Source organism: Pristis pectinata, chromosome 2, assembly GCF_009764475.1.
Source record: "Pristis pectinata isolate sPriPec2 chromosome 2, sPriPec2.1.pri, whole genome shotgun sequence".
Lineage (NCBI taxonomy): Eukaryota > Metazoa > Chordata > Chondrichthyes > Rhinopristiformes > Pristidae > Pristis > Pristis pectinata.
Window position 1 is genome coordinate 116,908,182 of NC_067406.1, and position 72,089 is coordinate 116,980,270.

The following is a 72,089-nucleotide window of genomic DNA, read 5'->3' on the forward strand; positions in this document are numbered from 1 at the left end:
GAAGGCCAACATTCCATATGCCTTCTTAACAACCCTATTGACCTGCGTGGCAACCTTGAGGGATCTATGGACGTGAACCCCAAGATTCCTCTCTTCCTTCACATAGTCCTGCCATTAACCTTGTATTATGCCTTTGAATTCGATCTCCCGAAGTGTATCACTTCACAATTATCCCGGTTGAACTCCGTCTGCCACTTCTCAGCCCAGCTCTGCATTCTATCAATATCCTGTTGTAATCTATAACAACCTTCTACACTATCCGCAACACCACCAACCTTTGTATCATCAGCAAACTTACTAACCCACCCTTCCACATCCTCATCCAAATCATTTATAAAAATCACAAAGAGCAGGGGTCGCAGAACAGATCCCTGCGGAACACCACTGGTCACCGACCTCCAGGCAGAATACACTCCATCTACCACCACCTTCTGTCTTCTATGGGCGAGCCAATTTTGAATCCACACAGCCAAGTTTCCCTGGTTCCCATGCCTCCTGACTTTCTGAATGAGACTTCCATGAGGAACCTTATCAAACACCTTACTAAAATCCATGTACACCACCTGGCTTTTGATCTAGTCAGGACCTGGCAATCTATGTGCATGTCCACTGTTCCTATTCATTGTGGTAGATTTTACAGTGAGTGGTGAAAAAATACAGACTTACCTAAAACAATCAGAGCAGGAACTTACATACTAAGGTTGTAGAATCCTTGGGAGTGACACCCTATACATTGCAGTGCATAAGGATGTAAAAACTTGTAGTGTCTGAAGCTAGTGTAGCCCACACAAATGGAGAAAAATACATGACAGCTGATAACAATATGCTCCTATACTTTGACTAAATTATCAAACACTGAATATCTCAGAATGTTTCACATACCTTCAAAAATGGTTGAAAGCTTTTAAAACTATTATAACCAATCAAAAGCTGTTTATTTTGAAAACAAATCTAGAATATAAAAATAGTTCAGATGCTTTAAAACACTCAAACACTTCAACACACATTAAAAAATATCCAGATTAATAAGTCCTTACTTGTTGGCCAATCTTTTCAGCCCGTCTCAATGGCGATGTATTTCATCTGCCTCCTCACAGTGACACGGGACTTTGGGCAAATTAATTTCCACGAGGAACGTAGACCACTGCCTCCCGCTGAATTGCTGACAACAACTTCAGGAATTCTGCACATACAGAATCTGTGAAGGTGCTACATGATTGAAGACAACAAATGCAGACATTATTATTGTGATTATCCAGCAAAATCCAGGTCATCATCTTGTATTTCCCAGTGAATTCCCTACCAGCCACTATGTGTTTTATTTCAGATTTTCAGCATTTGATTTTCTTTCATTTGATTCAAAGCATCAATACCATGCTATAATTGATTTCTTGTTAAAGAGAAATGAGGAAGAAAGTACATATTTTCTGTTAACCTGAGATCATTCGTGATTGGTACTGAGTGTGATAGTTCTTACAATTCTCCAGCCTCACATGAAATAGAACTAAAATACCTTTTTCCCTTATCTTGTTTTCTTTGAAATATACACCTGCTAAATGATAAATATTTATTACAACACATTCAGTTAGATGAGTTAGTGGTATCAGCTTGGTTAAGTGGTAGCACTTTCACCTGTGAGTCAGATGTTTGTGCCTACAAAACTCACTTCAGAATCTGATAATATAATCTGCTCAGGAGCATTGTATTATTAGTGATGCTGTATTTTGGATGAGATGTTAAAAGCCAAGCCCATTTGACTGTTTGGAGGATGTAAATGATTGTTTGCTCTAACTTGGTCCACATTATTAGTATCCTGTTAAAATTCCTCTCTTAAAAGGCACCATCAAAATAAATGAAGCATTATTTGTTTGATTTAATTTCCCTAGGATTCAGCTGCATATAACAAACATACAGTAATGACTAGACTTCAAAAATAAGAGAAGTTTAGATGGGCACTTGAATAGGCCATTCATGGAAGGATACTGACTTAATGCAGACAAATCGGATTAGTTCAAGTAGGAAAAAAGATCAGAATGGTCATGGTGGGCCAAAGGATCCATTTCTGTGATGTGTGACTTTATGACTCCATAAATCATAATTTGTCATCTCTTTAAGGATTGCCGGGGTAAACCACTGTGGTACCAGATCAACTGAGGGGTACATATGTATTTGACCTGAAACGTTTACTTTGTTTCTGTTTCCACAGATGTTCTTTAACCTGCTGAGTGTTTCCGTCATTTCTGCTTTTATATGTGCAGTATACAGTTTGGTAGCTAGACCATTTCTGAAGGCATTTAGGTGCTGGACAACACCAGCAGAGACTGGACCCCTCAACTTCAATGTTACTTTTTCCAGAAACAGTGTGGTACGAAAACATAAGAAATTGGTATTGGTATTGGTTTATTATTGTCACTTGTATCAAGGTACAGTGAAAAGCTTGTCTTACAAACCGATCGTACAGGTCAATTCATTACACAGTGCAGTTACATTGAGTTAGTACAGAGTGCATTGATGTAGTACAGGTAAAAACAATAACAGTACAGAGTAAAGTGTCCCAGCTACAGAGAAAGTGCAGTGCAATAAGGTGCAAGGTCACAACAAGGTAGATCATGAGGTCAGAGTCCACCTCATTGTATAAGGGAACTGTTCAATAGTCTTATCACAGTGCTGTCCTTAAGTCTGGTGGTACGTACCTTCAGGCTCCTGTATCTTCTACCCAATGGAAGAGGAGAAAAGAGAGAATGACCCGGGTGGGTGGGGTCTTTGATTATGCTGGCTGCTTCACCGAGACAGCGAGAGGTAAAGACAGAGTCCAAGGAGGGGAGGCTGGTGTCCGTAATGCACTGGGCTGTGTCCACAACTCTCTGCAGTTTCTTGCAGTCCTGGGCAGAGCAGTTGCCATACCAAGCCGTGATACATCCAGATTGGATGCTTTCTATGTCATTCCTGTATTGCATTTACACCACATCAAGTGATTTGAAAAGATACACCTTATGAAATCTTAGTGTAATTCACTTCAGTTTTACACCACATATATAGGATCAGTGTAAATTTTACTTTTCTTTCCATGATTAGTGGAACTGTGAATCTATAACCAAGGAGTAGTCTAACTCAAGAAAATTTAAAGGATACATGTATGAAGGTTCAGTGAAACTCACTTCAGTTTTTAGGTCCAAACCCTGAAATATCTGTTTTATTCTGCCAATTTTAGAATAACTCTGACACTTAACCATTTTGCAGGAATCAAAAAAGGATTTAAAAGGTAGTAATACATAACAAGGGGTACCTCCTAGTGATTGTTTCTATGAATCATGGATGTTAAGATAGCCTTATCCATAAAATACTTTTATATTCTTTTAAAGGTCTAGATAACATTAGTACCTTAAGGAAAAATTCTATTCATGAGCTATTTTTTCTATTGAACTGCCCACAGTTCCTATAAATATAAAATGCTGCTTAATAGGCTAACTTGTCCTATTACTTCCACCTTTGGGTCACATATGCAGTCTCAGCACACTGCTATTTCTAGCCACTTAACCTGTCAGCAATGAGCAAAGCCATTATTTTAAAAATAAACATTTGCAACACCTACAACTTAAAATACAGGTTATATGCAGATTGGCCAGACAAATGTGAGAGATGCAGTGATGAAAAATGTGAGAGAAACATGAAACGCTAACACCAAAATGGATTCCTGTAAAAATGGGAGAAAATAGGTGAACTATTCATATAGGTACCCAAGCCTATTTCCCAACAGGTGTGATTTGCCCTGGAAATGATCACCAACATGATCTACCCTTGACAACATTAATTTAACACACAATTTGCACATGGAATATGGGTGTTATTGAAACAATTTCTTGGTTGAGATTTTTTTCTTGTCTATGCAATAGATCATTGAGACATGTACTCATCAAACAAATGACGTTTGGAGTAGGATGTACCATGTTTTTAGAAGAAAAGTGGACAAATATTTGAAAGAGAGAAAAAAAACAGGTGCATAAAAGGGAGAGAAGCATACAGAATGTGACAAAATGGATAAACCTTTCAGAGAGCTGGGAAAACATTAGATGGACAGGAAAATGGATATAAACAAAGGCAGCAGAACCACTTCCATTTAATCAAAATGCTATACTAAGTTGACCCAACTCTAGTCAGTTACATTCAGGTCTAAGTGAGGCTGAGAGTCCAATCCCATCTGCAATGGGATGTGCTGTCGAATGATGTTCATTAATAACTTAATAACAGAGACCCCTAGTGTTTATTGTGTAACAGAGCAATTTGTGCATCTTTTTTCTTGTTTTTCTATGGTAAACCTGAATACACATCTTGAATAATCAATTACACTTACAAAGTGGGATTATGATGAAAAACTGAAAAGAAAATAAGCATTTTTAAGAAAACTAGAAACTTAATTTCCCACTACTAATTCAATGGGGGCAACCAAATGCACAAACCATAACTTGGAGACACAGAAGACTGCAGATACAAGAAATAGGAGCAAGAAACCATCTACTGGAGGAACTCAGTGGGTCAATATTGTCCTGTGTACAAAAATTACTGTTAATTTTATACACATCTATACTATTAGCACACTTATTAGATGTACAAGGTAACATCATTAAGTATAGACTTTGGCAGCAAGCTTTGGCTGTACATTTTGAAAAAATGTTCAGGACAAAGCATTTTTCTTTAAAATTCTATTTGTTGTCAGAGGAACTAATAGTGTTTGAAACATTCTTTCATCAATGATAATGCAGCTATTTTCTCATTCAAAATCAAAGAAATTAATCTTAGAAAGGTTTGGCTTACATTTGAGAAGGCAAAACCAGATGCACTGTGCTTTTAAATGAAAAGTAGAAATTATTTTCAGACAACTGAAAAAAGCCAGATAACAAAGAAAGCCGAAAATGAAAATCAAAAACAGCGCAGATGCTGGAAATCTGAAATAAAAACAGAAAATGCTGGAAACACTCAGCAAATCAAGCAGCATCTGCAGAAATAGAAGCAGTCAACGTTTCAGGTCTGCAACCCTTGGTCAGAACTGGGAAAGAAAGAGTTGAAAGTCAATTTACACAGAGTCATAGAATCATTTAGCATGGAAACAGACCATTTGTCCCAACTCATCCAGGCTACCAATGGTCACCATTAATCCCATCTCCCAGCACTCGGTCCATAGCCCTCTATGACCATGCGATTCAAGTGCTCCTCTAGACACTTCTTAAATGCTGTCGGCGACTCAGCTTCAGCCACTCTCCCAGGCAGTGCATTCTAGATACTTATCACTCTCTGGGTGAAGATGGACGCACTCATATCCCATCTAAGTCTCTTTCACCTTACCCTAAATCTATGTCTTATCTGTAGTGAGAGAGAAGATGTGGAGGGGTGTGTAAAACAAAGGGGATGAGTATGATATGATGAATTGAAATGGCTTAATGGAAGCAGTTACCAGCACATTAAACTTCTTAATAAGGTTGTGGGACCTGCCCAGCAGGCCAGATTTACATGAGAAGAATAAAAAAAAACCTAAGCCAACTTGATATAAAAAAAAGGAAGTGAAAAGTGCTGGGAAAAACTAAGCAGGTCAGTCAGCATCTGTGGAAAGAAAAGAAGTTAATGTTTCAGATGAGGGACCTTTCATCTGACCTGAGAATGAGAGAAACAAGTTAGTTTAGGTAGCAGTGAAGGTGGTGGAGGGGATGGGTGGAACAAAAGGGATATCTCTGATAGAGTGAAGTCATGTGGAAGGTGGGATCAGATTAAGCTACCATGGCTATATAATTTATTGCTAATGCACGGAGAGGAAAAGAGAAAATGATGGCAGGCAGAAATGGCTCTTACATAGGGAGAAAGAGCATGTTATCTAAAGTAGGAGAATCCAATATTGAGTCCAAAGCACTACTTTGAAGAGCTGGCGTCAATGTTTGTTAATGTCTGGACCATCCTGTTTCCTCATTGAAGGAATCAGTAGGTGGCTGGAATTGCAGAAGAAGAAGCAGAAGAACAAAAAAATATTTAAATATGGTTGCTTCTTTCAGTGGTCTGAAAATAAGTTTCAGAAACATTGTACAGTTTGTAACCAAACTAGTAAAACAAAACTGTCAAAGTCAGAAAAAAAATTTCTTCAACTCCGAATCTGAAGAAACAACAATCAGTAAATATAGCTGCTTGCATACTTAAATATTTAATCTTCTTGAGGTAGTTTGTTAGATTCCTTCCCCAACCAAAAAAAACAAAATTATGAGAAATGTCTCTAATAGGACATTGGTTCACAACTTACAAAAATAGATGCAACTACAAATCATTTGCTGTTCTACCAGTCTCAGATGAAATTAAAAGGCATTTTAATAATTCCTGCAAAAATGTTATCTGCAAACCTCTCAGCATGGGCAGCAGAGGACACAGAGGTATCTTACAATATAATAAAATCTAACAATATAATAACAGAATTAATTAAATAGTTATAAAGATGAACTCTTGATCTCTCAATCTACCTCATCATGGCCATTGCACTTTACTTGTCTACCTGTACTGTACTTTCTCTGTAATGCTATATTTGACATTCCATTTTTTTTCCTGATGTACTACCTTGATGTATTTCTGTTTGGATGGCATGCAAACAAAAGCTTTTCACTGTATCTCGGTACATATGACAACAATAAACCAATTACCATTCCTAGTTTATCCTATTAATATTGCTATCATTAGTTAGTCCCATGGAGTATCAAAATGCAATTTTAAAAACAAAAGTGATTGCATAGTTTATTTCAGAAATATTTTATTTCCTTGAGCCAATAATACATAAGCTTAAATTTTAAATTACTTTAATGAAAAAAGTATGCAACTCCTCCAAATGTTCATTAGTCCCACATTTTTTCCTATAAACCCAGTAAGGCTTGGAATTTGATTACTGCTGAATGCAAAGAAAGCACCCATAGAGATTTTGCAATCTTTGCTGTGTAGATTTCCTTTTTTCTAATGTCAGCAGTTTCAGGTGTCAAGTAAAAAGGGATTGCCAATGCCCAGCTTCTGTGAGGGCATCAGACTGGTTGAGCAGCCAATTAGGTTTAAGAATTATAAATTATTCTAATCACAATTTTAACTAATATTTCAAATATCCTTCCAAACATAAAATAAAAACTAGATCCATGTGATTAAGATGGAAACTGAACTATTATAATTAGTGTTTTATATATTTTTAAAGTCTATTATAATTTTAAATAAGGAATTGCAATCCAAATACCTAGTCTTTTAAAACCTAACAGTTTGTTAAACAGTAACAATTATGAAACACACCACTAAAAGCTCAGGGTACTTTACAGTAAGACTAGTTTGTAAATACCGAGGAGATTGGATTTGGGTTGGAAAATGTGCCCTTGAATCTTGATGTAAATTAACATGGTTGACAATTGACATGGTGCAGAATGCACACAATATTGTGCTTCCCTTTCATTACCAGGACCCAAGTGTCCAGCCAGCACACATTATTTATTGCTTGAATATATACCCACCAGATTCAATTTTGCAAGTAGGTGTCCTCAGTTGATGCTATAATGTGTTATTTGAAATTATGCTTGCAATTCTGACAGGGAAGATGTTCATTGCCTGCTTCAAATGAACTCATTTCACAGGTTTTGGGCAAATAGTGAATGCCATAAGAGAGCATGGGCAAGATTGAGAACCCAATTTTCCAAATACACTCCTGGACATCTTGGTGGGCAAGAGGGAGGAGAGGAAGGCCCTCCACTCATGGGAGCCCTAAAAGTCCCGCAGGTCCATTGTGAGGTGGGGATGGAAAGACATTGCACTGGAGGTCAATGCTACGAATGTGTTTCCAAAGATATGGATCCAGTGCTGCAATAAGTTCAATGACTTCATATATGTGATCAAGGTGAATGAAACCATAATCAATCCCATTTCCCTATAACTAAACAACTAACTCATATACTTCTTGCTCAACCCTGCGCAACCCTGCCCCCCCCCACCCCCCACCTGCATCACAAACCTAACAAAAATCTCTTTCAACCAGGGTTCCATTACTTATGACTTACACCTACAACAATGTGCACACAGCTACAGGTATTCAACCACGGCAGACGAATCATCTGGGCAACACATCATAAACTCATTTCTCTCTTGTAGAGCAAAGAGTACATCACAGGTGCCACCAGCAGACTAGCAAAGGCAAAACTCATGTCCATTGACTCACCAGGCTTACAGTTAACACAGAGTCTCTGGCCAGTAGTGGTGCAGGCATCATTAAAGGTGGGGATTTGTTATTAGCTATTGGTGCTCCTCATATCGCACTTTCTTCTACTTCCACAATCTTTTCTGGTTTACAAGTTACAGTTGGTGTGAGAATATACATCTCCTTCTGCCCTTTGCCTCAAGTCCTTATTCTAATGCCTTTCTTCTTTCACTTGATCAATAATTCCCATCTGGCTGAATAAGAGAAAAACAAAGAAGGCACAAGCCTGTCAGGTGATCTGGCACTCATGGGTAGCAAGGGGCATTGAGGAGCCTACACACGTTCTAAAGCCTAGAGCCTATTCTTTACAACAGTTCAGTACTTCCAGAACACAGTGCTTCACCAGAAGTGTACAAATACAAGCAGCCCTGAAGCTGGTAGATAAAGTGGTGAATAAGGCATACAGAATATTTGCCTTCATTAGCCAGGATGTGGCATATAATGGCAGAGTAGTTATGGTCCAACTTTATAAAACATTAGTTAGGCCACAGCTAGAGTCCTGTGTACAGTTCTGGTTGCTAAACTGTAGGAAGGGCATGATTGCACTGAAGAAGTTGCAGAGGAGAATCACCAGGATGTTGACTAGGGTGGAGTTTTCAATTATGAGAAAAAGCTGGGTAGAAGGTAAATGGGATTAGTGTAGGTGGTGGACATGGTGGGCTGAAGGTTCTGTTTCTGCGCTATGACTCTATGACCAAACCATCATACAGCATTTGATCCCCAATATTTAGTTTCCATTGAAGCAAGAGCAGAAACTGAACTTAATTCTGCAGCCAAAACTCATATTTCTCTTGTATACCCCTACTAATGCCCTTGTGTCTCTGTGTACCATCGTTCAAAGGGATTCTGAATGGGTTCTGGCGCTTCAGTGAGATGTTCTCCAGTATGTCACTAGGACTGCTTGCATACTGCACAGAGGGTGTTGCAATGTGCCTGCTTAGATGCCCTCTCTCAGAATGATGACATTCATGATCCCACCACTGTCAACCAGCTAACACAAGTATCGTTGGTCGTAGAGACATGGTGTGGCTTGAGGCTGGGCCATCTAGGCCTAGAGATACTTAAGGTCGTCTTTCAGGCCCATCTGCAGCCTCGTTCATTGTAAGTGATCAGCCTTCTACCAAGTTTGTTAAGCCACTGAAGAACACCATGTTAAAACAGTAGAGCAGGCAAAGTCACAAGAAAGTCAAGCGCAACAGGCAGACACAGAAGAGATCACTTTCCCATTGTATACTTTTGGACCTTGTATGATGTATAAATGGATCACTTTGGATTTATGATTTGGTTGGGTCTTGTGAGTATGGTGAAAATACTCCCATAATATTGTGAGACTGAATTACATGATATTGACCCAGTAATAAGGGAGGTACACAGATGTATTTCCATTCAGGATATTATATGACTTAGTAGTGAACTTGCAGGTGGCTGGTATCCTTGTGTACTTGCCACCTTTGCCCTTCCAGATGGTTGTTTATTTACCAGGTACTATTCCGAAAACCTTGGCAAGTTACAGACATTACATACTGATACTTGGTGCTGGAGGAATATTCAGCGTGGCAGATGGTCTACCAGTTTTGGGGATTTCTTTGTCCTGGATTATGTCAAGCTTTTTGAGTGTTGTTGGAGTTGGACTTATACGGGGAAAAGGGGAGTATTCCGTTACATTCCTGATGTGTGCTTTGTAAATTGCAGAAAGGCTTTGTGAAGTCAGGAATTGAGTTCCTTGGTTAAGAATATCCAGCCCTGGCTGTACACTTCATGATGCGGTAATTATATGTCTGGTTAAGTTTTTGGTCAATACTGATCTCCAGGATTTGTATAGTGGTGAAAGTAATGCTGCTCAAAGTAATGCTGTTAAATCTCAAGGAAGGGTGATTGGACTCTGTTGCAGATGGTCATTGCTTTCCATTTGCATGGTGCAAGTATTACTTGTCACTTATCAGCCCAACCAGGCCTGAATATTGTTTTGGTGTTGCTGTGTGAAGACATGGACTGTGTTATTAGCAGAACCTGAGCAACTATTCCCAGGTCCTATTGGAATTGCAACACAGTGAATCTGTTCTTCTTGGCACATCTAGGAAGGATTTTCCATCACAGCCTCCTTCTCAAGCTCTTCCTCCCTCTCCTCATGCTAGGGAGATTTGGGCAAGTTTTATGGCTGCACAATGGCCACATTTTAGAGGACACAGCAGCCACTACAATGATTCTGTGGCCCACTTTGGAGGTGTACGATAGAGCACCTTTGTTGCAACTTACCAGTTTTGTGGGTAGCAGCACCTTTTCTGCTCTAAGCTCCCTTCACCCTTGAACGTGGTCACCTAGATGTCTCTCCTTTGGCTCCTGTGAGCCGTTGGGCACAACGGATGTTTAAAGATTAAGTGGAGTGAAGAGCCATACATAAAGGGACAAACCTTGTCCCCTAGCAACCAGCTGTTAGTATAGTGTATTGACTGGAATATAGCAAGAACTGATGATGGCACCAAATGCGTCATGTGACTCTCCAGGTTTGTGGCATTCACAAATAAGAACGTTCTGGTTTTTGGTCACAAGTAACTTGCATATTTCGGGAGTTTCAGTTCCAGTATTGTTCCACTTTGTGCATTTAAGATCTTAAGATGATGTGGTTGCAGTCAATCATCACCTGCACTATCAGGAAGCCCACAAGATTTGCAAACCTTTGCACATGCTGGTGCTCTTTACTTTAGAACTTGGTTTGCCTTGATTGGAGATCCTTCCGTAACCTTCCTGATACAGCAGTGATACCATACTGAGAGACATAGCTATTATCTCCAACATAAGCCTGCAAAAGACCCTGAGATTAAGAAAAAAATTAGGACCACTTTGCCCTTTATATCGAGAGACTGAGTGGTCCGACATACTATATGGTAGATCAATGTCAATTCCTTGGAGAGTCAAAGGTTTTGATCCTCAAGACAGATGCCCATGGCATACCTGCTTCCTGCTGGATTGGTTCTCCTGGCTAGAGCCTTGCTCTACCTCTGGCCTCTTCTGGCAGATCAGCTTGCTCTGTACTGTCTTTCTCTGCCAGATCATGCTGCAGGTCCCTTTAAAACAGCCTCAAAAACAAACAGGTGCCAACCAAAGGAGGTGGATTCAGGGATAATTGGAGATTGCAACCCACCCCAGCCTTAGCACCTGTGTGCCAATAACAGAATTTACCTCCTCACTCCTGTGAATTAACATAGTTCTTTCCAAAGATCAGAACATCAACAGCACCACCAACCGAGAAGTATTTGTGAATGTCTTAAATTGTAAAGTTGGGAGACCCACAACCAGAGATCATGACCTCTACACAGAAGCTTATTTGTACTTCCTTTATAGGAACCAGTGACAATCCCATCACACAATGGTTCTTCTGCACCTAAACAGTAGGTTTCCTGTCTGTGATTAACATACGCCACTCTCATCATGGTTCAATTTATCAGTGCCTCAGTCAAATCAGCATTATGTGAAGGTAATGTAACCAAGTGTCTGCATATTGCCATTCCCTCTCAGAGGGTAGTGAATCTCTGGAATTCTCTGCCATCGAGGGTAGTGGAGGCCAGATCATTTAAGGTGGAGATAAACATTTGAAAGATTAAGGAATTGAGAGTTATGGGGAACTAGCACAGAAAATGAAATAAGACCAGCACAGATCAGCAATGACCATGTTGAATGGTTGGGTAGGCTTGAGGGACCTGACAGCTTACCCCTGCTCCTATTTTCTTATGTTCTTGTGTAAAGTATGCAAAGTAGTATGAATTATGCTAAAAATTCCCACTCACAATTGATGCAGGAAATTGGCGCCTGTAACACTAGAAAAAATCTGTTACAAAGCCCAATTTTACATCATTAGGTATGCATCTGATGCATCAAAATGCCAGTCACACAAAGTGCATGGTCCAAGTTCACCCAGAAATTAACACAGCACAATCTAGAAACACAAGAGACTGCAGCTGCTGGAAGCTGGAGCAATGCACAAAGTGCTGGAGGAACTCAGTGGGGCAGGCAGCATCTGTTGGGGGAAATGGACAGTTGACATTTTGGGTCGAGACCCTTCATCTGGACTGAAAGATAAGAGGGAGATAGCCGGTGTGAAAAGGTGGAGGGAAGGGGTGGAGGAAGAGCTGGCAGGCCATAGGTGGATCTAGGTGAGGGGTGGGGAGGTGAGGGAGGGGAGAGTGGGAATGGAGTCAGAAGCTGGGAGGTGATAGATAGAAGTGACTGAAGCTGATGGAATTTGATAGGACAGAAAGGTGGAGCATGGAATAAAGGAAGGGAGGGTGAAGGAGAGGAGAACCAGTGGGAGGAGTGTGTGGGTAATGAGCAGATGGAGAGGATGGGGCAGAAGAAAGAGATTGGGTGATGGGGGCCAGCTGGTTCAGGAATAGAGAGAAAAAAGGGACAGAGTGGGAGCAGTTACTGGAAGTTGGAGAATTCAATGTTCATGCTGCCAGGCAGAATATAAGGTGCTGTTCCTCTAGCTTGCATTAAGCTTCATCTTGGCAGTAGAAGAGACCAATAACAGACATGTTGGTGTGGGACTGGGGAGGAAATTAAAATGCTTGGCAACTAGGAGATCCAGACAGCCATGGATAGACGGAGCAAAGGAGCTTGGCGAAGCGGTCGGCCAGTTTACGTCCAATCTCACCAATGTAGAGGAGGCCACAACGGGAGCATCCGATGCAATGGATAACGCCGGGGGATTGGCATGTGAAAGACTGCCTCACCTGGAAGGGCTGTTTAGGGCCTTGGATGGTGGTGAGGGAGGTGGTGTAGGGACAGGTGTTACACCTCTTGTGGTTACAGGGGAGAGTGCTGGGGATGGATGAGCAGACCAGGGAGTCACAAAGACAGTGATCCCTGTGGAAAGGAGAGAAGATGTGGATGGTGGTGGGATCCTGTTGTAGCTGGTGGATGCCTAGGTTGGTGGGGTGGTAGGAGAGGACCAGGGGAACTCTTATCTCTGTTCTGCCTGGGGTGGTGGGGAGGGGGTTGGGGGGGGGATGGGGTAAAGTCAGAAGTGAAGGAAATAGTGATGCGGGTGAGGGGTCTATCAATAACAGTGCGGGGGGGAAAGAAGCCCCATTTTCTGAAAGAGGACATCTCGGATGTCCTGGAGTGGAAGGCCGCGAACAAATGTGACAGAGGCAGAGAAACTGAGAAAAAGTAATGGCGTCCATGCAAGTGGCAGGGTGGGAGGAGGTGTAATCAAGGTAGCTGTGGGAGTCAGTGGCTTTGTAGTAGACGTTGGTGGATAATCTGTCTCCTGAGGTAGAGACAGAGAGAACGAAGAAAGGGGAGAGAGGTGTCGAAGATGGACCAAGTGAATTTGAGGGTGGGGTGGAAGTTGTTAGCGAAGTTGATGAAATTGATAAGCTCCCGTGACGCTATTCCCAGTCTTCCCTTCCCCCACATGCCTATCACCGCCCACCCTGGATCTTTCTATCATCTGCCAGCTCTTGCTCCACCTCTTCTCTCCACCTTTTTATACTGGCTATTTCCCCTCTATCTTTCAGTCCAGTTAAAGGGTCTCAACCTGAAATGTCGACAGCACAATCTATACTGGATTAAATCAATCAATTTTTACACAATTTGCTTTCTGTGATATAAATGGAGGGATATGATGATAATTATTACTATAATACTATGTATTTATAAACAAGTCATAGCAGTAAATCATACCTATGCCACTAGAGACCCAGGAATGAGACTGGAAAAATCCCCAATAGCGCAGATCTTTCTGAAATAAAAGCCAAATTCTTCCCCCCAATCAGGAGTGAGAAGGATTATTTTATGTACCTCAATGTTAATGTTTGGAGGAAATGTATCTAACAGTATTTCTGAGCATCAAAACAGTTTTTCATCCTGAGAATCAGTGCCTTCTGCCACCAATGGGAGTGTGGATGGCAAGGTTTGCATGAAAATATTGCCAAAATAGACCAAAAGTTTCAATCAATCCCGAGGAAGAATTTACTGCTTTTTAGGAATAATATTCCAGTTTCACGGTTCCTTTTCTAGGCCTCCAGGTTTCAGAGACTGCCAGGACCATAAACCAGAAGGTCATCACAAAACGAATTATCAGCTATGCACTAATGATACATACCCAACAATTTCTTGCACACAATTTATTGCAATAAGAAAACTCATGATAAGTTTTAATTTCTAAGCTTCTGTTGAGGTTGATAGTAGAGCAGCAGAAATCATGCAGCAGTTTGTGGAGAAGTGGAACTCTGACCCTGGAAATTCTATTGCACCCATTAAAATGCATTAAAATGGCCCTGATGTGGGATGCCATATATCACATTGGTTTTTGGGTCACCATATAAAACTTCAGTTATGTTGAGAGCAATAAACCAGGGTATTTACACAGCAGAATATGTATCACCCAGGCCTTCTTTCCCAAGGCCATGCCCAGGAACCTGTTGGTCCAATTGTATGTTTGGGAGGGGGAAGAGGGGAGGGGTGATGGTAGTTGGAATCAGGAATGAGAGGATTAATGGATTACCTGGGGTACTGGAGATCAGCAGATTGCCTAAGGAAATCTAGGGTGGTGGAAGTGGTTCTGGAAAACTCGGTATCGGAGTTTGGGGAGGAAGCAAAAGAGTAATAGAAAAAATATCATTGTGTCGAGAAAAATTGAGGGGAGAATGTGAATGGGGAAGAGCCCAAGGATGATGGCAAGTAATTTTTCTTACTTGCAGCCTCCCATTTCAGTGTTGTGAAGACCATGTTGTCCAGGGATAGCCCAACAACAGGAACCCTGGATATCGAGGGATATTGAGGGTTAGATAAAGAGAAAAAATAAAGCATATAGCAGGTATAGAAGCTCGTCAAGAGGACAAAAAGTGTAGGAGGACTTAAAAAGGAAATTAGGAAGGCAAAGGGAGGTCACAAAATATTACTGGTCACTGGACGAAGGAAAATCCTAAAGCATGTTAATAGTTTAATAAAGGCAAAGGGATAACCAGGCAAAGAGTATGCCCATTAGTGACAACAGCGGCAATCCGTGCATGGAGTCAGAAGGTATAGACGAGGTCCTAAATGAATACTTTTCATAGGTATTCACAAAGGAAATAGACTTTGTAGATGGAGGATTTGGTGAAGGGGGAGGTGAAATTCTAGTGTAAGTCTCCATAGATAAACACAAGATACCTGATGCCTTAACGGGCTTAAAGGTGGATAAATCCCCGGAACTGGATGAGATCTATCCTGGTTTATCACTCTCGGTGTAATTGAAGTTTTATATGGTGGCCCATGAACCAAAATGATCTTGGGCATCCCACATCAGGGCCATTATAATGCATTTTCATGGGTGCATTATGGAGAACAGCAAATGTGGTCTCCCTTTTCAAGAAGGGCTACGGGGAAGAGCCTGGTAATTACAGACCTGTGAGCCTAACATCAGTAGTAGGGAAGTTGTTGGAAAAATTCTGAGGGAGAGGATTGATGATCACTTGAAAAGGCAGGGACTAGCCAGCATAGCTTTGTCAAAGGCAGAAGCTGACTGACCAATCTGATTTAATTTTTTGAAGACGTAACAAAATGTATTGATGAGGGCAATGTAGATGTGGTTTATAAGGACTTCAGTAAGGCTTTGACAAGGTCCCAGATGGGAGATTGGTCCAAAGGTTTAAGGACCATGGAATCCGGAGCAAGTTGGTAAATTGGATCCAAAGTTTGATTGACAATAGGAGACAGAGGGTGATGGTAAAGGGTTATTTTTGTGATTGGATGTCTGTGACCAGTGGTGTTCCACAGGGATCAGAACTGCATTTGTAATATACGTGAATGATTTGGATATGGAGGTAAGAGGCAAGATCAGCAAGTTCACAGATGACATAAAGATTGGTGGAGGTGTTATAGTGTGGAGGGTATTCTTAGGCTACAGTATGATATCAACGTAGTGGTGGTGAAATGGGCTAAGAAATAGCTGATGGGGGTTAATCCTGATAAATGTGAGGTAATGAAATTTGGGAGTACTAATGAGGCTAAGAAATACATCATGAATGGTAGGCTATTGAGGAACAGAGGGGGCTTGGTGTACAAGTTCAAAGATCATTGAAGGCAGCAGCATAGGTAAATAACAGGCATATGGGCTTCATTAGTCAGGGCATTAAATACAAGTGCAAGGAGGTTATACTCCAGCTTTATAAAACATTGGTCAGATCTCAGCTGGAGTACTGCATGCAGTTCTGGTGCAGAAGAGATTCACCGGGATGTTGCTTGGGACAGAGAGTTTCAGTTATGAGGAGAGACTGGAGAGGCCAGGTCTGTTTTCCCTGGGATGGAGGAGGTTCAGAGGGGACATGATAAAGGTATATAAAATTATGAGGGATATAGATAGGGGAGACTGCATATCAGAGGTAGATAAAACTTGAGGACATAGACTTAGGGTAAGAGGAAAGAGATTTAGAGTGGATATGAGAGGGACCTTTTTCACCTAGAGAGTGGTGAGTACCTGGAATTCACTGCCTGAGAAAGTGGTTGAAGCAGAGTCACTGGCAGCATGTAATTAGTGTCTAGACGAGCACATGAATTGCCCAGGCATAGAAGACTATGCGCTAAATGCTGAAAATGGGATTAATACGGATGAATGCCCACAGGTCAGTGTGGACGTGGGGGCCAAATGATTTTGTTTCCATGCTGCATGACAGTATAATATGATCTAATTCTCTCTTCTCCTAGCTCCCATCGGGCAGAAGATACAAGAGCCTGAAAACACGTACCACCAGGCTCAAGGACAGCTTCTATTCTACTGTTATAAGACTATTGAACAGTTCCCTAGTATGACAAGATGGACTCTTGACCTCACAATCTACCTCGTTATGACCTTGCACCTTATTGTCTACCTGCACGGCACTTTCTCTGTAACACATTATTCTGCACCCTGATATTGGTTTACCTTGTACTACCTCAATGCACTATTGTAATGAATTGATCTGTATGAATAGTATGCAAAACAATTTTCACTGTACCTCAGTACAACTGACAATAATAAACCAATTTACCAATTTAATAAGTCCCATTGCTGTGTTCCATAATGTGTTGCATTGGAAATGACTTCATCCCATGTAGCTCAGGCCTAGAAATCACATCAGGATAGCTAAAAGGTCGGAATCTTCAAAGTGATGCAAAATGACTTAGAAAACATCATTATCATATTTAACTCTGGGAGAAAAAAAATGTACTTTTAATCGTCTAATCTGAAAAAAAATCATTATGCAACTGAATTCCCATCGCATGCAACATTTCTTCTATGCACCAAATTGTTATATGTTTTTAGTAACTAATAATACCTGGTGCCATGGACGTCATTATTTTCCCTGCAATTTCTGAACTCATGAGATTTTAAAATGATTTCATGACTTCATAAGTGTCCATATACTTTAATGCATGTTTTTGCACAAGGTTAAAGGAAACACATTACCAGGGAACTAACAAGCCTTGAAATAGGATTCCTAATATCCTTAAAGTGGACATTAAGCAGAACTCAACCGAATTTTAACATATATTTCCTAACTGGCCAAACTGAATATATTTCCCACAATTAACCAACTAGAGACACCAAGCTATTATTATTCAAAATTCTCCTTCAGTAGGAACAGTGGTCACAGCCAAACTGTTGAAACCCTTGATCAGTTATGGGTTTCTCAACTCAAAAGCAGGTTCCTTAGAATCAGGACAATCAGCTGGGCAAATTTAATTTTCTCTGATGCAACTTCATTTGTGAAACCTCCATATCGACAGTTCTTAATAAGATAGAGCATTTTAGTTCCAAAAAAAAACCTGACCACAAATAAAAATCCCCCAACCACCCACCACACAAAACTCAAGAGAAACTGTAAATTGACTTTTTGTTTTGTGTCATAGATGCAATAAAATGCTCAAATTGTATTAGTCTGCAAATGTCACGATTCTTCATATGTCTGCACTTTAAAAAATTAAGTGGTTAGTTTGGTTCCTATTATTGTTAAAAATTGTCACATCAATTTTATATTACTATTTTAAAGCTCTGGACCTAGAATTTCTATTCCTTAGTGCAACAGTTATGACTCTCACACAATTTAATTTTTTTCAACAAAAAGGTGTATTTTCGAGTGCAGATAGCACACTTCTTGAAATTAGGTCTGGGTCCTCCATGCTTATAATTTATATGGAAGTCACTGGACACATGCAGGAACATCAAACAACATCCAACACTTGTGGATACAAGGTCCTTGCTATACTAATGTGGATCATTACCACTTGTTTGAGGTCTCTTTAGCATTATCTCAAGCAACCTGTCACTTCAGGGAGTCCAAGTCACCATCATTATTCCAGGTTGGTATCTCCCTCTTTGAGGTTTGCTAATTACTCATGACTCCCCCCATAACTTTCCATCACGTCAATCACTACCAATCAATTCTCCATCCCAATTCAGCACTTCTTTATTTATAGGTTTTCAGCATTCTCAGTATTTTCTTTTCATAATTTCAGGTAATTTTTCTGATTCTCCCGTTACCACTCTTTATCTTGCACCATCCTTTTATATCAGTTAACCTTTCCTGTAGTCTATCACAGATCTTCCCTTTTGTTCTTTTCTCTCTCCCAACACGCTTCCTCCTTTCTCAGCATCTTAAATCAGGTATCTCTCTAACTTATCGTGGTTCTGATGAAGGCCATTGACCTGAAACATGAACCATGTTTCTTACTCTAAAGATGCTGCCTAACCTGCTGAGTATTTCCAGCAGTTTCTCGGTTTTCCTGTCTCTGCAGTATTTTACTTCTCCATTACATATTTTTAAAATATTGGAAGCACTGGGAAAATGGAATAGCACAATCAAGCTATTCTTACATCACATCAGAGCATCATTAATCACAATAACCAGGGAAATTTGAATTATTTTCTCATGCAAGTCTAGAATTGTCAGGAATATTTAAATTAAATACACGGTAGCATAGCAGTTAGCACGCCGCTATTACAGCGTGGTCTGTAAGGAGTTTGTACGTTCTCCCGTGTCTGCGTGGGTTTCCTCCGGGTGCTCCGGTTTCCTCCCACATTGCAAAGACGTACGGGTAGGTTAATTTGGGTTTTAAAAAAATGGGCGACGCAGACTCGTTGGGCCAGAAGGGCCTGTTACCATGCTGTAAATAAAATTTTAAAAATTTAAAATTGAAAAATTTAAAACATAACAGGTAATGAAAAAGAACTATATTCAAGATAATGTCCACAGAACTAGATGACACGATGAATTAGGACATTGTTGCATCCTACATTTGATCGCAGTTTAAGCTCTATGTAAAATGCATTTCTAACTGAGATCCTATTGGCATTGGTCCCCTGTATATAAACATAATAATGGAATGCTGTCAAAGGAAGTTTAATTCCCAATTACTGTTAATGCAGGACTATGCGGAATGTATACTGGTGCCGAGGAATTAGATTTTTTTTCTTGTGCATGTAGCGCTTTCAAATTGCACCCCACCCCCACAGAAAAGTTGTGAAATTGACCGCAAACAAGCGTGCAACACTACAGGCATGGTTTCCATCGAAAAAAAATGTGTTAAATTGTGATTTGTGCTAGTCCCGATAGAAGTACTCTCAATTTATTGCAGTTGTCTAAACTTTACTATGCCGCAATCAGAGAAGGGTGACAGTCCTGAAGATGCACTTGCAATGGCAGCTAGATGGTAGAAACAGACATTGTGGCTGCCATGGAGGAGAGAGGCTGCAGAAAGCATGGAGTACCAACTTTCTCTGGACATTGAAGTTTTGGAGAATGGGATATATGCCTGGTGAGAGTTCTCACATATAATGAAAACAATGTTGGAATAACATGATGACCAAATGATATGTCAAGATAAGCTCATCAAAGCTATACTTATCTTAATGCAAACAGTTTGACATACACAAATGAATACACAATCCTCCCATCCCCACTTCCTCGCACGATCCCCAAATATGAAATCTGTAAACAAATAGTAAAGTTTATTTGCCACATATCCTTCATTAAGGCAGAAGTCGACGGGTATAGGAGGGAGATCAACTGGGCAAGAGAAAGCTATCTCAGGTGCAGCATCTCACCAGCTTGAAGGGTTCTTCTCCAGATGGGAATTTGATCTACAGAGGCCCCCATTATATGAGTTTAGTAATTTGGTTCACCAAAGTGCATTCTTTGCTTGTTTGAGCTCAATCTGTGGACCTTGGGATGTGTGAACAATCTCCAGTGAGTTCTGGAGTTATCACATTAAGTGTTCTGTTGTGACCTAAGTGGCCATTCAAATGGCATCTAAGTATTGTGCTTTGTGTTTATTTGAGTGACTACCAAATGGCAGTCACTTACTAGACGTGAAGTGCTTTGAGAGGCTGGTCATGGCACATATCAACCTCAACCCACTACAATTCGTCTACTGCCGGAACAGGTCCTTGGCGGGTGCCATTTCCCTGGGCCTACACTCATCTCTGGAGCATCTGGATTATAAAGACACATATGTTAGACTACTATTTATTGACTATAGTTCCACATTCAGAACTGTAATTCCACGCAAACTCATCTCCAAACTCTGAGACCTGGGACTCATTTTGCAACAGGGTCATGACTTCCTGACCAAGAGACCACAATCAGAAAGGATAAGCAGCAACACCTCTGCCATGATTATCCTCAACACTGGTGCCCCACAAGGCTGCATCCTCAGCCCCCTACTCTACTCCCTATATACTCATGACTGCGTGGCCAGATTCTGCTTGAAATTCATCTGCAAGTTTGCTGATGACACCACCATAGTGGGCCGAATCTCAAATAACAATGAATCGGGGTATAGGAAAGAGATAGAGAGCATAGTGGCATGGTGTCAATGACAACAACATTTCCCTCAATGTCAGCAAAACAAAAGAGCTTGTCATTGATTTCAGAAAGGGGGGGGGGACAGTGCACATGCTCCTGTTTACATCAACAGTGTTGAGCTCAAGGGGGTTGAGAACTTTAAGTTCCTGGGAGTGAACATCACCAATAGCCTGTCCTGATCCAACCATGCAGACGCCATGGCGGAGAAAGCGCTCCAGCGCCTCTACTTCCTCAGGAGACTAAAGAAATTTGGCATGTCCTCTTTGACCCTCACCAATTTTTATCGAAGCACCATAGAAAGCATCCTTTCCGGATGCGTCATGGCTTGGTATGGCAACAGTTCTGCCCAAGACCGCAATAAGCTGCAGAGTTGTGGACACAGCTCAGCACATCACAAAAACCAGCCTCCCTTCCATGGACTCTGCCTATACTTCCTGCTGCCTTGGTAAAGCAGCCATCCTAATCAAAGATCCCATCCACACCGGACATTCTCTCTTCTCATCCCTCCCATTGGGCAGAAGATACAAAAGCTCAAGGACAGCTTATGTCCCACAGTTATAAGACTTGAATGATTCCCTTGTACAATAAGCTGGACTCTTGACCTCAAAATCTACCTCGTCATGACCTTGTACCTTGTCTGCCTGCACTGCACTTCCTCTGTAACTGTAACACTTCATTCTGCATTCTGTTATTGCTTTTCCCTTGTTACTACCACAATGTACTGATGAAATGATGTGATGAAATGATCTGTATGGATGGTATACTAAACAAAATTTTTCATTGTACCTTGGTACATGCGACAATAATAAACCAATTTACCAATTTATTTTGGACCTGTGAGCTCCAATTTTACATCAGGGAGACTTGAAACAGGTTTTGCAGTTGACAACATTCGGTGCATGCCTGACACTGGGAAAATGTTGTATTTAGTAACGATCACACTTGGAAGTGCTGGTCAAATTTTGTGATTGGCACTTTTTCCCCCCTGGAAATAACAGCTAGCAGGATTGATGCTGAGGTACTCTAATGCTACGCAGTATGATTTTTAGGTATGGATGCCTGGAATGTTATGCTTTTCCATTTTGCAGCAACTTTAGTTTGCCTGTGAAAAAAGCTGAATTTCATCTTATTCATTTTGTTTTATATAAGCAAACAAGACCACTCCAATGTATCTAAAAAAAATCCTTTGAAGTCTTAACTGATGCTATGAACATATCATTTTATTAATAAGCGCAAGAAGAAATGTGACATTGATGCCCGTTTCCCCCCCAAAAATGGCTCCAATAGAAGTTTATTACTCCTCAATATTCAAAAGTTAAAACTAAAAAAAATTGTTGAAAAATGCTTCCATACTAAATTTACTCCAAAATTGCCCAGTAATTTTAGAGAAAATACCGACTATGGGACATATAGTTGATTTATTAAAGAAAAATTGGACCCAACTCACAGAGAGTAATAACAATTTAAGTAGAAACAGGAATGAACATACCACTGGAAAACAAGTGATTTCAAATATTTACAAATGTTAACTTGTCTTAAAGGCATCAGTTTTAACTGGATATGATACACATTGTTTTAGCTCAAATACTTTACTACTGTATTGCAATAAATGTTATTTTTATTCACCATTTTTAATGGAACCATTCTTTCATAGCATCTCAAGGCACATGCTCTATAAATAGAAATTGAATGCAATAATTGGGAATGTAACTGTAAAGTTATAACTGCTACTTCAGAATTTGGTTAAAATACTGAAAAAACAGAATTACATATCTCCTAAGGAAAGCAGAGTGTTCAAGTATGAAAACAAATATATTTCTATGGAAGGGGTTCAAGAATAAACTATTGATATAAGTGAAGAATCATATTGCTTGGAATTTATATTTTTGGGGTTTACATTAAATAAATGATACTGAGCACAAATATATCAAATATATCAAACCTCAATGGCTCTTCTTCTTTCTTTATTACTTAAATAAAAACAAGTCAAAACTAGTACTACTTAAGGACAGTAGGACAATATCATAGAAATTAATAGAGGCTTGTCTTTTTCATAATCCGCAAAAATTCCTGTTCATTTATCTCACCATCACCATCACGGTCAGCTTCATCTATCATTTCCTGTTTATGAATGAAAAAAAACTTTTAAACACTATTTGGAACAGTACTTCATGCAATATGGTCAAAAATCTAAATCTAATTGGGGAATATATTAAAAACTGACAGAATAGTACATATGTATCTGCACACAAACACACATAAAACACACGTATATGCATGCATATGCTCACACACACACACACTCACGACTGCCAGTGGCTTTGCTTATACTAGACCAGATATTCTTGGGGCAGCTGACTTCACAGCATTTGCCTTTAACTAATCGATTTTTCTGTACCTTTAAACTCAATATTTTTGTGCTATCGTTTGCTGGAAGCACGGGCTTACATAACACATGACAAATGCAATGAGACATCTGGAGACCAGGTGAATAATGGGATGAATAATATATTTTCTTAACCAATGAGATTTGAAGATTAAAGAAACACAGGGTCAAAAAGGTGAATTAAAATGCATTAACTGGAGTCAAGTAAAGAAAGGGAAATAGGCTTTGATTGGACAGAGAGAGCAAAGTGAAACAGAAAAAGAAAAGTAAATTGAAAGTAACAATATTTATCTATGTATCTATTTGCCCAAAGCCTTTAACAAATACTGTGTACCCACCTTTTTTAAAGACATGGAATGGTTCACCTCGTTAAATATAATAATACTTCCAAATACTTCATTCACTTTGATTTTATCTTTTGTTTTATTAGTCTTAAATTTGTCACATGCCTCTTTTTCTTCATTCACATTTCTATGCATGTACAAGAAGATCCACTTTTATACTGCAACTCATCTATGTCTGACAGGAATCAATTCCTGTCTGAATTGTACATGTATAATCCAATCTTCCTTTCCAATTCACCTGAATTAGTTCTCTTTGCTCTTAGTAAGATTGGCTTCTATCCAGTAATGTACATTTACTTTCATGTCCATGCTTATCAATTGTTACATCAAATTTAATTAATGTTTGTTCACTATTTTATCAAACTCCAATTTATTTCAGAGGACGAGTTGAAGGAAGGTGGGAAGAGTATTCGGAAAGTGTTTAGAGAGCCAGGAGGCAAGCATTTTAACAAAGGATACCTGAGGTCAGAAATTCATCCTTGATAGCTAGCCCTTAAGCACACAATATAGTATCCTATAGTATAATCTGCTTTGGAAATTCTGTTCTACTGAAGCCGTTGAAATCAAACTTCACAAGTAGAGGTGCATATGCTTTCATAATACAAGTTTAGCATGTGCAATTTATTTAGCCAGAGATTTGTAAAAGTCTTTAGTCCACAATGACATTAAGAATATTAACGGCTTTGGATGAAATGAAGAATGTCAAGAGGAGGTGGAGTGGCATAGTGACGCAACCAGCGGAGCCGCTACCTCACAATGCCAGAAACCCGAGTTCAATTCTGACTTTGGGTATTGTCTGTGAGGAGTTAGCATGTTCTCCCCATTTCCTCAAGGTGCTCCGCTGTTCTCCCACATCCCAGAGACATGCAGATTCAAGCCGTATGACTCTTTGACACTTGTTGAAGATAAATAGTCCCTGGCAAATGATACTTGCTACTTATCGATCCAAACCTACATAGGAAATATATCATTATGAATAATGGAATGACTTTCAGAGGCAAGTTACAACATTTGACACTACCATATAGCAGAAATGGCATTACTGATGGTGTTGACTTTCTAAGCTTTAGTGTTTAAATATTCTTAGCTTTTATTTTCTATTTTTATTTTCCAGCACCTCATATCCTTTCTTAACTGCTTTGTTAATCTATCTTGCCACCTTCAAAAGTTTGTACACTTCTTTCTGCAGTCTGGTTGTGTTTACTTGGAATTTATCATGCATGAGACTAAAGGGTTCTTGGAACACACATCTAGTAGTGGAAGAGTTACTGGAGGGAAATAAGCAAATTACTGTCAAAAGTCATAAAAGCTGGCAGCAATGCACATTTATCCAAAAAACGTTAAACTGACACATTACTATCCAGCTCCGAAAAATTACGGTAGTACCAACAAGAAGTATGAAATTATGAATGGAACTGAATGCAGCAACCAACAGCAAATTTCCCTAGTTCTAACCTTATGATAGAAGAAGGATCACTAATGAGGCAATGGAAAGGCCTCAGCCTCTATCCTGAGAAACTCCTAGAGATGAGATAACTGGCTTGTAGCAAACACAACCATCTTTTCATCTTTCTTCGTGCTAAGTATGACTCCAATCAATGGGGGTTTCCCCAAAACCCCCACTCCCACATGCCCACACCACAGCTCACTACCTGATTCCCCCACTGTCGTCAGGGGCAGTTACTCTCAACTATATAATTCAGCTTTTTGTCCATGTTTAGATCAAGGTAATGAAATAGGTAGCCAATTTATTCAGGCTGAACGCAAATTCATCAGAAATAAGCACATTATTGGAGAGTGAATGCCACTTGACAGCACTGTCACAACATCTTCCATCATTTTAATTGCAAGTACACTAATGGACAGCAATTAGGCATATTTAATTTGCTTGGCTTTTTGTTGACATAACATGACTAGCAACTTTCTCAGGTGGATGCCAGTGTTGTGACTGTACTAAAATAGCTCACCTAGAGTTGTGGTCCTATAGATGGGATGTTTTTTAGTACCATGACCTTTGCATATACAGTGCTGTATATACAGCACTTTGCATATACATCTCATGGAGTGAAACAAATTGGTTGAATCCTGTATTGGCGCAGACATCAGGAAGAGACAGACTTGTACCACCCACTTTGCACTTCAGACTGAAAAGGGGGGAAATATTTCAGCCTTGTCTTCTCACTCCACCGTCAAGAATGGAAGTGTACATCAAGCTCGTCCGCCTATTAATTGTCCATTACATTTATTTCAGAATGTACAAAGCTTTAACCTGATATCAGTTATGGATCCATTTAGCCCTGCTTATAGTGTGCCACTTCTCTTCTACAGCACTACTGTACTTATCTTTGCACATCTTTATACATAACTGCTGCTTCTGACGTGCTCTTCTTTATCAAAAACAGAATCTATCCCACTTACTGTGTGGTACTGCAAAATTATTTCATCCCCATGAGGATAATGAAATGATCATGCCTGCCAAATTTGACAAGAATATTTCAACAGATAGAATGCCAAGCACAAGTATATTTTCATCCAGGTCATGAAGGTGCTGTAGAAATGCAAGTCTTTCTTTTATGATTGGCATACTTCTGCTTGTACTGCTACAAGATTTCAGAGCTGAAAACTAATTTGTCAGTTCATTGTTCTTTGGAGATACCTGCATTGCTGACAGCTTTCATCCTGACGACAGTGATTCACTTATTTCCCTCAGTAACTCACTTCCACTACTGCAAGCTGCTTGTTCAAAGAACCCTTCACACATGCCAAATTCCAAGCAAATAGAAACCAAGCTGCAGGAAGAGAAGGACTTATGACTCTGTGCACAAATCTTTGAATGTAGCAAGATAGATTAACAAAGCAGCTTAAGAAAGGACGTGGGATCCTGGAGTTTATAAAAGGTATAGAAGATAAAAGCTAAAAATATTGAATACTAGGGCCTAGAAATTCAACCTTGCCTCCCTCCTCTTTGGTAGTGCCATATGTACTATACAGCAGTGTCAACATGTTGTATCCTGCCTCTGAAATTCATTCCACTTTTTGCAGGCAAAGATGATCCCCGGCTAGAGTACTCAGTCAAATTTTGGGCACTATATTTTAGAGAAAAAAGATGCAAAGTTTTGGAGACTATGCAGCAGAGGAAAATATTGGCAGAAAACAGAAAAAAAGAGCTAAGTGTGGAATTAACTGGATTGCTCTTTATAAAAGCTGGTGTAGATTCCATGTGGCTAATGACCTTTCTCCTTACTGTATTATTCTCCATTTCTATGAAAACAACAATTAGAAACAATGATTATAAAACACAAGGCCAATGTGCAGATATGGCATTGCAAGTTGGTGCATTGTACGTGAAATGACAGGATGTGGTTTGTCAACCACAATTCCCCAAGTAGTGAACTTTAGCTTATTGGTTGCTAGCTACAACAAATGGTTGGGGAATTGGGGTGTGGAGTGGAGAGTTTGGTTGGGGGGTGGGGGGGTGAGGGTGAGGAGTGGTTGGAAGTGAAACGGAGTTTAAGAAAGTAAATATCGCCACCTAATGCAATGGTAGGAGCAGCAGGCCTTGTTCAAATGAAGTGGAAGCCATCCAAAGAATTCATTGATTATATTCTGTAAGCCAATCATGATTGAAAAAAGAACCAAGCAGCACAAAGAAAAAGTGAAATAAAGAAAGACAGGAGAGAAACGGAGGGAAAAAAGAAGTGTCAAAAGAGAAACATTGTGAGAGAACGACAATGGGAAATAAAAACAGAAAATACTGGAAATACTTGGCAGGTAAGGCAGCATCGATGGAAGGAGAAAAGACTTAAAGTTCAGGTCAAAGACCCATCATCAGAACTGGGAAATTGAGAAAAACAAGTTAATTTAAGTTACAGAGAAGGTGGGGGGGTAACGGATAGGACAAATATCTCTGATGACCTTAGGCCATGGTTTCCCAATTGAGTCCAATATTTACAGAGTTGTTTAGTTAACAGATTAATTAGGGCAGTGAGAGAGAAGGAGAAAACAGACAAAGGACTGAAGGCCAAGACAGGTGCTGAATTTGAAACCAAAAGAAGAATGCTAGAAATGCCCTGCAGATCAGGCAGTGTCTGTGTACAGAGTTAACATTGCAAATGGACAACTTTGCAGCAAAATCAGCCAGTTACAATACAAACCAAAAAAGCAAGTTACCTGAATTCATTAAATTTGATATAGAGTACCAAAAACTGTGGAAAAGTAGGCACAGAATAATGTGCTATTGTCAAGATTATGTCAGGATGTGTTAAAACAGCATGCGAGGACACTGATACATAGTTCAGAGTGGGAATGGAATGGAGAAAATAAAGTGACAGGCCAACAGGAATTTCCCCCCGAAGACTGAATGCAAGTGCTTTCCAAAGCAATCACTCAAACTGCCTCTGGTTTTGCCAATGTGGAGGAGACCACATTCTAAGCGCCAATTACAATACACTAGATTGGAAGTGCAAGTGAATCACTGCTTCATTCAGAAGTTCTGTTTGGCTCCCTGCATGGTGAAAAGGGACAAGGTAAAAGAGCAGGTATTGGATCTCTTGCAGTTGCCTCCTGCATTGTCTGAAGTCTCTTGTACTGTTCCAACAAGAACCAATGTAAGTTTGAGGAACAGTACCTCCATTTCTGCCTGAGCACCATGCAGACTTCAGGACTCAATGTTGAATTTAACAGTTCTGCTGCAAGGTTATCTATCTGTAATATTAACTTATAATTTTTCTCTCCATATACATTGCTGGGCATTTCCCACTCTCTTCTTTTGGTTTCAGGTTCAGCAACAGTTCTGACCTGCACTTTGTAATTTTAACATGTCCTTTTGTTATCCCTCTTTCTATCTGTCCTCCTTAATCTATTAAATCACACAGTTGTGTGAACATTGAAATCACCCAAGAAGCTCCAGCCTCACCCTATCATCTCTCCTCAACCCTCCCTGAAACTTAAAATTAACTTGTTTTCTCAGTTTCCCTACTCTGACAAAAGGGTCTTCAACCTGAAACACAACTGTTTCTCTTTCCACAGATGCAGTTTCATCTGCTGAGTGTTTCCAGCATTTTTATTTCTATCTCAGATTTCTAGTGTTAGCAGTTTTACTGATTTTAAACCACAAAATGAAAATTATCACCTAAAAAAAAGAATCAATGTTTCATACAAAAGAAGAAAAGAGTAAAAGGAAATGAAAGAAAGATTGAAAGGAGGAGAAAGGAAAATTAAAATTAAGGATAGAAAGGGAAAATGGAAAGTGAGAGAATTGTTGACACAAGTGGAAAAAGGATTAAGAGCGATAAACAGAAATTGAGAACAGCAAATTAGGAAGCCAAGGTAGAAAGCAGAGAAACAAATTCTGAGAAGAGAGGATGACGAAAGAATGCAAGACAGAGAGCATTACAAAAAGTACAAAAATCTAAGAAAACATTGGCATAAAAGAGATGCTATACAGTGACAATTGTGAAATCAAGGATGAAGGGTGCAGAGAGGAAAAATTGAGAACATAAATCAGATCAGCCACTGATCTTATCAACTGGCAACATGGGCTTGAGGGGCTATATGGCCTCCCACCTGCTCCTAATTTCAATTATTTTAACTTTAGAATTATGGATCATGATAGAATATTCTCCACCCACCTTGATGGCTGCAGCTCCAAAAATGCCCAAGAAGCTTGACCCTATTCAGGACAGATCAGTCTTGTTGACTGGCAACCATCCACCACTCTAAACATACATTCCCTCCATCATCATGGCATGATGATTACAGTGAATATACTAAAATGCACTGCATTTACTTGCCTAGGCTACTTGAACAGCACCTCCCCAAACCTGTGACCTTTACCATCAAGGAAAACAACAGCAGGGTGAAGTCACCATATTTAAAATATAAAATAAAAATACAATTTTCAATTCAACTTTGACACACTCAAAAGCCCAAATTGGGAAAGTCTTGAATACCTTGAAGGGTGGTAGATTGAGTAGTGGTGAGAGTAATAAGAAAGGATGAAGTGGAAGAAGGATTTGAAAACAAGGCTGAGAATTTTAAAATCAAGACATTGTTCAAGTGATGTTAATTTAGGTCACATCAATTAGATAATGAAAGTTAGGATGCAGGTAGAACACTTTTTTTTCTCAAGTTTAAGATGAGTAGGAAAGCTGCTTTTGGATGAAATCACTCATAGGCAGCACATAGATGGGAATTAGGAAGTGACAAAGATAAGTCCTTGAATAAAGGAAGTACAATAAGGAAAAATAATCACCTGCAATTCTTCATCAGTCAGATTTTCACCCAATTCTTTAGCAACCCTCTTCAGATTTTTGAATGATATCTTTCCTGTACCATCATCATCAAACAACCGAAAAGCTTTCAAAATTTCTTCTTTGGAGTCTTTCTCACTCTGAGATAAAATTAATAAACTGGGATTATTACTAGAGCTTTCATTGCCATTAATATCACAAAGACAATTCTTAATCTTACACAGGTTTGGATAGCATCTCACCATTTTCTGAGTCATCATTGCTAGAAAGTCATTGAAATCGATGCTACCAGATCCTTCTTTGTCAATGTCCGAAATCATCTTTCTTATTTCTTCTTTTTTAGGTTCAAACCCTAAAGCACGCATGGCAACCTAAAAAGTTAACATATAATTTTGATTAGCCTTATTATTATGAATACAATTCACCAATTATGCTGGTCCAAATTAACTAGGCTAAGATAATACCAAAAGGAAGCTTAGTTTTAAAATAATAATTGGTGCATTTGCATTCCACACTTCTCTATTTATAAAGAAAATTGGATTGATATCAACTATGCTAAAATTAGAATCTTGCTGTATGAGTAGTTCTGTAAATCTGGTATCCTCAGTTTTTTTTTGTAGACCAGGAAACACCCAGGATAGCACTTTTCTTTTCCTCTTTTCCTAGGCAATCCCTCAGGATCAAGGAGTGGCTTCCTTCCACTTTGGTTCTATGATTTCTGGGATGATGGATATGACCAATGTCACTCTTCTACAGATGGGACAGGAGCTACTTGATTGGATGGATGTGGGAGTTGTTTTTAAGTTGGTCTGCTCCTTCCCTCTTTGAAACTGGTCTGTGTATTCCCAACGCATGGACTTGACATTTTTAATTCCATCCTGAATACTCCATTTTTACTTTGAGCAATCATTGGCCAGGTATACCCATGAATAAGTGGGAATGTAACATTTTTTTTCCCCAAGGAGGTTTATAGAATATCCTTGAATCGTATCCTTTGTTTGCCTGGTAAACACTTCCAAGACAGAGCTCCGAACAGAGTGTCCGTTTTGGATGTATGACGTTGAACACGTAAATGATGTGGCCTGCCCAATGGAGTTGTCTGCGTATAATTAGGGTTTTAATGTTGGTCTGGGAAGGGACACTGATGTTGGCCCCCTCATTTTTCCAGAGGATTTAATGTATTTTGCAAAGACAGCATTGACTGTATGTTTCTAGGTTGTCCAAGCCTCAGAGCGCAAAGGAGGGCAGAGTTAAGCGCTGCCTGACAGACCATGAATTTTGTGCAAAGTTTGGAGTCTAGATCTGAAACACCCTTTTCCTTAGTTGACAAAAAGGCTGTATAATGGCGAACTTCATCATCGACTTCATCACTGAGAGGTAGAGATATGGAAGTGATTGGCAATATCCAGGGTATCGCCATGAACATTTATCGTCAGAGGACAGTGTTGTGCAGTGGGGGCAAGTTTTTCCAAGACCTTTGTGCAAAGTCCATCCTCTCATATGAGTAAAAGAGTTGACAAGAAGTTGGAACTCAGCCTCTGAACATGTGCAGATGCAAGAGTTTTCTGTGTTCTACTCCTCAACTGCTGACCTTGGGGTGAACTTAGTTCTGGAATATAAATGCCATAGGTAGAACAGTTTCCTATTACTCCTGTAGTTGAGCTATAATCTAGCAGAAAGCTTGTTGGAGGAAAGATGCAGCATCTGAAAACATGACATCACTTTGCACATGTATACTGACGACACCCAGCTCTACCTCACAACCACCTCAATGGAACTCTCTGCATTCCCTAAATTTTCAGGATGCTTTCCTGATATCTCTTGCTAAATGAGTAGAAATTTCCTCCAGCTAAACCTTGCAAAAACTAAACCTTGTTTCTAGTAGATATCACAAATTCCACTTCAATTCCAGACATCAATATGACAGCTATCTTAAACTGAGTAACCATGATCTGCATCTCCCTGTTGTCAGTCACTTCAACTGTGCACTTCACTTCAGCATCATAGTGTTTCTCATCTAGATTTCAGCATCTGCAGTCCTTTGTTTCTCCAGTTAAACTGAGTAAAACTGTTCAGTACTTTAGTGTCATATCAATTCCAAAATAAACTTTGGAACATACTTCAAAAACTCTATTTCCATTTCCAAAACACACCCATCTTCACCTATGTGTTTGTTCAACTCCTGCTGTAACTTTCTGTCAATCCTTAGTCAAACCTAGATTATTCCAATAGGATCCTAGATTATTCTTATGCACTCTTATTCAGCCTTATTTGATCTACTCACCCTATTCCTGAAATCAAGCAAACTCTGCTGCCTGAATCCTATAGAATCAAAGAATCATAGAGTTTTACAACATGGAAACAAGCACCTTGGCCCAACTCGTCCATGCTGACCAAGTTTCCTATTTGCCTGCACTTGGCCCATATCCCTCAAAATCTTTCCTTTCTATGTACATGTCTAAATGTCTTTTAAACATTGTAATTGTACCCACCTCCACCACTTCCTCTGGCAGCTTGTTCCATATACCCACTCCCCTCTGTGTGAAAAGGTTGCCCCTCCAGTCCCCTTTAAATCTTTCTCATTCTTAAATCTACGCTCTCTAGATTTAGACTCCCCTACCCTGGGAAAAAAGACCTTATCTATATCACTCACAAGTTTACATTCCTTTATAAAGGTCACCCCTCAGCTTCCTACGTTCCAGGGGGATAAAAAACAGCCTATCCAGTCTCTCCTTGTAATTCAAGCCTTCCAGTCCTGGTAACATCTTTGTGAATCTTTTCTGCACCCTTTCCTGCTTAGGGACATTCTTCCTATAGCTAGGTGACCAGAACTGCACACATTACTCCAAGGGCACTCTCACCAACGTCTTGTACAGCTGTAACACGATGTCCCAACTCTTGCACTCAATGCCCTGATTGATGAAGGCAAGCATGCCAAACACATTCTTCACCACTCTGTACTGGGGGGGGGGGGGTGGGAGGAAGGCAGTTAGCAAAAGAGGAATCTGACCCCACCCCATCCTGAAGAACACTGCATGTAGGAGGCAGTGCTATGTACAAAGAGTACTTACAGGATAGTCTCTGTAAGGACGTGAATGTCCCTTACGAATGTCTACAATACACCCAAATGCTCCTTCTAGCTGGGAATGCAAGACAGCTCTTGTGTCATCACTAAGGAAGGTTTGCCAGCAGAGATTGTATTGAATTCAGCAGTGAGCAGCAAAGTGACAAATCTGACAAATATCAGCAAAAACAGTCTGTAAGGATCCCGAGGCAAGGTTGTTGAGAGTGAGGATGACGCCGACTTTGAGAGCAATACAGACACTTCTATAAGCTTGTAAGCTTGTACTTGAGGTTTTTGATAGCTACAAATACGAGTGAGGACCATCTTAGAAGGGTAGGCTGTGGAAACACTGCTTCTGCATGAAGTGCTGTTGAAAGAGAAGCAAAGGTTTTGGTGCCAATTCTTGTCAAATGCCTACCCCCCTCCATGCGCACCCCCCCTACCCCCCAATTTCTCATTTGATGAGCATGAAATCATTTCTCTTTTTAAAGGATTTCTTTTAGCTTTTCTGGCCACTTATTTTAGAGGGAACATGTTGAAAATCAACTGAGGGTTTGTGACTGGGATCCTACTTTGAGTCAGTCTACTTGAAGTTTATTTTACAGAGAGCCATGCAGCACTCTGCCTGTGACTGAAGAAGGAAAGCATCTGGCCCCTTAAATAATGTTTACTTTGAACCTTTTATAGGATTGGAAGTTGGTACTTCTGAGTGTGAACAGTGACAATCAGAATTAGGATTGAATTGTGCAAAACCTCATCAGAAATGAATTTTGGGAGTTATATTACTATTGATATCATTTTGGCAAGCTGGAAACTCGAAAAAGATTGCTGCCAGAAGATTGATACATTACATACAAATGCTGTTCACTCTTCCAGAAACTTGAACAAAATTGGTTAATGCCACGTTAACACACATCCGCACAACACTCATTTTCACAGACAACTCCAGAAATTATGCATGCAGTGTAGACATGTTGTGCATTTTAAAAATCTACTTTTCAACTTCTACAACCAAAAACAGCAGAACATTATCTTTTGCTGTTTATGGCATCTTATCACAAAATAGCTAAAGCTTTTGCCTACTAGAAATGTATCTAGTACTGTGCATTTTGAAGTATAATTAGGCGCAATAATAAACAAACTTTTTTTTACTATTGAAATAAATTTTCCAAAAACTACAAATGCACCTTCTAATGATACCACTAAGAATTGAAACCTAAAATGCATGTAATTTAACATAAATTTGGTGTTAGTATTACTTAAAAGCACCTTGATTTCTTTTACATCAATAGTTCCTGTGCCATCAGTGTCAAACAAATCAAAAGCTTCTCTGATTTCTTGCTTTTGTTCTTCTGTAAGATCAGGTTTTGGCCCAGATTTTTTGCGCTGTGAAGATCCTATGTTATTTTTCCTAAAGCTGGATGCCTAAAGAAAAAAAAAAGATTAATACATACTTTAAATGGTTAGGTATGTTTTGAAATGATCTGTATGGATAGCTTGCAGAACCAAGTTTTTCAATGCATCTCGCTACATGTGATAATAATAAACCAATTTCAATTCCAATATTTATGCACTAAACAGTTCTAATCAGGTTTGTTAATAGAAGCATAGAGAATTACAATACAGTATAGAAGGTTATTCCATTAATTTTCTCTCTATTGGTTCTTTACTCAAATAATCGAAACTAATCACTTGTTTTTTCTCTTTTATCCTCCCACTGGGTCCCTTCCCCCACTCCCCCCATTGTTCCCATCTGCCCACCCCACCTCCTTTATTTGGTTCCATGTTCCAACTTCCTTTCCTATCAGATCCATCACCTGCAGCCCTCTCTAGCCTCCACTCATCACCTCCCAGCTATTTCCACTCTTCCCTCCTCCATCTGCCTATCACCCTCCTCAACTGGATCCACCTATTGCTTGCTAGCTCTTGCTCTACCCCTTCCCCTCATCTCTTTACACTGGCTATCTCCCCTCTACTCTTTCAGTTTCCCTCTACAAATGCTGCCTGGCCCCCTGAGTTCCTCCAGCAATTTGTTTTTTGCTCCTTTCTCAATTCCAAGTGGGTATCCAGTTCTCATTTAAAATGAATTAACTTGTACCTCAAACACTCCTCACCACAAAGCATTCTATGGTTCAACAATGACTCTGTAAAGACATTTCTTGTAACCTTCCCTTGTTCCCTTTTATCCCCCAGGAGGCGAGGGCCGTGCCTTGGAGCGAGAAGCAGGACTCTCTGGTGTGAGAGGTGGGAGCCATATATAGAGATGCGTCTTTCTTTCCTTCTCTCTCTCTCTCTCTCTCTCTCTCTGTTAGTGCCTAGCTAAAGTACTGACAATTGATCCAGGGTCAGTGGTGTGTTCTTCCTGCCAGATGTGGGAGATCTGGGAGACCTCAAGTCTGCCTGATAGCTACATCTGTGGGAGGTGCATCCAACTGCAGCTCCTTACAGACCATGTTAGGGAGCTGGAGCTGGATGACCTTCGGCTCATACGGGAGAATGAGGAGGTGATAGATAAAAGCTACATGGAGGTAGCCACACCCAAGTTGCAGCAGGCAGATAGTTGGGTGACTGTCTGGATGAAGGAACCACGGTTGACAAGAGATGTGGAATATCTAGTGAAGAGGAAGAAAGAAGCTTACTTAAGGTTTGGGAAGCAAGGATCAGTTACAAGGTAGCCAGGAAGGAGCTTAAGAATGGACTTATGAGAGCTAGAAGAGGGCATGAAAAGGCCTTGACAAGTAGGATTAAGGAAAACCCCAAAGCTTTCTACCCGTATGTGAAGAACCAGAGGATGACTAGAGTGAAGTTAGGACTGATTAGGGATAGAGGAGGAAATGTGCCTAGAGTTGGAGGAGGTAGGGGAGGTCCTTAATGAATACTTTGCTTCAGTATTCACCTGTGAGAGAGACCTTGACGTTTGTGAGGAGTGTAAAACAGGCTGATAAGCTAGAACATGTCGATGTTAAGAAGGAGGATGTGCTGGAACTTTTGGAAAAACATGGGATATAACCCAGGATACTATGGGAAGCGAGGGAAGAGATTTCTGAACCCTTGGCAATGATCTTTGCATCCACAGGAGCAGTATCAGATGATTGGAGGGTGGCAAATATTATTCCTTTGTTCAAGAAAGGGAGTAGGGATAACCCTGGGAATTATAGACTAGTGAATCTTACTTCAGTGGTGGGCAAACTATTGGAACTCTTAGGGACAGGATTTATGAGCATTTGGAGAAGCACAGTCTGATTAGGGATAGTCAACATGGCTTTGTGAGGGACAGGTCACGCCTCAAGAGCCTGACTGAATTCTTTGAGGATGTGACAAAACACATTGAGGGTAGAGCAGTAGATGTGATGTATATGGACTTCAGTAAGGTGTTTGAGAAGGTTCCACATGATAGGTTCACTCAGAAGGTCAGGAGGCATGGGATCCAGCGAAACCTGGCTGTGTGGATTCAGAAATGGCTTGCCCATAGAAGGCAGAAGGTTGTTCTAGATGGAGTGTATTCTGCCTGAGGATCGGTGACCAGTGGTGTTCTGCAGGGATCTGTTCTGTGACCCCTGCTCTTTGTGATTTTTATAAATGACTTGGATGAGGAAGTGGAAGGGTGGGTTAGTAAGATTGCCAATGACACGAAGGTTGGTGGTGTTGTGGATAGTGTAGAAGGTTGTTGAGGGTTACAACAGGGCGTTGATAGAATGCCAAGCTGGGCTGAGAAGTAGCAGATGGAGTTCAACCCAGGAAAGTGTGAAGTGATTCACTTTGGAAGGTCGAATTTGAAAGCAGAATACAGGGTTAATGGCAGGATTCTTAGCAGTGTGGAGGAACAGAGGGATCTTGGGGTCCAAGTCCATAGATCCCTCAACGTTGCCACGCAAGTCGATTGGGTTGTTAAGAAGGTGCATTGACCTTCATTAGTCAGGGGACTGAGTTCAAGAACAACGAGGTAATGTTGCAGCTCTATAAAACCCTGGTTAGACCACACTTAGAATCTTGTGTTCAGTTCTGGTCGTCTCACTATAGGAAGGATGTGGAAGCTTTAGAAAGGATGCAGAGGAGATTTACCAGGATACTACCTGGATTGGAGAGCATGTCTTATGAGGATAGGTTGAGCGAGCTAGGGCTTTTCTCTTTGGAGCGAAGGACGATGTGAGGCGACCTGACAGAGGTGTACAAGATGATAAGAGGCATAGATTGAGTGGACAGCCAGAGACTTTTTCCCAGGGCAGAAATGGCTAACATGAGGGGGCGTAATTTTAAGGTGACTGGAGGAAAATACAGGGGGGATATCAGAGGTAAGTTTATTTTTACACAGAGAGTGGTGGGTGTGTGAAACGCACTACCAGGGGTGCTAATAGAGGCAGATACATTAGGGACATTTAAGAGACTCTTAGTTAGGCACATGGATGAAAGAAAAATGGAGGGCTATGTGGGAGGGGATGGTTAGATTGATCTTAGAGTAGGTTAAAAGGTTGGCACAACATCATGGGCTGAAGGACTTGTACTGTGCTGTAAAGTTCTATGTTCTCAATGATGGTATAAAATCAAGGACAACAAGGATATAGTCCTTCCCTCTTTATTCTATATAAACTGTTCATAATTTTTAAAATCTGTCTTAAATCATCCCTTGACCTTTCCTGCTCCAGTTGAAATAGCCCTAGTATCTCCATTCTCCCTTAATAACTGCAGTTTACCATCCCGAATAGATTCATCAACTACTGTATTATTGGCTAATATCCTCTCCAAGAGAGGCATCGTCAGTCGGAACTTAGCACTTTGACTTCAAACAATTTACCATGATAGCTAATACACAAACATACAAAACAAAAAGAAAACAAAATACCAGAAAGATATTATCAGGACAGGTAGCATCTGTGGAGAAACTGAGTTAATGTTTCAAGGCGATCTTTCATCAGAATTGGGAAAAAAGTTAGTATGTTTTCAAGAGAAGGGAGACAGAGGGAATGAACAAAGGGAAAACAAAGATCAGCATCAAAGATCCCAGACTTCAAAAACTCCTGAATTCAAATAGTTTCTATACCTTTCTCCTACTTTTACTTATTTTTATATCAGATTTCCAGCATCAGCATTTTTTGCTTTTTGATTACAAATAGTGCAAACTTCATTGAAAGGAACTTCTAAGTTTCTAAAGGAACTTAATGTTGCTTTATATTTGCACTATTTACTGTCTATATACTCTGTTTACCACATTGCTAATTTCACTAGCTAATTCATCTGATGGAGTTCAAGAAATGGCAGCAATAATTATTTTGTCTCACAACAGGGAAATTTCCTGAAAGTTTTAAAATAGGAAATGTTTCAGTTGATGATGTTTAGTTTAAACCCTTGCCCTAAATGAAGAACCATGCCATACATACAATTCATGAAATCCCTGACCAGGTAAAAAGTGGAGGTGATGAATGGATAGAAACTAAATAACAAGAACCACTTTTGCCAGTTGCGTGTTAGCCAGTTATTCAGCAATCGGTCTGCTCCACAGTTCAACTGGTGATCATGCTCCCACAATATCGCTGTTAGGTTGATATCTCCAGGTTTTTAACTCATAAACAAGAAAGCCAATTCAAGTCCATGTAATGGCATTGTAACTTGTAAGTCATGGAGTTCTGATGCATCTATACCCTTGTCCTTCTGAATATGAAAGGCCTAAGGATTGCTACTGAAGACCACTTAACAAATTAGTGCATCTAGTAACCAAAGCTCAAAAGCATCAAAATTTAGATTAGTGGATGAAACATTGATTCAATTTTGTCTTGGACATGTCCACTGATGCCCAGAAACATAAAGAAAAGTGGAGCAGCTTGCAACAGAGGAATACTTTGGGCAGTTAATGCATCACACCATGCTTGTTAATAGCACTGCAGGTTGTGGAATGATCAATGAGTGCATTACCAATCTTGAGGTTTGCTGAATGCCAAGATCTATGTCTGTAATAAGGGCAAGAACCTGCTCATGGCAGCTTAAAGCCAGCAGATTGTCACTCCTGAAATCTGTGTGACATGTTACTTGCCTTGAATGTGCAATCTTGAATAATGTCCCCATCGTCTTGCACGCTGCATGAATTATTTTGTTATCTGAAGAATTACTAAAGCATGTAATCATTATTCCACATCTAACCTTACCCAGCATAGAGTCATAGAGCAATACAGTATAGACACAGGCCCTTCAGCCCAACCAGTTCATGCTGACCATGTTGTCCACCCAGCTAATCCCAGTATCCTGCGTTCGGCCCATATCCCACTAAGTCCTGCCCTCCATTCTATCCAATTGCTTCTTATATACTACTGTACTTGCTTCAACCACTTCTGCTGGAAGTTCATTCCATCTACTCACCACCCTCTGCATGAAAATTTTTCCCCTCTCACCCTAAACCTATGGCCCTTAGTTTTGGACTCCCCTAACCTGGGGAAAGACTGTTACCATCCACCTTGTCTATGCCTCTTGTAATTTTAAACATTTCTATAAGGTCACCGCTCATTCTCCTATGTTCCAAGGAATAAAGGCCTAGCCTGGCCAACATCTCCCTATAACTCAGGCCCTCTAGTCCTGGCAACATCCTCGTAAATCTTTTCTGCACTCTTTCCAGTTTAACCACACTTTCCAACGACAGGGTGACCAATACTGTACACAGTACTCCAAGTGCAGCCTCACCGACTTGTACAACTGCAACATAATGTCCCAACTCCTATATTCAAGGCCCTGACTGATGAAAGCCAGTGTGCTAAACATCTTTTTCACTACCCTGTCTACCTGTGAAGCTGCTTTCAATAAACTATGCACTTGTACTCCTCGGTCCCTCTGTTCCGTTACACTCCCTAGTGCCCTACCATTCATAGTACAAGTCCTACACTAGTTAGACCTTCAAAATTGCATCACCTCACAATTATCTGTATTGAAATCCATTTGCCACTCCTCAGCCCACTTCCCTAACTGATCAAGATCCCCCTATAATCTATGATAACCTTCTTCACTATCGACAACACCTCCTAATTCTGTATGAGCTGCAAACTTACAGATCAAGCCTTGTGCATTCGCATCCAAATCATTGATATAAATAACGAATAACAAGGGTCCCAACACCGACCCCTGTAGCACACCACTAGTCACCAGCCTCCATTCTGAGAAACAACACTTAACCACCACCCTCTACCTCTGAGCCAATTTTGAATCCACCTAACTAGCATAATTAACTGTTATTTAGTACCAAGGGTAGTCACTCTTATGTTAGGCCCGGAATTCAGCTTTTATCAATATTCAGCCAAAATTTTAATGAAGCCACACGGTATTGGCATCAGTACAGATACTGGTGAGTATCTTCTACTTGAGAGCACTATTGATGACTCCAGGTAGTTCTGGAATAGTCTTCAGTACTGTAGTCAGTAAAGCAGATCCATTGACTTTGTTGTGTAAAGTGGCATGAAGTGTTTGTTGCATTTAAGATTAGATCTAGGTCATTCAGAACTAATGCCAGAAAAAAAAATGTTCACAAATCTTATGCTTCAAGATTTCGTACTTCCTAAAAAGATTAAGGATAGTGGAAACAAGGAACTATTCCAAAAATCCTGTTCCATCTAGATCCATTAAAAATTTCATTGCAGAGACTAATACATTTTGTTAAGTTACAAGTTATAGAATTAAGGCAGACAAATGGTTAAATTATAGATCATCACGATTCCAGTAGAAGCAGGCACATGGACTGAAAGTCCTATTTTTAGTCCCAAAACATGTACGGTGATCAGATTTGCTAAATAGTGACATCTGTCATAGTTGAAATATTAACTACATCCTTCCAAAGAAGATGATGCTTTTATGGTTTACAACATGTATCTGAAGATAATCAGAAGAAAGAAAAGTTCCTTGGCTATCGTGTTGTTAATGTCGGATAGCTCTCCCATCCTTGAGACTAGTACTGACATGGTAACAAAATGAACTTGACTGTTTGGCTGGGTTGCATCCATAAGTTTAGATTCAAATATTGTTTTCCAATGGTTTGATACAACTCAGCAGCTTACTAGTCCATCCCAAGAGCAGTGAAGAGGAAAGTAAAGGCCTGCCCTGGTAGGGATGGAAGGCTTCTTTACTTTAAGAACTGTTCTTGATCATAATATTTTCTTTTGAAAATTACATTCTCCAACTGTTGCATTCTCTTAGTTATTAATTCAGTAAAATTATTATATTTAATAACAATAATACAGCAGACTTTTGTATCAGTGTCAACAAAAGAATAAAAACACTACTTTTCTTTAGCTAGAAACTTTATGTGCAATGACAATAAAATTAATTGAAGAATGTTACAGCTGGGACTCATTGCAGAGTTGTTATGGCTTTAACTTGCCAAAAAATCAGGTTTGATTTAACAAAACCTTTTTTTTTCATTTGTTCAGGAAGTGGCATTTACTCGTCATCCCTAACTGGTCTGGAACTGAGGGACGGACTAATAATCAGTCACATTACTGGATCTGGAGTCACACATGGGCCACGTAACAGCGGCAGACTTCAGTCCAGATGAAGGGTCTCAACCTGAAACGGTGACTATCCATTTCCCTGTACAAATGCTGCTGACCCACTGAGTTCCTCCAGCAGTTTTGTTTTTTGTTCTGGTTGTTCTTCCCTAAAGGGAATTAATGAACCAGGTTTGTTTTTTTATTTATAGATAGATAGATAAGGTAAAATAGATAGATAGATAGATAATCTGGTAGTTTCATGGTCACTGATACTGATGCTACCTTTTTTTAAAATATCCAGATTTATTTAATTATTTGAATTTACATTCCCTAGCCCCAGTAATTTAACTACTATGTTGCCATACATCCAATTATCCCCATTTGATTATGAGGAAACCGGACATTATGAGGAAATTCAATATCCTGGATGTTCCTATTTTAACTGATAGTGTGTTCATTTCCTTGTGCATTATAAATCAGTCTAAAGTATTACAATTTACTAAATTTTGACTTTGAATCTACTTGATTTTTTTCAATTTGTGACTGCAAATTCAGAAGACTTCCTATCCAGCTTACATAATTAGACTAGTTTTTATCATTCTTTGAAAGTTTACATGGGCAACTTTAAACAAATTCTTCCCATAAATATTACTTGAACCTTATTAGTGCAATAATGTTTATCATTGCGACAGTCTACAAAGTTACATATTACGTAAAAGAACCCCCTTTCTCTTAAACTGCGTCCAGTGAGGAAACGTAATTTCAAATTGTAGCTGTTGCAGACTCGTCTGTCAAACACATCACAATTCACCCCGGATAACCTACAGCTTCCGTAAAAACAACAAATGCTGGAAACACTCAGCAGGCCAGGCAGCATCTGTAGAAAGAGAGACAGAGTTGACATTTTGGGTCCGAGGCCCTTCATCAGAACGTAAACCACGTTTCTCTTTTCACAGATGCCGTTTGAGCTGCTTCCAGCATTTTCTATCTTTATTTTAGATTTCCTGCATCTGCAGTTTTTGTTAAATCTTCAACACACAGTTTTACTCATCGAAAACAAGGATGGGGGTGATGGGTGGAGGCGAGAGAAAGGTGAAGAACAACTATTAGAGTCAGAAATCCTCCTTGGCCGAGTCGGTTGGTGGGGTGGGGGCGCTCAGTGGGCACCTTACATAAGATTTGATTTATGCATGTGAAATATTGAAGTGGCGCCAGTTAAAGAGGAAATCACAAGCAATAACTAGAAAATGAAAGCATGCTGTTTTGCTCAATAAATAAGCTATGCTTAAAAGAAATTATTTTTTAAAACAGGCTTACCATTGCTCAAAGCCGGACAAATCAACTGTTTAAAACGAGCGGTAACGTTGCAATCCTCCAACTGCTTTTCTCCAACGTAAACAAACTCTCACTTAGTTTCCCAGACAAATCGTGACAGTGGTCAACAGTTAGGGCGGGCTCTCTGACGTCAATGTAACTGACACTTCAACTGACCATCCAGAAAGAAAGACTGGCATTAAACCCCGGGATGACGCAACTCCTCAAACCAATAACCTTCGAGACTGGGGCTCCATTCAATGACATCATGTTTGGTTGCGCGGGAGCCACTGGCTCCGTATCGCAGCAACCCGCTCAAACTACCGCCTCAGTCAGTCCGCATGCGCAGACGGGGGAAGTGTTTCTTTAAAAACAAAACTGCAAACTAATCATAGAAAAATAAGATTTCTATTTCGGTCGATTATTATGCGCAAATATTAATTAATACGCTGACGATGAACTGGAATATGAGGACAGGCTTATTTGCGTCATTTCCGATTTTATTAAAGCGGCGGTTGTGCCGCGAAGGGCGGCTGGTGCCAGTGGCATCGCGGCAAATGGAGCGGGCGGTTGGGTCCCGGCAGGTAACATGGGCGTGGGAGCCTGTTCCGTGCAACCTTGGGGGAAGCGCGGATCCACCCGTCTAAAGACTGCTCCTTTCAGTTGCTCGGTGGGAGTATGATGGGCTGCAGTGGTTCCAGTCAGCGGGGAAGCAGAACCACACGTCCTCCTGGTGAGGAGGTATCATTAGATGATGCCACACCACATTCCTGCTGAGAGGGGAGGAAATGGGACTTGTAAACCTAATCCTTATGGCTGTCAAATGCTTTATTTCCATGTTTGTTTACCAGCTGTGGCAGACCCATGAAGAAGCGCCGTCCAGTGCCTTTCAAGAGCTATCTAATCATAGATAAGACCAATGAGTGTCGTTGCCAGACCCAGAAGCAGACACAATCATACACTTGTACAGCATAGAAACGGGCCCTCAGTGCCCACTTCGTCCATGCCGACCGTGATGCCTATCTACACTAATCCCATTTGCCTGCATTAGACCCATAGCCCTTTAATCCTTTCCTATCCAAATGTCTTTTAAATGCTGTAAACGCCTCTACCATCTACCCTCCATGTGGAAAAACTTGCCCCTCAGGTCTTTAAATTTCTCCACTCTCACCTTAAACCAATGCCCTCTGGTTTTAGATTCCCCCACCCTAGAAAGAAGGCTGACTATCTACCTTATCTGTGCCCCTCAATTTTTATAAACCTCTATGATCACCCCTAGACACAAGAAATTCTGCAGATGCTGGAATCTGGAGCAATACACAAAAAGTGCTGGAGGAATTCAGCAGGTCAGGCAGCATCCATGGAGGGAAATAAACAGTCAATATTCGACTGTTTATTTCCTTCCATGGATGCTGCTGACCTGCTGAGTTCCTCCAGGGCTTTTTAATGATAACCCTTGGGCCTCCTACATTCCAGTGAGAATAAATCCAGCCTATCCAATGTTTCCTTATAAGCTCTGTTCCAGGGAACATCCTGGTGAATCTCTTCTGCACTCTTTCTAATGCTGCCACATTCTTCCTGTAGTGTGGCAACCAGAAGTGTACACAGTACTTGAAGTGTGGCCTGATCAATGTTTTGTACAATTGCAATTTGACATCCCAGCTCAATGCCTCAGCCTATGAAGTCAAGCATGCCAAGTTCTCTACCCTATCCACCTGTGTGATTTCTTTAAGGAGCTATGAACTTGCACCCCTAGGTCCCTCTGTACATCAACACTCTTTAAGTCTCTGCCATTTACTGTATATGTCCTGTTAGTATTTGATGTCACAAAATGCATTATCTCTGGTCTCTTTGCACTGGATGGCCCGAGATTAGGAGTGTAGATTTAATCGCTACTTGAGAAGCAGCCCCCTCTTACTTTTCCTTTCTACTGATTTTGTTTTGGTGGCATTGCCTGAAAGTTAGGACCTGGTCTTTTAGAAGCAAAGGTAGGAAAGACTTCTACCTTCACATGCAACGTGGTATAAGTTTGGAAGCCAATAGCCAATAAGATGTCTATGGACATTTTTAACTAAACATATGAAGGTATATGGGGGGGTGGTTGGTGGGAATGGGAAACTAGAGTTAGGCTGCAATTAAGACATAATCAGATTGAACGGTGGAACTGACTTGGGTTAAATGGCCTAAGTTAAATAAATGAAAATTTAAAAAAACTGCAGATGCTGGAAATCTTAAGTAAAAACAAGATGTTGGAAATATTCAGCAGGTCAAGCTGCATCTGTGGATAGAGAAAGAGAGTTAACATTTTAGGTCAAAGACTTTTGTCAAAACTGAGGAGAAAGCAAGTTAGTTTTAAGTTGCAAAGAGGGTGGGCGAGGGATAGAGAGGACAAAGGAAATATCTCAGATTAGGCTCTATCAAGGTTGCTATAGAGATAGGCTGTTGTTTAAGCCATCTAGTCAGCAGGTTATGAGGTTAGTTAGAAAGAAAATAAAGGAGAGTAAAAGTTGTGAAATGCAGAGCTATAGAAAATGCCTAGTAGGTCAGGCCATACTACTGGAGAGATGAGTAATTGAATCAATATGACAAATGGATGACCCAATTCTGATGCAAACTGGAAAAGAGAATTATCTAAGATTGTTGCATTTAATATAGAGTCTAAAAGGCTATAGCATCCCCAGATGGAAAATAAAGCATTGTTCTTCAAGTTTTCATTGAGTTTCATTAGAAAGTGCAGGAGAACCAGAGATAGGTCAGAGTGGAATGGGAATTTAAGTGATAGGGAACTGGAAGTCTGGATAATCTGTGAATTGAACGCAAGTGCTCCACAAATCAGTCAACCAATCTGTGTTTGGATTCCTCAATGTAGGGGAGACCTTATCTTGAGCACAAAATGCAGTACACTAGATGAGGTTAAGTGAATGGCTGTTTGTTGTGATTTGCAAGTGAATGGGAGGCTTTTTCTTGAGGTTGATGTTTGCCCCTCTGTGGTCTTGGTATCTTGTGATAACGTGGAATCCCATGAATGCTCTTGCTGGGGTATGGCCACAAATATAGTAACTATCTCTTGCCTTAAATGTTGAATGCCTTTTATATTTTTTTCTAATATCTGTGCCCTGATGTGGAAGAGTTTTACTTAAATTTCTACCATTTTAGTGTCATTCCCAAATGCATTTATTTAGTGCACCCTTAGCGGCCTATTCAGTATCCTGAATTTTTGACTATTGGTACTTTACCATTTCTTTCTGCCTCCATTTTTTTTGTCTAAGTACTACTTTTGCTTCAGTTTTAGCCTTTTCCAGCTATTCATCTGTGATGCTTCATTTCTAGTTTATTCGTTCCTTTTTTTATTGTGCTGTAGTTTTTCCCAACTCTGTTAACTGTTTCCCATTGCTATGGTGTCCTTAATAAGTTTATTTTCCCTAATTCCAATCTCAGTTTCTGCTAATTTGCTTTTCTTTCCAAGTTACTTCTTCACGCTCTATCATATGTTTGTCTTTCTCCACATTTATCTTACATTTTATTATCATTGATCGCTATTGCCAAAATATTCTTCACCTCATTCTTATTTGCTCTGCTTCATTTCACATTATTAGTTCTGTGATTCATAATCACAACTCTTATTACTATCTCTTCTGTTGAGTTCACTGCTTACCTTTCCTCCCCAAGTCTCTCACCACTCTCTTCATACAAATAAGGTGTTGGTGCAGCAGTTAAACTACTGGACTAGTAAAGCAGAGACCTGGACTAACAATCCAGACACCTCAGTTCAAATTCCATCATGCCTGCTGTGGAATTTAAATTCAGCTAATATTCAGAATCAGGCTTATTATCACTGACTTATATGTTGTAAAATTTGTTGTTTTGTGGCAGTAGTATAGTGCAAAGAAGTAAAATTACTATAAATTACAAAATAAATACTGCAAAGATAAAAGGAATAATGAGGTAATATTCATGGGTTCGTGGACCGTTCAGAAATCTGATAGCGGAGGGGAAGAAGTTGTTCCTAAATCTCTGAGTGTGGGTCTTCAGGCTCCTGTACCTCCTCCCCGATGCTAGTAACGAGAAGAGGGCATGTCCCGGATAGTGAGGGATCTTAGTGATGAATGCCGCCTTCTTGAGGCACCGCCTCTTGAAGATATCCTCGATGGTGGAGAGAGTTGTGTCCATGATGGAGCTGGCTGAGTCTAGCAGGTCGGGCCATACTACTGGATAAATGAATAATTGAATCAATATTACAGAACCTCTGCAGCCTCTTGTGATCCTGTGCATTGGAGCCTCCATACCAGGCTGTGATGCAACCAGTCAGAATGCTCTCCACCTTACATCTATTGAAATTTCCAAATCTCCTCAAACTCCTAACGAAGTAGAGCCACTGGCATGCCTTCTTCACGATTGCATCAATGTGTTGGGCCCAGGATAGGTCCTCCAAGATGTTGATGCCTAGGAACTTGAAGCTGCTCACCCTTTCCACCACTGACCACTCAATGAGGACTAGTGTGTGTTCTCCCAACTTCCCCTTCATGAAGTCCACAATCAATTCCTTGGTCTTGTTAATGCTGAGTGTGAGGTTGTTGTTGTGACACCACTCAGCCAGCTGATCTGTCTCACTCCAGTAAACCTCCTTGTCAACATCTGAGATTCTACCAACATTAGTAGTGTCATTGGTGAATTTATAGATGGCATTTGAGCTGTGCTTGGCCACACAGTCATGAGTGTAGAGAGAGTAGAGCAGTGAGCTAAGCACGCATCCTTGAGGTGTGCCTGTGTTGATTGTCAGCGAGAAGGGAATGTTGTTACCAATCTGCACTGACTGTGGTCTCCTGATAAGGAAGCACAGGGAGGTACAGAAGCCCAGGTTTTGAAGCTTGTTGATTACTACTGAGGATGATGGTGTTGAATGCTGAGCTGTAATTGATAAACAGAAGCCTGATGTATGTTTTGCCATTGTCTAGGTATTCCAAAGCAGAGTGGAGAGCCAGTGAGACTGCATCCACTGTTGACCTGTGGTGTCGGTAGGCAAATTGCAGCGGGTCCAGGTCCATGCTCCGACAGAAGTTAATTCTAGCCGTGACCAACCTGAAAGCACTTCATCACAGTGGATGTGAGTGCTACCGAATAATAGTCATTGAGGCAGCTCACTCTGCTCTTTGGCACCGGTATGGTTGTTGCCCTTTTGAAGCAGGTGGGAATCTCAGACTGCAGCAGTGAGATGTTGAAGATGTCCTTGAACACTCCAGCCATTTGGTTGGTACAGGTTTTCAGTACCCAGCCAGGTACATCATTGGGGCCTGACGCCTTGCGAGGGTTCACCGTCTTGAAGGATGTTCTGACGTTGGCTTCCGAGGCAGAGATCACAGGATTGCTGAATGTTGTCGGTGTAGTGTTATCCTCCCTTTAAAAGCATGCATAGAAAAGCGTTGAGCAGGGAGTGAAGCTCCCTACCCGCCTATGCTGTTAGGTTTTGCCTTATGGGAAGTAATGGCATACAAACACTGCCACAGCTTGTAATGAAAATTATTTTAAAGTTCGTTCCTTGTTTTTTTCTGATTCAGCAACAAGAGCCATTCGCAAACAAAGGAGGCACTATACACATGTTAAAGGTTACAGAAACCTACTTTATTAGAGTTATATTAAGAATAACATAAAGAAGGATACTTAATAAAATAGAGAAGGAAACAAAATTATACTCAACAGTGAACGGATCTACACAGTGCTGGAAGGAACCCTAGGTGTCTGACAGCCTTTTACGCAGCTTTCTCTCTGTCTCTTAGCGCCGGTCATGACCCAGCCTAAGTGAAGAGTCCCATTTGCGCAAAGAAGTTGCCTCTTTTTATACCTTTCAAAACCTAGTATAATTCCTACACTAGTGCTTTTCAGTTATGGTACCAGTCTGTACCCCCCTACCTCTCGATGACCCTTAGCCTAGGCACATATCTCAGAGGCAGAGAGAGCATGGTATATCTCAAAGACAGAGAGAGCATGTCAGCAGAAAGACATGTTTGCCATCATTACCTACTCTCAAGGCTATACATCAGTACTCCTATGGGTTCTAAGAGTGTTCCCCACATTCCAGGCTGACATCATTTTGTCTTACAACCACCATTTTAGAGTTATACACTTTTACACATACCAGGGAGGAATCAGATATAACTTCTGCTCAATTTAACTCTCTCCTTGCACAGCTGTCGTGCGTCTGATTGTGTCTCCAACTCCACACAGAATTGCCTTTTTGCTCTCACCGTGGCCTTCCACAGGTCGTACCTGGACTTCTTGTAGGATTCTGGATCACTGGTCTTGAATGCCACAGATCTAGCTCTCAGCAGGCTGTGGATCTCCTGGTTCATCCAAGGCTTCTGTTTTGGGAAAACTCGGTATGTTCTTGAAGGCACACACTCATCCACGCAAGTCTTGATGAAGTCGGTGACAGTATTGGCATATTCATTCAGATCCGCAGAGGAATGCCTGAATATGGTCCAGTCTACCAAAGAATCCTGTAAACACTCCTCCACCTCCCTTGACCATACCTTCACAGTCCTCACCACTGTTGCTGCGGTATTCAATCTCTGCCTGTCTGCCAGGAGTAGAAGTACAGCCAGATGATCGGACTTGCCAAAGTACGGGCACGGGATGACACAGTAAGCATTCTTGATGGTGGTGTAACAGTGATCGAGTGTGTTGGCTCCTCTGGTTCTTCAGGTGACATCTTGGTGAGTTAGTCAGAGACTCCTTCAAGCTAGCCTGCTTGAAGTCCCCCGCGATGATCAGGAAGGCATCAGGGTACACCCTCTCATGACAGTTGATCACGGTGCTCAGTTCCTCCAGTGCCAGCTTGATGCTTGCCAGGGCTGGAATGTGCACCGCTAGCAGGATGACGGTGGAGAACTCCCTCGGCAGGTAGAATGGACGACACTTGACCGCCAGATGTTCCAGGTCAGGGGAGCAGGACTGACACAGAGCAGCCATGTCTGTGTACTACGATGAGTTAATCATGAAGCAAACACTGCTGCCTTTGCCTTTACCTGATGGTGCTGTCCGGTTCATGCAGTGGGTGGTGAAGCCTTTGGGATGGAGCGGTGTGTCCGGAGTGCTGGGGGTGAGCCATGTCTATGAAGCAGAGTACATAACAGTCCCTGATGACCCTCTGGTACTGCAGTCCTACTCTGAGGTCTTCGATTTTCTTTTCCAGAGACTGTACATTAGCCAGGAGGATGGTAGGGAGGAGGTGCCTTGGGGTCCTGTGCTTCAGATTTACCTGGAGCCCTCCCCGGCAGTCACATTTTCTGAAACTAATTAATAAACTGGAATTTACAAAAAAAAAACTGGTGATTGATAGTGATCGTGCAAAAATCTGTCTGATTCACTAATGTCCATCCTTACCTGGTCTAGCCTACAAATGAATCCAGACTGTCAACAAGTGACTACAGATGCTGGAATCTGGAAGAAAAAAGCAATCTGCTGGAGGAACTCAGCAGGTCAGGCAGCATCTGTAGAGGGGAATGGACAGTTGACTTTTTGGATCGGGACCCTTCATCTGGACTGAAAGAGTAGAGTGGAGATAGTATAATTATGTTCAAGCCATTGAGTTGTAGACTACCCAGGTGGAATATGAAGTGCTGTTTCTCTAGTTTGTGTTTGGCCTCACCCTGACAGTTGAGGAGGCCGAGGACAGACAAATCGATGTGGGAATGGGGAATAGAATTAAAGTGGTTTGCAACAGGGAACTCCAGATGGCCATAGCAGACAGAGTGCAGGTGCTCAGCAAAGCAGTCACCAAGTCTGTGCTTGGTTTAATTGATGTAGAGGAGGCCACATCAAGAGCACCGAATGCAATAAACGCTTAGAGTCCTGGATGGTGGTGAGGGAGGAGGTGTAGGGACAGGTGTTACACCATCAATAGTTGCAGGAGAAAGTGGAGGGGGAGGGATGTCCGAGCCATGTAATCATACCCTCTATGCCTCTTCATCCTGCCTTTATTGTGATGACTCACTCTAATTGTATGTCTGATTCACCCCCACCTCTGCTCCTTTTAAATGCAAGGATTGTAAAGTTCCACTGCAGATAATAGATTTAACTATCCAATGTCACATCTGTGTGCCTCATTTAAAGCATTATCTGATGCCAAAACTGCTTACCACTCAATTGTTCATGAAAACCAAGATATTTCCAGCTTTCCTTCTCTACTAAAACCATACTCTGAAACCAGATTTTGACTGTCTCCTCTACCTTCATATTTAGTCAGTGGAGGAGATTGATGATGTTTTTGTCACACAATTTAAGACCATCCATTCAGTTGCCTCTGTTGTTTCCCTCTCTTCCTCTAGTGCAGTAAGTCAAATTTCCCTTTGTACTTCCTATGCCCTAACCCTGAAGTCATTTACTTGTCCGTATTCTATCTAATCTCCTGCCTTGTTCACTCCAAACTCATTTGTGACCCGTTATTTTGGCTATACTTTTAATCATTTAGCTTCCTTCCTAGTCCCTTTAATTAGTTTTACTAGTGTCTTTCCTTGAGTACTGTGCTCCCTCCTCCCACTACTTCAAATTGCAACCATCATCTCTCTTGGCAAAATCCCATTCTTGACCCCTTTATCCTTGTAAACCACCTCACTGTTCTCTCTCAGGTCAATTAATATGTTGTCATCTCTCAAATATGACATGTAGAATTCCATGTTTGCAATCAGATAGGTTTACACCCCTGCAAGAAAACTGAAGTTATCAGCCACAATTTTTTTTTGTAACATTCACTGTGATGAACCATCTCTCCTCAACTTTCTTGATGGATGTAGCCTTCAAAGCTTAATCCAGCTGCGTTGTATTTTCCTTGCTTGTTTCAGTCTTTTCTCTGGTTGAAGCCAGAGTTCCCAAAAATGGTGACACTCAGCACCCACTGTTGCCTCTGAAGTCACCCAAGAACCTGTCCTTGTCCATCTCTGACTTCTTTTCTCTACATACTATCCTTGGATACTATCATCAGAAAGCATAAGAGGTACCATGTTCCACTTGCTGACATTTGGTTCTGTTCCACACCATCCCCTAGACTTCCAACATAAACTATTTATGACACAGCTTGTCTGATGTCCCATATTAGAAAAGCAAATATTTCTTCCAAATCAGGATTGGGGACTCATTAGTTCTGATCCGAGCCACAAATGCTGTTCTCTGACCATCACTTTCCATCACTAGCCTTTGAAGCTGAGCAAGGCCATTTGCAACAGTGTCCTGATCTTAAAAAGAGCTTCTGGCTATATATGCGGACTATCACAGATGCTCCCTACTTCCATCATGTCACCTGATTCCAACTCTTTATCTGTTTCTCAAATTTTCACCCATGCCTTTGTTACCTCTGCTTGTAACTATTCCAAAATTCCGTTGACTAGCTTTTCATCTTCCGTTATACTTAAAATTGTGCTCAGCCAGAACTCTGCTGCCCATGTATTAATTTACACCAAGTCAAGTACACTTATTGCCCCTTTACTTGACAGTGCATCATTTTTAAAACATCATTATCATTGTTTAACATTTCTCTAATGCTCTCTCTTTTTTAATCTCCACCTTCTTTATAAACCCATGGTCTACTGATATCCTCCAGTTTTGACTTCTTCCATGTTCACAATTTATATCTCTCTGTTTTTGGTGGCTGTGCTTTCAGCTGCCTTACAAAACTCTGAAATTTCGTCTTTACTTGGACAAAGGGATAAAGAAGTTTAATTGGTCATTTGTTGTGATATCTTGTGGTTCCGTGTCAAAAAAATGTATTTGTTGATATTGTTCCTGTTAAGTACCTGGGATATTTGGATGTTTTTTCATATTAATGAAACAATCTAATTTCAATTCTCATTCTGTCTGGTTCCTCTCTTAGTAGGCTTTTAATGTAGTGGATAAGCAAGGAGTTATGCATTCATTGTAACAACAAATTCATGTGCCCATCACTTGCTGCTTTCATTGAGATGACTGAAATCTCCAATAATCATTGCGTGCATTTTTTCATTATTTAATATATTTGCTTGTTTATTTCTTTCTCTTTTCCCTTTTCCCAATTGGTTGCTCACTGCAGATTATTACCTCTGCTTTGCTTACTTTATTTTGGATATTGTAGACATTATGGTTAAGGTAGTTAATTTGTTTTACCAATTCAAAGCTACAAGATTAGCACCAAATACTTTGATGGTAGGACTATCATCACAGGTGGAAGCAGTTTCAAAAATATGTATTTCTATAGTGCCTTTAACGTGACAAAACATGTAGGAGCATTATCGAACAAAATTTGAGATGGAGCCAACACAGAACAAATAACCAAAAGCTTGGTCAAAGAGGTAGACTTAAAAGAGATAAGAAGGGAGGAAAGATTTAGGGATTGAATTTCAGAATTTAGGACTTTGTCTGCTGAAGATATGGAGACAAATGGAATGATTAAATTCAGGGATTCCAGAATTGAGCACAGGTATCTTGAAGAGTTATAGAATTGCAGGAGGTGTCAGAGCTAGGAGGGGCAAATTCATGATAAAATTTAAAAATGTGGGCAAAAATTTTATGGGGCTTTGTCAGGATCCAGTTTAGGTCAATGACTCAGGTGAAGGGTGAGCAAGTCTGAATTTGGACTTGAACATCAAGAGTTCTAGATGACAAGGTTAGAACTTAGAATGACATAGTTTGGGCAGGAGTGTGCAAGAATGGTCAAGTCTAGTGTGGTTGAGAACTTGAGCAACATATGAGCAGAGGCAGGCTGTGGCACAAAGGTTGGAAGTAAATGGTCTTGAAGTAGACAAATTACACAGTATTAATGTTTATTAGCTTAAAGGTATTTTTTTACTGAGCATCTCAGTGTTGCAGCAATAAAGATTAGCATTTCATAGAAGATAATTAAATTTACAAAAAGATTATAAGACTTAAGTATTTTTGACTTTCTCTTTTAACAGTCTGTTGGAATGCAGTGCAGGTTACCAAACAAGAAATCGCACTTGGGTCTGGAGCAGATCTCTGCACTGGCTTCATCAGGCAGGACATTCCTTGGATCTAAAAGGTGCTACAAGTTCATTGTGGATGACACCACTGGAGAAACAGCTGTGATTTGTTCTGCATTCAGACTTCTGGAAAATCTACAACTGGATTGTCCAGTTGGACAGTTGTTGAATGAAGCTGTACAGGCACAACATAAGCAGTACAAATCTGGAACAACCACCCTCCTTTTCCTTGCTGGATCTTGGAGTAAAGCTGTTCTAAATTGTATAAAGCAAGACATTCCCATTCCTGTCATAGTATCTGTGATGTATGAAGCACTAGAACATTGCTTTGAGGTACTAAAGTCATATCAGATATCTGTTGATAGCATTTTAAAAACTTCATGCTGTCAACAGAAACCACAAGCAAGTAAATCATGTTCCTTGAGTAGCTCTTGTTTACGTTTGGATGAAATATATTCAGTAGTAAAGGGACCAACTCAGTCAACAATTTCAATTCAAGGCAGTTCCAGAAAAAACAATGAAAGTGCCTCGTCTGTAGGGTGCTCTTCAAGTCATATAATTGTCCTTGCCTCTTCAGACCAAGGCAGAGAAAGCTCAATGCACAAACAATCAAAATCAAAAGTAAAGATGAGCCGGCACTTCACAACTCCTGAAAGTAAGATACAAGAAGAAACTTTGCTGAATTCAACAAGTAGTTTTCACAAGGATTCCTTTGCATCTACAACTGACTATGCCAGTTTTACAGCACTGGCTTTATCCTTGAGCCATGGCAATGAGCAGATGATGCAATTGGCAGTAGAAGCCTATAAAATTCAGACTCAACATCTTGGAGCAGAAAATGCTTCTTGCAGAACTTTTCCTGAATTGGATGTTGGGAAGTTAGTTACGTATTTCTTTCCTGGACTGCCTGAGTACTATTCCTGTGTTAGTCCAGGTTTCATTGCATTCGTCTCAGGAGAACAATCCATGGTTGTCAAGTGTCTGGCAGATTTGCCTCTGCATACTATACTCATTAATGGAGATTTGACTGATAAGTACCATCATCCAGGTTTCAATAGTATTTCAAATATTACTGTGGTTAGGCAGACAGTTAAGGATGTTTCTAAAAGTTTAGAAGAAGAATGGTTAGATACAGCAATAGGTATACTTACTAAATTTCACATTAATTTAGTTCTGGTAAAGGGAATAACATCTCCACGTTTAATGGATAAGTGTATGCAAGAAAATATTTTGATAATTCAGGAAGTGAAAGACTCTGTGATTCAGAGCTTTGCAGCGGCTATGGGATCTATCACTGTGAGTTATATTACACAAGTAAATGAAAATTGTGTGGGAACAGGGGCACATTTATGTTTCTGGAAAACTAAAAATACACCAAACTTGGAAGATAGAATTGCTGTGCAGATAAATACATTTAAAACTTCTGTACTTGCAATAGTACTTTGTAGCCCTTTAAGTTGCAAGCTGCAGACAATGGAAGATCAATTCTGGACTTGTGCATGTCGTTTAAACCATGCCCTTCGTGAGAGGCGAATCTTTCCTGGTGCAGGAGCCACTGAACTTTTATGCCTCCAGCATCTAAAACAGCTAATATTGGAAGCAGAGGTTTTAAAACCAGGCATTAATCCACATTGTTCTTCATGGTTTGCAGACACAACAATATTATACAGATCACAAGTCTTACAGTCCTTGGCTGATGGCTTAGCTGAGTATCTTGTTGCTGCCTTGTTTAATACAGGCATGTATGTAACACCACTGGATGCTTTGTCAGAAGTGCAGAAGTGCCTTCACAATTGTGTTGGGTTATTTCCTATCATTTCAGAGGTATCAGGGAAGTGTGTGAATTTTGGTATACCAAGCACGTCTGATTCTACTGGCCTAAATGAAGACTGCTTTGAATACAAGGTCCATGATAATGTCATTATCAAACTGGAAGCCTGGCGAAGGGCTTTGAATTTAGTGTTACTGGTACTGCAGGCAGATGCCGAAATCATCACAGGCAGCCAAGCTAAAACTTCAGCAGCTGATAGAAATTTTGATTTCCTTAACTCGTTTATATCAGTTTGAACAGAATGCTTTGTGAATATGCAATTTGGCTTGGACCTTGATTAATGGGGGAAAAAAGTGTACCCACAGGTTAACTGCTTATCCCTGCCGAGTGCAATTGCTATTTACATTTTGCAGGAAGTTCTGTGTCAAACTGCCATCATTTACCCACTTAAGTGCGAGGAAGACTTTGCAAAGCTATCCAAATCCAGTAGTCCTGAACTTGTTGACAAGTTCCACCCAGTGAATCTCCAAAATAATGGAGTAATGTTTTCAATGATTAAATATTTTAGGTGGTTTTATTTTAATTTTGTAATTGATTATTTCATTTTTTAAATGCTATTGAATGTCATAGACATCCAGTAGCCTTGAAAACACTTTAGACCTTTGACACATGGCATGGGTAGTGTGGGAATGTGGCTTTACTGTCTGTTGAATGTTTTCTCAACAAATTCATTGGCAAGTTCAGAGTCATAGATTCATAAGAGTCATGCAGCATGGAAACAGGTCCTCTGCCCTCTGAGTCCACACTGACCATTCATAACCAATTTGCATAAATCCTCTTTTTTATTCTCCTACCATTCTCATCAACTCCATCTAGGTTCTACCACACCAATACACTAAGAGCAATTTATAGTAGCCAATTAACCTACAAACCGACTCTTCTTTGGGAAGCGGGAGGAAACCAGAACATCTGGAGGAAATCCATACGGTCAAGGGAGAACATGCAAACTCCACACTGACAGCACCAGAGGTCAGGATTGAACCCAAGTCACTGGAGCTGTGAAGCTATGCCAGTGTGCAGTCCTTGTTCTGGCTTAACTAAGTCTCTCAGGATCCTGGCAACACATAGGGCATTGCCGATTGGATACACAAGACTTTTGTCCAGGCAGGTCATCTTTCTTGATGTACTTAAGGTAAGTGTGGGTCAATTGGGTATTTGACCAGTGAGTGCAGATGTTGGCCTCACTTGGCAGATTGAAAGTCTAGATTTTTATCACTGTCCTAAATGGGGTTTTGGAACTTTTGAACCCAATGTATCCGACTTGGTTATTTGGTAACCATAACCTTTGCATTTGATTATACTGTACACTGACTATTAGATATAATTAAAATATTTATAGTTAGCATTCATTTTATAAAATACACTATGCAGTGTTGTATTCAGTGACACTGGCACAAGACTGATGTTCCTTTGAAAAGGAAACAAGTGACTGTATCATTGAGTGATGTTCTCCACTGGAACTTTAAATGTGTGAAGTTGAATGATTTTATATTGATGTCATTGTTTAAATTAAAAAGAGCTCGATAAATTGGACAACATACTTTAATTGACATATTTATTTTCCCGTACTGTCAACAAACTAATAACATTTTATTCATATGTTTTAAAAATAACGTACTTGTTGCTTTTGAATAAATCAGCTGATTAATGTGAAAATCCACATTTTTACCAACGTACACATCATGAAATTGGATGCCGAAGGCTGATGTACAAAATAGTATTGTTTTTACCACTGATACTGTGCTGATTGCAGGTGGTATCATTAATATCAAATGGTCATGGACAAATAATTGATATTTGCTTCCAGAGATTAGTATACCTTGAAATTTCTGAGTTTCAGATCCTTCCATGGACTCATTTTTATATCTCTGAGCACTTTTCTTGGAACTTAGTAAATGCAAGGAAAGCTAATTTTAATATGTCCATAATGAATATTGTCTTTTAAGCAAGTTAAGTCGAGTTTATTGTCATGCGCACAAGTACGGTAAGTTACAGTGAAGAACTTGGTTACAGCAGCATCACAGGTATGTAGATTGGGACAACGCACAGAATATAAATTATACATAAATTATACAAGACATTGAAGAGAGGGAAAAAAACAAGCAGAGCACAAACAGCATCCTGTCGGAACAAAGGATATAAAGATTATTAGATGTTCTGTTTCTTTTGTCTGTGTTTGTCTATAGCTACTCATCACGTGATATAGTCATAGAGTTATACAGCAGGGAAACAGGCCCTTCAGCCCAACTGATCCATGCCAACCAAGATGCCCCATCCAAGCTACTCCCATTTGCCAGCATTTTGCCCATAACCTTCTAAACCTTTTCTATCCATGTACCTGTTCAAGTTAGTGGAGGCTCACACCTGAAGCCACCAGCTGCCAGATTCTTCTTCAAGTGCCCCTGCCACATCTGGCTCCCTAGCATAAAAGACCTCCCTCCTGGCATTCCTTTCTCTAATGACAACACTAGATCATTCATTAAATCTGGGAGGTCTTTCCCTCTCTCCTCGCTGGCAGCCAAAATATGTTATTGAAGTGAGCCTTTAAGGGTTGATGGTCTTCTCAAAGAGACATGTAACAAGCTGTTGGAAGCTACATACAATTGACCTTGTCCTGTGAGAAACCATGCAGGTCCCAGTATAGTGTGTGATGCTGGGTTAAATCACCATAGTACTTTTGCCCAACTTTGCAACTTTTTGCGGGGGTTTAGAATGGCTATTAGCTCAATACACAACATGGATTTACTACAATGAGAAAGGGTGAAATCCAATTTCTAGGCAAGTAACTTTTCTGACCAATGCACTTGGTCAGATTGCTTACATTTAAAAAAATATCAAGACTTCTGTGTTTAGGCATTACCTTAACCATGTTAAAAACTTATTAAGTTAGAGGCAAGGAAGGCAAACTTAAAAAGCTCAGTTGTACTAGAGTGAATGCAACATGAGCTTTGGGGCCGACTTTAACCTAGTTTCTGGTGTACTCATTGCCAGGCCAACAGCAAGATGTCACGATGAATATTAAAATGGCAGCAATCCACTTCCCATTCAGAAGGCAGTGCAGCTCGAGACACTGCTGGCCATCCAGAGGATGTCGGTTGCAATGACAGGGTTGTGAGAGGGTTCATGGTAGGTGCGATTTTCTCACAGGCCATTCCTGCTGTTAACAAGCAAATGTATTTACCCAATGGGTCTCTTGTCTGTGGCTTATCTGCTTAGGACTATCTAGAACTGCATCAGACCCCCGTTAACAAAAGAGAAACATGATTCATACAAGTTTAAAATGTTCCTGTCTACTTTAGAATAGCAAGTTCTTAGCCACCTGCAAAACTCTGCAGGTAAAGAAACAAAACGCAAGAAGGCTGTGCGCTTTTAACAACCCACCAGTGCAGCTTCCATTTGATAAGAAAGATTAACATTGAACAGAAATTTTTAAAAACTGCAGATGCTGGAAATTGAAATAAAAAAACAAAAAATGCTGGAAACACTCAGTAGATATCTGTTTTATGATTTTAAAAGAGCAGCTACTTGATAACTATCAATTTCAGGCAATAAAATTACCACTTGAATTAGTGAAGGCCAAGTATCACATATTTGGAGAATTGCTACATTCCTATTAAGAAATTGATAATATCTAATTAGTTTAAACAAAGTGGTTTGGTTTTAAAGGATTAATTTCAAAGTTTAAGGATATAGATATATCAATTATTCAGCCATAACTATATTTCCTTTCCTTCCCTTCTGCTTCTCCAGTCTCTCCTCGTATGTTGTTATTGTCTATATATAGAACTGTCAAATGTTGATGCTGCTTCTAGAATAGTTACAAAATGACAATGATGATAATGTGGCATTTGTGGAATAGCCTTCCCAGCAAGACAGGTGAACTTTTCAGTTACAAGAAGATGTTCAGTACTAGTTTGGTCATAGAAGGAAGTTTTCTTTTGAGCTTGATCCTCCAGCACTCCATTGAAGGAGGTACAGGCTGTTCCAAATATAACTATTTTATATAAATCCATAAAGGCTGGAGTGTTTGAATCTTCTGCCTTTGGAGATTTTCCTTCCTCTTTCAACATACTAATTTACTTTGGCTCTTAGACCTAACTTTCCCAACAAGGCTTGCCCAGTAATGTTGAGGAGATTCTTTGTCTGCTACCCACATCATATAAAAAAACTATTTTCGTTCACTGTTGATATTAGGAGAATTTGGCAAAGTGTCCCTCACATGGATGTGAACTTCCTGTGTTAACTATTAAGCATGAGGCCAGACACTGGCTGTGTGGAACCTTCTCATAGTAGGATCATACATATAAATAACCATTACATAACTAAAAGTCATAAAATCTTTTTAGTAGGAGAACATCGATACCCAGTCTAAAATTCCCTTTTAAAATGTAATAAGTATTGATAATACAGAAACTAATGGATTTTAAAAATTATAGGCTGCTGCAAATAATTGAAGAATAACAGGACCTTGTTTTATACTGAAACTAATTTCCACATACTTGGAATTTGAGTCCTTAAAAGTAAGGATAAATTGTATTGCTACTTTACCAAATTCTCCATTCCTAGGCATTTAATTAAGCCCAACCATATTTTCTATTGCTAACTTTATCTTTGATGCTGACATTATTCAACAAATTTACAATTTCTAGGCTTGGGGTTGAACACAACCCTAATGCCATATGTCATACTTGTCTTTCCCGAGACTTGTGCTTAAGCTTGACCTTATTAGCAAAGTTTCACTTCTTGGGCAAGTTGGAGGCAAATGCTTACAAGATCTGTAATTCGTACATCAAAAGAGATTGTAGAATGGAGGAGAATGTTACAAAAATCCATCATCTCTAATTGTGCCATCCCACTGCTGGTCACCATCTCAGCGATGCTTGTTCTAATGGAGGCCCGCAGCATCTCCTCCAGAGGAGCTAGGACATGCAGGTGTTGCTTTCCAGTTAGCTCCTGATGCTGTCTGTTGTACAACATTATCCCGTAAGAAAGAAGGACAAATGTCAAAAAGGGCTGGTGATGTGACTGCAGAAGGGGAATAACTGCAGTGTGTGTGAGCATGGAAAGTAGACACAAGGCTTGCAGCAGTGCTGAACAAAGGAGGATGAGGTAGCGCGAGAGATTCTGAAGAATGGTGGGTGAATGATGGTAGTGTGCTGAATTATGTGCCTGAAGCTAGTGGCTGCTGTAGGAAATGGCATTTTAAGATGTATTCACTGTTTTTGACCATCTTTCAGCTAAAGACATAATTAACTTTGATATCTATCTGCTCCTGCTGCCTTTTGACTATGTATCTGTAGCCATTTGTAATTCCCTGCAGATACAAAATATCACTGCCTTTCTACCTCCTCAACCAACACGTCCAGTGCAGAGTCCAAGAACCTTGGAGTCCATTTCACTTATGTTACATCATACATCACCATTTATATTTAACATCCAGCTCCTGCTTCAGGCACAATGTAATCCCCATTAAGAGACACAAGTTAAGCACAAATTCCAAATTACAATTTTCAGCACACTGCTGTTGTGTATGGATTGAGCAGTACAGTTAGCACTGGCTGTACACAACAATCATGGTAATCAACAGACACCACAATAATGGTGACCTATAAATTCAATTGTGTATTTCAGTACTGCTCAACTGAAAGTGCAGTTTGGATAGAGTAAAAAGTGATAATGCCCATTTTTATGTTGCTTCGTCAGAAATTCACCAGGGCATTTCTTGGCATGAGGTGCACTTATGCATCTGACAAAATTTCTATATCTGACTTGCATCAAGTGATGTCATTCCTAGTGCAACACACGTTCTGGAGAATTACAGGATAAACTAGACCTGATTCTTCTGGAAGTGACAGTCATTGATTTCATGCCACAATTCTTGACTGGAATCCTACTAATACAAGCCCCATACTTCTATCATTCGTGCTCCATAGCCTCCATGATTGCCTCTAATCTACCCCTTGATCTCAACGTTCTGACTCCCAAACCTTAACTCGCTGTTTCTGACCTTTTAACTGGGCTCCTACAATTGATGTGTCACCTGGCGACCTTATCGCATGTCTATAACAGTGCATTACAATTTGTTACCTGTTATTGGAAATGCAGATTACATGCTATGTGCATCATAGTCCCTACTTCCGATTTTGACTGTATCTAATTTAACATCTGGTGGTTTTTTTACAAAATGGAAGCCAGTTTATTAGAACACCAGCAGAAACCCAAACACACACAGTGAAATTACAGCAAAAAAAAATTGGAATAACGTAAGCAAAAGATTCAAGGTGATAACATTCAATTTGGGTTTCTTATCACTCATACCAAAAAAAAAGTTTGAATGCATGATAGGGAAAGTAGTTGTGATGGTTGCTGCATTATTGACTGCATTAAATGAGACAATGTTGATAAGTCATGGCTTGGAGTGTATGTCCACAGATCCTTAAAAATAGCAGGACAGATAGATATTTGAAAAGGCAAATGGGGTGCTTTTATTAGCTGAGTTAGAGGATACAGGAACAAAGAGGTTATGCTAGAATTGTATACAACGCATGTTGGGTCACAATTGTAAGGTTAGGGCAGTATTGTCAACGGTTCTGGTCATCATAAATATCTGATTGCATTGGACAGGGTGCAGGCGAAATTTACAAGGATGTTGCCTGGAGTAGAAGATTTGAGCTACAAGGAAAGTATAGATAGATCTTAAGTTGTTTTCTCTGGAACAGAGGAGGCTGATGGAAGACTTAATTGTGGACTAAGTAGTAAAGTCTTACTTCCATTTGTTGAAAGGTTAAGACCAGGTTAAAGTAATTGGTTAAAGGATTAGAAGGGAGATGAGGAATTTTGTTTTTGCCCAGAGGGTGGTTGGGGTCTGAAATTCACTGCCTGCATGGGTTGTAGAGGGGGAATCCCTTGCCTTGTTTAAAAAGTGCCTGGATGTATACTTGAAGAGCTGTAACTTGAGGTGAGGTCTACAGATCAAGTGCTGGAGGATGAGATTAGGTTAGGCAGCTCTTTTTTTGGACCAACGTGGACACAATGGCCTGATCTGTGTCTGTCTGGTACTTTTCCAAATTTCTATGTGATGCTTGCATGCATGTTCCTTGAAGAATATGTTTTATTACAAGAACTTCAAATGAGGAATGTGTGGAGTTTGCTAATAGTTTGCAAGTAAACCAGTCTCTATCTAATAGTACAAAACATTCCTTTCCCATGCAGGAAATGAGTCACAGGTCAAACAGCAGCATAATGACTTAAGGGGGCAGCTGAGATATTATGATCACACTCATCAAGGGAAGGCATTGTGAGAGGACTCGCGGGCTCACAGTTTGTGTGGAACAAGTGGGAAATGATTAAAATCTTATAAGAAGCTATTTTCTATCTTCTGCAACTCTAAGAATATTGTTAAATTAACACAACAGGGGGTAAAGTGAGTAGCAGGAAACTCAATTTTTTCTTAGTCACTCCAGTCAGTGGAAGGAGGGGGAAGAAACAGAAACTGTCTACATACCAGCATTCTCATTGTCAAAGCCTGCCAGCAGAAATCTACTATGGTGCCATGTGGTATTTTATTCATACAAGCCCAGACTGAGTCACGTACTTAAGACAATCACATATATTGTTAAGACAAGGAACGGGTACTGGAAGGGCACAATATACAATGAACCAAGATGAAGTGCCAGTGGAAATGGCGTAGGATTATCCTCAACTAAGGCCAAGGAAATGTCAATCCTTAATGAAGCACATTTGATTTCAGGATTCTGCAATGGAAAGAAAGCTGCTACCAGAACATCAAATGCACACAAAAGCACTGCTAAAGGTCTCCGGATGATGTCGCTGGCAGCAGAGTCCAGTGTCATCCTTTGCACTAATATCACAGAGGGCTTTTTGGAAAAAATTCTTCATGTGCCAGACATCACATGCCTGGAACCAAATTGCATCTTCAGTAATCTTTCAGTAAGTCTCCTTGGGTGACAAACTGAAGATAATTGAGATGAGAGTAACTATTAGAGATAACTAACCTGCAGAATTCAAAGATGGCTAAAGTTCCTTTTCAGAGGTTTTTCAGGATAATTAAGATATGCCTCCGAGAGATTAAAGGATATTAGTAAATCTATATAATCTGTTTTTGATTTGATTGTTGCCATATACTAATCCCCTGTTAGTGGAAGAGCAGGAGATTATTCCTTTTTCTCCAGAAAGCTCTCTGATTTGTCCCTCTGCAAGCCTCCACTTCTCATCAGATGAACGTTTTGCAGTTTCCAGGCTCAGTGAAGCAGCCTGTCATGGATCTTTTCCATAACAATACTCCTAAAATGGGGAACACTTTGATTCAAAAGGCTGATATTTACAGCCAGTCACATCTCATAATCTAAACCCTTAGGTAGCATTTAGGGAAAGTGCTAGAATAGAATAGATGAAAAATTAAGATGTCATAAAAATAATAAATAATTGTGAGTCTAATTGACCTGTTATTTTTAAGAAATTACCGGTATTTTTCTTGTTAAAAACAACATGTGCTCGATCTTCCAGGACTTTTGCTTTTAATGTCAAGTTGTGAGGAAATGTTAAATTTACATTCTTGGAGTATTTTGGTTATGTATGTTGTGTAACCATAATCAAATATTATTTGAGCGTCTGCCTGTTAAAGATGGTTTAGTGGATGATTTTCTGTCTGACTTGGTCAATAGCTGACTCCAGCTTTCTTTCAGTAATCTCATTTTCCAGGACACAACAGTGACAATTCACCAACCACATTAGCAGAACACTATATGGAGCCGTCAAATCCATATAAGCAGTTACATCTTCCCTTCAGAATATCACAGGCTTATTTAATTTTAATTCAACTGCAGATGCCAGTATTATTGTAATGTTTCTATGTTTTATTGATGTTCCTTATCAATAGCATAAGAAGCCATTGCAGCATTGGATACCATTCTTCCCCTACAAGTCACCATTGGTGTGCTTTTGTTTCTGAAAGAGTACAAGGAAAATGGATTGCCAATTGATGAATAAGAAATCTAGGTTAGGGTGGTTGACATACGGAATCAGAATCAGATCTATTATTGCTGAAATGTGATGTGAAATTTGTTGTCTTGCAGCAGCAGTACAGTGCAAAGACATAAAAACCTATAAATTACTGAAATAAATAGTGCAAAAAAAAGGAATAATGAGGTAGTGTTCTTGCGTTCATGGATCCTTCAGAAATCTGATGGCAGAGGGGTACAAGAGGAACAGAAACCAATATATGTAGTTACATATCAATTGGATGTTAAGGGAATCAAATGCCTTTCTACTGAAATAATGCTAGTGTTGGCAGTTGAGTTTTGTGTAGCCATGTGTGCATGTTATAGCTGGAAACAATCGGGAAAACCTGCATTCCAATAAAAATCAATGGTTTGCCCACATGAATGAATTAGCTCTGCATCATATTGAACCACTCTAGCCTTACAAACAGTGTATTACTTACCTGCATTATGGAAGGATGGAATAATGCAGCAGCAGGAAATAAGATAATCACTTCGAGAGCCACATTAAGTTCTATGCAGTTTCTCAATGAATTTTGTAGTTCATTGTGAAAGTGGAGCAAACCTATTTCAAGGCAGATCTTTAAAGGTAAAGCCAATAAAACATTCTTGATGTCTACGGCACAGTAGCGTAGCGGTTAGTGCGACGCTATTACAGCACTAGCGATCGGTGTTCGATTCCCGTCGCTGTCTGTAAGGAGTTTGTACATTCTCCCGTGTCCGCGTGGGTATCCTCCGGGTGCTCCGGTTTCCTCCCACATTGCAAAGATGGACGGGTAGGTTAATTTGGGTTTAAAAATAGGCGGCGCGGACTCGTTGGGCTGGAAGGGCCTGTTACCATACTGTAAATAAAATTTGAATTTAAAAAAAAATTTAAATTTAAAATTTAAAAAATTTAAATTTAAAATATTTACAGCCTGGTGGCTAAAAATCTGCTGGGGGATCTGATTTTCTGTGGTGCTATCATACACCAACTTCTCAATTGATCTTACTCTTCCATCTCTAAGCACAGATATTGTAAGGTGGGGAATTGTCAATCAGTAACCTTTCTATAACTTTTCAAGAATTTGGAGGCATATTTTTCAAATGAAAAGCAGCTAAATTGTAGACACAAGAGACTGCAGATACTGGAATCTAGGGTAACAAACAAGCTGCTGGAGGAACTCAGCAAGTTAAGCAGCATCTGTGGGGGTAACCCTGCATCAGCACAGCTAAGTCGGAACCTGCCAAATGGAGCCTCAAATTATATGAAAATATTTTTGACAGAAGACCAATTCAAAGTGAAATCTTTAAGCTCTTTATACTAGTGCAATGCAACATGATGGAGGAAGTTTCAATTTCAAATGGGCATGGGTTGGTAGAATGATCATGGTAGCGTAGTGGTTAGCATAATGCTTTATAGCGCCAGTGACCCGGGTTCAATTCTGGCCGCTGTCTGTAAGGAGTTTGTACGTTCTCCCCGTGTCTGCATGGGTTTCCTCCGGGTGCTCCGGTTTCCTCCCACATTCCAAAGACGTACAGGTTAGGAGGTTGTGGGCATGCTATGTTGGCACTGGAAGTGTGGCGACACTTGCAGGCTGCCCCCAGAACGCTCTACGCAAAAGATGTATTTCACTGTGTGTTTAATGTGACTAATAAAGGTATCTTATTCAAACAAAGTTGCCATCAGAAGGCCTGACCTAATATCTAGTTTGGGTGCTATTTAAATGTACTTATTTATGGAATGAAACAGATTGCACTGTCAGAAATGGGAGGGACTGAAATTGGAAAGACTCTCATGGAGGGGACCAGCACTTCAGGTGGTTGAAGGGAAAACAATTCCAAATGAATGAATATGACCATGAGCCAGCAACCTTTCTTGGAGCAATCACCACCCTTTCCTTCAATGAACATGTGGATAAGTCATTCATTAATGGAATGGTTAGCCTTGAAATTAGATCGCATCGCACTGGTGGCAACATTAAAGCCCCCTGGAAAAGGATTTACCCCGTAATAGACCTGGTAAATTTGCATTATCATTGGTTGCTAAAGTGACGACCACTCTTTTTTGTCTCTGAATTCTTCAAGGGTGCTACGAGCTACTAGGATCTCCCAGTTATATGTACATTAATGCATATAACAGGTTATGATGAATTCTGTTTGCCAGAGCAACGTAACCTTTCCTGCATAATGCCAGTCAGATGATCAATGTTTTAATGTCTGGTTCATTTCTCACAGGTGTCAGCACCTGCGCACCACCAAAACAAGCAGTATTGATAAACCATCAGAGATCAATCTTTAGCTAGTGTGCAACCACAAAAAGGAGTACCTTCGAGTATCAGCCAGATTCTTTGAAAAGTAGTATGTTGCTCCCTGATTTCTTTGGACCCACAAGCTGATTTAAGTGGTGGATGTAGGAAGTGAAGGATACACCTTTCATTGTTGGTTGAATCCACATATAAGAACCCTCATCAATGGAGACTCCCAGCAGTACAACAATAGCCATGCAGCCATTGGATTTGTCACTGAGTATGCAATGCTCAATATGTTCATTGAATACCTGAATAGATTTTTGATGCTAGCCAGCAAGAGTCTCCAGAATAACCACAGATATTATGCAGAAGTGAGGAGGACAGAGCTCCAAGCACATTTTATCCAAGGATGAATCTAGTGAAGAGGAGGTAAAGGAGAAATGGTTGATGAAGATATTGTCCAAAACATGGGACCAGCTGTACGAATTGTTCGCATTGCTGCTTGGTAAACCAGAGATCCTCTTGTAGTCCATCTGAATTCCTTTACAGTCAATATTCCACACTATCCCATAATCACCATTCCCCAAGTCATGTAGACCTTCTTCCTTCATCCTCCCACTGACAAAAAGCAGCCCTGTAGTCAAACAATCATTCACCTATTACACACTTCCCACTGATTCATGCCTTCCCATTCACTAATAAACTACTGAAAAGCCAAACCTGCCTGTTGTCAACCAAGATTGGGCAATATGGTGTTGCAAAGCAATAGATTTTCTGTGATTCTAGTAAACATGACAATTTCCCAAACATCATTAAGTATGCACTTTTTGAAGAAAGAAGCTTTTCTATTCTGTATCTTTGTATTGCATTGTATCTTTGTGATGCAGTCACTGTGACAAGCTGTTTACATCCATTCACTGATTTTTGATATGCTCTTTGGCAATGGCATCTGGATATTTGAAACCAAGAGAGCCCTATCAAAATACTCCACCTGTCATATAATGTTGACGTAATTCCTGGCCCTGCCACACTTCTCTAAAACCACTCTGCAGGGAGCAGCTTGGCCCAGATCACTGATGAACCGTAAGGCAAAACTGTCTGTTAAGGCACCAGTCATGCTGACATTCTGAATCTACTGGCCATGATCAAGAGACACTTTGACTCAGTTGAATGCTGCAATTGGTAATCAACAAATCTGACCATCTTTCAATGAAACAAGGCACTTGTGCAATGCCCACAAAAATCAAACCACTTACTCTTCAGCTGGACTCTATTTTCATTGTATTTATGGACAATTGTGTAGGTAGCTCCCAAGGCACAGCCTCTGTAAACAGAGTTTGGAGGCTATGCAGCCTGACATGAACTCTTCCACTGCCTCCTCATACTCAATTGTCAGCAGTAAACCAGGAGGTAAAGCCCCTCAGACTGGATTCCCTCCAACCATGGCAGTCTTTGTTGGTACCTGGTTAACAAAGGCCCTGTGACAGCTCACCCTCAGCAGTAATTATATCCTCTAATCATTATCCCCGAGGACCACTGCTGCCATCTGCATAAAGGCTTTGATGGAGGGAAAGGACATGAATTAGTACCATCAATGTAAGAATATTACAACTGAGTGTTGTAAGAATGGTAATATTTCACTAATTTCTGAAATCAAGAAAATATGACTGAATGTTATATGACAAGTTGTTGCTGTTATTAAAGTCCTTGTCTTTACATACGTGATGATCAAGGAAACTAAAACACAACTTATTTCCATTACATGATCTTCAGAAAATGTCAACTGCCAACTGCACAATCCATGGAGGATCACTTACAGTCTTTTCTGTCATGTACTCTGTACCCTCTACTTCTGCAACTGGGGAACGGACAACCTACAATTGGGTTGAAGGATTGATGCAATGCATTTCCTAACTAAATATCAGAGAAAGCCATTAAACTGCACAAGTATTAGTGTGAGTTGCAACAGTAGACTGGTGGTTGGAGAACGGAGGAAGGAAACAACAAGTAAATGGACATGAAGAGTGTTGTAATGGAAGAAGTTTAAGAATGGGTGGATGGGAGGAGTGACATGCACAGAAGAATGTAAGCAGGTTTCCACTGCTCACACTGTCACACCTTCAAAACTGACTTTAGAGTAGTATATATTGGATTGCTTTTCCAAAAATTGCACAAATTGATGTGCAATTCTAGGTTCCACATCCAATTTCATAGTTCTTCCATACTCCAAAAGCACCTCAGAGTTATTATGGGGACAAAGGTATCTGATATCATACTCAAAAGGAAATAAAAGCAGCTTACAATCTAAAAATAAAATGCTTCATCAGGAAATTCTTTGACTTGCCAAGATCTTTGATTCTGGATTCTGTACAAAACCTCCAGGGATAATCTAAAAGTTCAATGTCATCTGGTATTGCTGAACTCTCAAAGGGAACATTTACAGTGCTTGTACCTGTTTTCCTTACAGCAAAGCAGTAAATTGCAGCAAAAATCTGAACACTTTATAAAACATGTCACTTCCAAAATAAAAGCTACATTACACACCTATAAAGTAGGATGGAAGGATCACAGGTACAAAAAGTGAGTATTTGAAAAATTCCACCCAAGTATTGTAAGAAATGAAGAGAAAATTTGATGCCAACAATTAAAATATATTGACACTCCTCTAATAAATGAAATGGATTTACATCAATACACATTCAGACCTTGTAATCTGCTGATTTGCTAACTGTAGATCTGCATCCTTACAAAGTTGGCCCCAGGTCCCCTCTCAAAAATTTTTGAACAAATATATTGGTCTACATGTACACACTGAGGAACCAATCATTACCTGCATAAATGTGTTGATCAATTTCCAGAACACAGGTGGCTCCTAACAGAGTGTGGTCTTTGATTACACAGCTGCAGCTTCAAATTTCAAAACCAATCGCTGCTTGTAAGTTTCATAGGAAGTAGTCATTTCAGGTATTTAAATGTGTTAATGCTTTTAGAAGATTATAGGGCATAACTATTTGGGGAGTGTTTTGGGTACAAAGGAGAGGGCTTTGTTACTATTCAGGTTTTTTGTTATCCTTGACAAGTCTGTGTCCTTTTCCCTTGTGGATAATGGGGACTTGTGAAAGTGCCTTTATTTTTGCTTTTCGAACATCCTAAGGCACATTCCATCCAATGATGTTCTTCTTTGAATTACAAGTTACTACCGTAATGTTGGAAAAATTATTTTATCTTTAGGAGTTAAATAAATAAGTTTATGTTGGAAGATGTTTATGCTTATAATTTGAAAAAAATCTGTTGAAAATAATTTTCAGTTTAGATAATTTCATGGTTATCCCCAATCCTATAAAATATCTGAGACCAGTTCATTATCCTGGTTGATTTATTATGTCATCCAAGATACTTGGAAATCAGTAACTCCTGAACACTACTGGGAACAATGTATTTCAGAGAAGCTAATTTTCTGAAATTTTTTTTTCCAGATGTCACTATTGGCATTAGATTATTTGGAGTTTACAAGAAAATAAAATCACTTTTGGAAAAAAATGTGAAATGTCAGTGTCCCTAAACTTGATGTAAAATGAAGCATTGCATCATCATTTTAATCTGCACAGGAGGTGTAAGCAGCACGTTTTTCTTTCCGGAAATGGAAAATTATATGGTGATGTGCTGAAGAATTTGAGAACATCTTAGCAGTAATGAAACTTTCTCCCAGTAATGGCAGGATATTGAACTTGAGGCAGCCAATATTTGTAGATTTCCGCAACGAAAGGTAGCAAAGAGTGGGAGTGGGAGTGGGGATGGAAATGAATTTAGAGTCATGGGATTGACGTCTAGGGAAATTACTTATATTGTGTACTAATATAGAAACTATGTTAAGCTACAATAAATGAGCCAATCTCTGCCCACCTTTGGGGAGGAACAATTACCATCAGAACTCAGCAAGGAGAAAAATCAGCATGAACCTCTGTGATGACATCTGCTAGAAAATGTGTCTGCGAGGAGGTTGGATGAGGAAATAGATTAGATCTGGCTGTACATCTTCCTGCAGTTGAACATTCCGCTAACCCTCAAAGTTCACAGGCATTTTCATCATTCAGAGCTCCTTTGCGGGAGGTTTTTCACAATGCCAAGTTTTTGGGAAAATGCTCCAGTATAACTCAGTGCTTTGAAAGGGAAATGCATAAAACTGAAAACTAAGGAAATTAGACTTCAATATTATGAATAAAATTTCATAGAGAATTGTTCAGTTTAGATAACTGCAGGGATAGCATTGGGTCGCAGTAAATTAGATCCCTGGAGACACAAGAGACTGCAGATGCTGGAATCTGGAGCAAAAAGCATGCTGCTGCAGGAACTCAGTGGGTCAGGTAGCATCTGCGGAGGGAAATGGACAGTTGACACTCTAGATTGAGACCCTTAATCTGGACTGAAAGAGTAGAGGGGAAATAGACAGTATAAAGAGGTAAGGGGGAAGGGTGAGGCAAGAGCTGGCAAGTGATAGGAAGGTCCAAGTGAGGAGGGTTGATGGGCAGATAGAGTCAGATGAGGAAAAGAAGGATGGAGATAGCAATAGAGGCTTGGAGCTGATAGATGCAGGCAACAAAGGTCTGCAAATGGAAACTGATAAGAAGGGAAGGTGAAGAGAAATCAAATTAGGGAGGTAAAGTGAGCAGATAGAAACAGTGAGGGGAGGGGGGCAATGAGAGGAGTGTATGGGTAAGAATTTCAGTATTTTACCTGACTTTGAGGTTTAGGGAATATAAGAGTACATAGGAAAGGAAATGGATGCAGCTCCAACATCACTCAAGGACCTTGATATCATTTAAGACAAAGTTCCTCCACATCCATCATTAATATATTCACACGTTTCAATATCAGGGCTACACCTGCACAATTTGCAAGGTGTGCTGCAGCAAGCTGGCAAGGCTTGTTTGACAGCACTGCTCAAACCTGCAGCTTCCACCACCTGAGATGAGAAGGGCAGAGGGCACCTGTGAAAGTTACAAGTCACACACCAACCTGATTTAACAATATCTCACAAATCCTTTACCAAGCTTAAGTCAAAATCCTGGAAAAACAACTCTCACTGCTCAGTGAGGATTACAGCAGATCAAGAAGACAGCTCTTCTTGTTAGGGATGGATCATTGAAAGT

At 40.1% G+C, this 72,089-nt stretch overlaps 2 protein-coding genes across 3 annotated transcripts; one reads left to right on the top strand and one right to left on the bottom strand.

Moving 5' to 3' along the window:
- Positions 1-22,280: 22,280 nt before the first annotated feature.
- cetn4 (centrin 4) lies at positions 22,281-43,030 on the bottom strand. The gene is made up of 5 exons (XM_052039467.1): positions 42,897-43,030; positions 34,390-34,545; positions 30,299-30,427; positions 30,059-30,196; positions 22,281-23,196 (listed from the first exon to the last, which is right to left on the bottom strand). The coding sequence occupies exons 1-5, from the start codon at positions 42,897-42,899 to the stop codon at positions 23,107-23,109; spliced, it is 516 nt and encodes a 171-aa protein (XP_051895427.1). The 5' UTR covers positions 42,900-43,030; the 3' UTR covers positions 22,281-23,106.
- Positions 43,031-43,397: 367 nt separating this feature from the next.
- bbs12 (Bardet-Biedl syndrome 12) lies at positions 43,398-57,222 on the top strand. 2 transcript variants are annotated; one of them, XM_052044439.1, is made up of 2 exons: positions 43,398-43,477; positions 53,813-57,222. In XM_052044439.1, exons 1-2 carry the CDS (start codon positions 43,451-43,453, stop codon positions 55,922-55,924), a joined length of 2,139 nt encoding a protein of 712 aa, XP_051900399.1. In that variant the 5' UTR covers positions 43,398-43,450; the 3' UTR covers positions 55,925-57,222. The 2 variants fall into 2 exon arrangements, with proteins under 2 accessions (XP_051900399.1, XP_051900405.1); XM_052044445.1 differs by lacking the exon at positions 43,398-43,477 and adding an exon at positions 43,499-43,626 and having other exon boundaries at positions 53,813-57,211.
- The last annotated feature ends 14,867 nt before the right edge of the window (positions 57,223-72,089 follow it).

What these genes read in the sequence shown, in the direction of transcription:
- cetn4 (XM_052039467.1), bottom strand. An exon ending in CAATGATGACTCAGAAAATG is followed by an intron (nt 30,197 to 30,298) that starts GTGAGATGCTAT and finishes ATTTTATCTCAG; the next exon opens with AGTGAGAAAGACTCCAAAGA. An exon ending in TGACTGATGAAGAATTGCAG is followed by an intron (nt 23,197 to 30,058) that starts GTGATTATTTTT and finishes ATTCATAAACAG; the next exon opens with GAAATGATAGATGAAGCTGA.
- bbs12 (XM_052044439.1), top strand. Translation starts at nt 43,451, where the DNA reads ATGGAGCGGGCGGTTGGGTCCCGGCAG. An exon ending in GGGCGGTTGGGTCCCGGCAG is followed by an intron (nt 43,478 to 53,812) that starts GTAACATGGGCG and finishes CTCTTTTAACAG; the next exon opens with TCTGTTGGAATGCAGTGCAG.